This window comes from Microcaecilia unicolor, chromosome 4 (assembly GCF_901765095.1).
Source record: "Microcaecilia unicolor chromosome 4, aMicUni1.1, whole genome shotgun sequence".
NCBI lineage: Eukaryota > Metazoa > Chordata > Amphibia > Gymnophiona > Siphonopidae > Microcaecilia > Microcaecilia unicolor.
Window position 1 is genome coordinate 338605486 of NC_044034.1, and position 72089 is coordinate 338677574.

At 44.9% G+C, this 72089-nt stretch overlaps 1 protein-coding gene across 1 annotated transcript; it reads left to right on the forward strand.

The window, feature by feature from the left end:
• Window positions 1–9286: 9286 nt before the first annotated feature.
• LOC115469734 (P2Y purinoceptor 8-like) lies at window positions 9287–55779 on the forward strand. Its single transcript, XM_030202521.1, has 3 exons — window positions 9287–9332; window positions 50761–51854; window positions 55753–55779. Exons 2-3 carry the CDS (start codon window positions 50802–50804, stop codon window positions 55777–55779), a joined length of 1080 nt encoding a protein of 359 aa, XP_030058381.1. The 5' UTR covers window positions 9287–9332; window positions 50761–50801.
• The last annotated feature ends 16310 nt before the right edge of the window (window positions 55780–72089 follow it).

Sequence of the window (72089 nt, forward strand, 5' to 3'; positions counted from 1 at the left end):
CATGGTGCAGATTTTGAAAGCAGTATGTTCTTTGATTGGTAGCCAGTGTAGTTTTTCTCGGAGGGGTTTGGCGCTTTCGAATCGCGTTTTCCCAAATATTAGCCTGGCTGCTGTGTTTTGAGCGGTTTCAAGTTTCTTTATGAGTTGTTCCTTGCAACCCACATATAGTCCATTGCAGTAATCTACATGACTTAGTACCATTGTTTGTATCAAATTGCGGAATGTTTCCCTTGGGAAGAATGGTTCCACACGTTTTAGTTTCCACATTGAGTGGAACATTTTCTTTGTTATAGAGTTAACTTGGCCCTCGAGTGTGAGGTTGCGGTCAATAGTCACGACGAGGATTTTCAGGCTGTCTGAGATAGGGAGGGTGTGGTCTGGGGTGCTTATGTTCGTGGGTTTGCACATATTGTGTTGGGATGAGAGGATGATACAGTGTGTTTTATCTGTATTGAGTTTTAGTTGAAATGCATTTGCCCATGAGTTCATGATATTTAGGCTGAGTTTGATTTCATTGGAGATTTCTGTCAGGTCATGTTTGTAGGGTATGTAAATTGTAACGTCGTCTGCATAGATGAATGGGTTAAGACCTTGGTTGGCTAAGGACTTGGCTAGTGGTGTCATCATTAGATTGAAGAGGGTCGGTGACAGTGGTGATCCTTGAGGTACTCCGCATTCGGCTTTGCACGGTGATGATATGTTTGAATTTGATTTCACTTGGTATGTTCTAGTGGTTAAGAAGCCCTTGATCCAACTAAGTATGTTTCCACCAATACTGAAATAATCTAGGAGTCTTAGAGGGGCATAATCAAAAGGGGCCGGCCATCTATAATGGTGGCCCGTTAAGTGGCATACCCGACTGTATTATCGAAACAAGATGGCCGGCCATCTTTTGTTTCGATAATACGGTCAGGGCCGGCCAAATCTCAACATTTGGGCCGCCCTTAGAGATCACCGGTGTTAGAGATGGCCGTCATTGGTTTTCGCCAATAATGGAAACTAATGGTGGCCATCTCAAACCCGGCCAAATCCAAGCCATTTGGTTGTGGGAGGAGCCAGCATTTGTAGTGCACTGGTCCCCCTCACATGCCAGGACACCAACCGGGCACCCTAGGGGGCACTGCAGTGGACTTCACAAAATGATCCCAGGTGCATAGCTCCTTTACCTTGGGTGCTGAGTCCCCCAAAACCCACTCCCCACAACTGCACAACACTACCATAGCCCTTAGGGATGAAGGGGGGCACCTAGATGTGGGTACAGTGGGTTTCGGATGGGTTTTGGAGGGCTCCCATTTACCACCACAAGTGTAACAGGTAGGGGGGGTGGGTCTGGGTCCGCCTACCTGAAGTGCACTGCAGTACCCACTAAAAACTGCTCCAGGGACCTGCATAGTGCTGTGATGGAGCTGGGTATGAAATTTGAGGCTGGCATAGAGGCTGGCAAAAAATGCTTTTTGATTTTTTTGGGGGGTGGGAGGGGGTTGGTGACCACTGGAGGAGTAAGGGGAGGTGATCCCCGATTCCCTCTGGTGGTCATCTGGTCAGTTTGGGCACCTTTTCGAGGCTTGGTCGTGAAGAAATAGGGACCAAGTAAAGTCAGCCAAATGCTCGTCAGGGCCGGCCTTCTTTTTTCCATTATCGGCCAAGGACAGCCATCTCTTAACTATGCCCCCGTCCCGCCTTCACTAGCCTGCCGACATGCCCCCTTGAACTTTGGCCAGCCCTGCAATGGAAAGCAGTTGAAGCCTGTCAAAATCGGCTTTCGATTATACCGATTTGGCTGGCTTTAGGAGAAGGTCGGCCATCTCTGTCGGAAGATTGCCGCCCTTCTCCTTCAAAAATAAGCAGGTTAGTAATATATTATGGTTTACCATGACGAAAGCACTAGACATGTCGAATTGAAGGAGAAGAATGCTTTTGCCTGTTGCTATTTCCTGCTTGAATTTGGCCAGGCGAGTGATGAGTGTTGTTTCAGTGCTATGGAGTGGGCAAAATCCTGATTCTGATTCATGTAGGAGTGAGAATTTGTTTATGTAATCTTCAAGTTGTTTGGTTACCATGCTTTACAACAGTTTGACTACTAATGGGATGGATGCTACTGGGCGGTAATTGGTGAGTTCACTTGTCTTTTTCTTAGTGTCTTTTGTAATCAGGGTCAGTAAGATGTTGCCATTTTCCTTAGGGAAGAGACCTTGTTGGAGCAGGTAGTTTAGGTGGGACGTGAGGTCTGCTGTGAAACGTTCGGGAGCGGATTTTATTAGGTAGCTGGGGCACGTATCCAATTTGCAGTGGGTGTTGGAGAACTTATAGATCGCCTGGGTTACTGTTTCGGTGGTGAGGGGGGCGGAGTTTGACCAGGTTCGGTCCGCTGGGTATTCTCCTGGGGATGAGTCCAGGCCGTTGATGAAGTTTTCGATACCAGTATTGGCAAGAGGGAGTGTTTTGCGTAGATTTACTATTTTTTCATTGAAATATTTAGCAAGTTTTTCTGCAGGTGGGATACCTGTATTGGTTGAGGTGACCAAGGTGGTGCCTAGTAGTTTGTTTACGAGTTGGTATAGTTTCTTCGTGTCTTTGTAGTCTGGTCCTATTTTAGTTCTGTAATATGACCTTTTGGCCTGTCTTGTTGCGTATTTGTATTTTCTTTGTATTTGTTTCCAAGTGTTGAACATGTGTTCATCTTTTATTTTTTTTTCCATGCTCTTTCAAGTTTCCTGGATTGTGTTTTTAGTTTTTTCAGTTTGTCGTTGAACCATGGTATCGAGATCTGTCTTCATGCTGTTCTTGTTTGTAAGGGTGCTATTTCGTCTAGTATGTTTCTGCATCTTTTGTCCCAATTAGAGAGGTAGTGTATGGAGTCTGTTTGTGTTGTCCATTCGCTATTATATATTTGTTGCCAGAATGTTTTCGAGTCTATTTGGCCTCTTGTGTTGTAGGTTTTGTGTTCTTGTGTACGGTGTGAGCCCTTCTTCCGCCAATTTAGTGAGAGGTTTAGTTTGGAGTGGTCGGTCCATGGTGTTTCTCACCATTTAGTATAAGTTATTATTAGGTTTTGGTCTTTGGACAATTTATATGAGACGAGGTCAAGCGTGTGTGCCCTTTGGTGTGGGTTGCTTGCATGTGTGGCCATTTAAGATCCCATAAGTGGAGGAATTCCTTGCATTCTCGTGCATTGGCAGAGTTTGGGTCTTCTAGGTGGAGGTTGATGTCTCCTAGTATTAGTATGTTAGAATTGGATGCACAGGTGTTTGAGATGAAGTCCATGAAATTTGACTGGCTATCGTTCCAGTTGCCTGGTGGTCTGTAAAACAAGATACAATTCAGGTGATTGAGCAGGGATTTGTTATGGATTCTGATTGAGGCAATTTCAAGTTGGGGTGTTATGGACTCGGCAGTGGTTTCGGTTGTAAAGTGGGATTGATAAATTAGTTCTATGCCTCCGCCTCTCTTTTCTTTTCTGGTCCAATGAGTGATTTTGTAACCTGGAGGGCACCGGTCAAGGATTATGGGGTCTTTTGATCATGGATTCAGGTTTCAGTGATGAAGATTAGATCAAGGTTTTATGATGTGATCCAGTCAGTTACTGTTGTTGTTTTATTTACGATGGATCTGGTGTTGATGTAACCCACTTGGATTTTTTTGTATGAGGCTTCTATGTTTGAGGTAGTGTGGATTTTTGTTAATTGTCATTTCTTTGTTTGTGTGTGTTTGGTTTGATCTTTCTTTCCGTTCTGTTGCTGTTGTCCGCATGTTGGTGTCCTTCCTTTGTTATGGTTGTTATCGGTTTGTTGAGGTGAGGGGTATTTAGTCAGTCTTTAGTAGTTGTATAGTATGGGTATGTTGTTATTTTCTGCGAGTGGGATGGATAGTGTTAAATGAATCAGTAATAAGGAGTAGATAGCTAGGAGTATTTTGGCGATGTTCATTTTGGATCCGTTCGGTTCGGTTGCTAGTGAGCCGTGTTCGAATGGGAGGGGGGATAGTTCTAGGTGAGATTCGTTCTTTGAGTTGTCTCCGTCAGCTACTTGCTACCATTGTAGGGGGTCATTATCATTGGGTGTGCATTGGCGCGGCAGAACACTCCTGAGTTTCTTTCTTAGCTATGGTTTATTCTAATTGGGTTGGCACTTACAGTTTACTCACTGTTAGTTGTCCCAGGGTGCAGAGGCTCTGTGGTCCTGAGAGCTGTGTCTGTATCTGGAGAGATATTATGGTGCAGGCAGACAGTAATTCGTGTGGGTTGAGGTAGCTTGTTGTTGAGTGTATGGGGAGTGCTGTATCACATCCGAGGGTGCTGAATGCGTGGGTATCGCCTTCTCCGCTCCGTTGTCATTGGTCCCGGTGGCCCCATCCCTTTAGGCGGTTCACTCTGAGATCTGGCGGGAAGGAGGGCAGGCTGGCACATGGCCAGCACCAGACAGACCCACACGACGACAGCGGGACACTCTCCGAGTGCACCAGGTGTTGTGCGGGTGGGAGTGCCGCCTGCTACTCCACCATCCACAGCTCTGCCGTCCACTGCTCCATTGATTCGGAGCTTCCACCGGGCGCGTCCCTCACAATCACAGGAACACAGCATTAGGTGAAAGCTGTAGGCAAAGCTTTTACTCCTCAGGACTACCAAGCTTGAAAGGAGGCTTCACAGGAACACAGCATTAGGTGAAAACTGTAGCAAAGCTTTACTTCTCAGGACTACCAGGCTTGAAGACAGACTTCCACTAGAACACAGCATAAGGAGAAAGCTGTAGCAAAACTTTACCTCTCAGGACTACCTGGCTTGGAAGCAGACTTCCACTGGAACACAGCAAAAAGGAAAAGCTGTAGGCAAAGTTTCAGGTCACAGCCTCGCAAAGAAACAGAAGTTGGAACTAGCAGAGCCCCAGGCAGGCCTGGGCTTAATCGAGGATAATTGCCAGAACACTGAGCACACTCAGAAGCCAGCTTAAGAAGTGCTCAGTGCTGATGACATCACCAGCTTGGCCTCCACCACTCTACAGTGATCCCACAGGTCACTGACTGGAACTGTAGGTAATTTTAGTAGGTTTAGAAGGAGGAACAGGCACTGACGAGCAAGGCACTGATGTTGGCGACTACAACCGTGACAAGGAGACAGAACAGGAGCGAGAGAAGAGAGAGGAACACTTGCTGGATCCCTGGGGGGAGGGGCAGGGGAGGGAAGAGAGGGGGAGAGATGCTAGCACGTGGCAGGGGGCATAGGGACACAGAAGAGTTATGTTGGACAGGGCAAGAATAGGAACACAGAGATGGAAGATGCTCAACATGGAGGGAAGACAGGGGGTGATGCTGGGTCAGATAGGGATGCAGAAAGAAGATGGATGGATGGTGGACATGAAGAGAAAGGAAGAGCCAAATGGACAAGGAGACTTTGGCGAAACAATTAAGAGAAGAAAGAGGAAAGCGGAAACCAGAGGCTGGGACCAACACAATAAGAAAAATAAAATGACCAGACAACAATAGTAGAAAATGAATTTTATTTTCTATTTATTGTTTAGACTATGTCAGTTTTTGGAATGTGCATCTGCGAGAACTGGTTTTAGACATGGCTGAGGGCCTGGGGCCGACAAGAAAAACCTTACTCATTGGTCTTCAACGTCTAATTAAACTCTGGAATTTGTTGCCGGAGAATGTGGTAAAGGCGGTTAGCTTAGCAGTGTTTTAAAAAGGTTTGGACGGCTTCCTAAAGGAAAAGTCCACAGACCATTATTAAGTTGGACTTGGGAAAAATCCACTATTTCTGGGATAAGCAGTATTTTATTTATTTATTTATTTATTTATTGCATTTGTATCCCACATTTTCTCACCTTTTTGCAGGCTCAATGTGGCTTACAATACATCATGAATTGTGGAAATTTGTGGGAAAGTATACATTTAGTATTGCAAAAGAATCTTGGGTAGTGTGATAATAATAAAACATGATCATATTATAACACATAATAGAGTAGGATAGTTCTGGTTACATGTGGAAGAGTTCACATGTGTTGATCATTGTGGTATGTTTTGTCAAAGAGGTGGGTCTTCAGTAGTTTGCGGAAGTTAGTCAGTTCATAGATCGTTTTTAAGTTGCGTGGTAAAGCGTTCCAGAATTGTGTGCTCAAGTAGGAAGAGGTTGACGCATGTATTAGTTTGTATTTTAGACCTTTGCAATTGGGGAAGTGAAGATTAAGGAATGTGCGGGATGATTTTTTAGCATTCCTGGGTGGTAGGTCTATCAGATCTGTCATGTAGGCTGGGGCGTCACCGTGGATGATTTTGTGAACTAGAGTGCATATTTTGAACATGATGCGTTCCTTGAGTAGGAGCCAGTGTAACTTTTCTCGTAAGGGCTTAGCACTTTCATATTTTGTTTTACCGAATATGAGTCTAGCTGCAGTGTTCTGGGCTGTCTGAAGTTTTTGCTTCTTGCTCCTTGCAGCCAACATAGATTGCGTTACAGTAGTCTAGATGACTGAGTACCATTGACTGAACCAAGTTGTGAAAGATGGTCCTTGGGAAGTAAGGTCTTACTCTTTTTAATTTCCACATTGAGTAGAACATCTTTTTGGTTGTGTTTTTCGCGTGACTCTCAAGTGTTAGGTGTCAGTCAATAGTAACTCCAAGAAGTTTTAGGGTTTCCGAAATTGGGAAGTTCAGTTTTGGTGTGCTAATGGTGGTGAATTTGTTCGTGTTGTGTTGAGAGGTGAGTATTAGGCATTGTGTTTTTTCTGCAGTATAAAATGTTTTGTACTTTTTTGGGGATCTTGCCAGGTATTTATAACCTGGATTGGCCACTGTTGGAAACAGGATCCTGGGCTTGATGGGCCTTTGGTCTGTCCCAGTATGGCAATACTTATGTACTTATGTGGTAGCCGTGTTAGTAATAAATAGAAATAAAGCAAAACATAGAAAAGAAAATAAGATGATACTCTTTTTATTACTTAATACATTTTTTGATTAGCTTTCAAAGGTAACCCTTCTTCTTCAGATCAGAAATTTCTTGGGCAAGTCACAACCCTCCATTGCCTCAGTTACAAACTTAGATTGTGAGACCTTCAGGGACAGGGAAATACCCAGTATACCTGAATGTATCTCACCTTGAGCCACTACTGAAAAAGGTGTGAGCTAAATCCAAATTAATAAATATTGCATATTTACCATCTTGTCAAAAACTAAATCCACCACCACCTACTGACAGTAGCACTTACATAGAGGGGTGGTTAAGCAGTCGTACAATCATGACTTCGGCAATCTCATGGTTTCATGATGAACATCCAGTTTTGGAAACTATTTAATGGGAAAGTGGGAGTTTAACTTGGCAGAATTGCTCCTTTGAGGGGGCACCTGACCTTTAGGGAGGCCTGTGGGGGAGGGGAGGAATTGATCTCAAAGCTACTTGAGCAGGAAGTTTTGGGAGGTTCCTTTCCAGGGAGGGTCTTGTGTTAGAGGGTTCTTGATCAATGGGACTTGATTGGGAAGTACTGTAGGGAGTGCTGAGCAGGGAGGTGGTGGGGGGGGGGGGGTGGTTCAGAGGGTTGTGCAACCATGCACCTAGACTGTTAGGGTTTGAACTGGGACCCATGTTACATGCCCTGGCAGATAACCCAGGTGCACCCATGCTATATGCCGAACTATGTAACATGAGGCTTATGTGGCAAGTGTCTGCCCTGGGCAGTAAATGCAGGGCAGATGCTGGGCAGCCCTGCATGGCCTTTGCACTCTCATTACCATATGTTTTGCATTTAAGGAGTGTTAAGTACAAAAACTTACCAAACTTCAGTAAACAGGCGAGTTACATTTAGGTATAGCAGGTATTTTCTTTTATCCTGGCAGTAAAAAAAAAAAAAACAGGGCAAAATGAAAATGTTTTAATGGACCTCTTGCCTTTACTGCTATTTTTTATTTATTTATTTAGATTTTGCTCACACCTTTTTCAGTAGTAGCTCAAGGTGAGTTACATTCAGGTACACTGGATATTTCTCTGTCCCAGGAGGGCTCACAATCTAAGTTTGTTATTCTGAATAAATGTGACCCTCTCTAAAGTCAATCAGAAATGGCCCTAGAATTCACTGATCTAGGTTCACCCAATGACCTCAGATTATGAGGAGATAACCGGTTGATTCTGTGGTGTCAATGTCCTTTTCATGTGATGCAAGATAAAAATAAATAGATCCATTAGAGGAGGAAATTTGCATACGTATCCCCTCTGTCACAGCACAGAACTGGATTTAAACACGCAGTGGATGAAAATTTTTATTTATTTATTTATAGCATTTGTATCCCACATTTTCCCACCAATTTGCAGGCTCAATGTGGCTTACATCTGCCGTAATGGTGGTTGCCATTTCCGGGTTACAGAATCACAAATGGTATTGCGTTAAGGTGCATACATACATGGTAACATAAAATGGAACATAATATATATGGAACAGATCATGATATATATATATATATATACCATGTGTATACATGCATGTTAAAGAAGAATACATTATGGTATTGCGTGAAGGTTCCTGAGTAATACATTGGATTGTAACATCGACTATAGAGAGACCCTATTCGACATAAGGTTTAAAATGGAGGAGAAAGACCTTGAAGTGTCTGTAGACATCAGTGTTGGACTTTTTTCCTTGTCTACAGACACTTCTGAGGTCTTCTTTCACCATTTTCACATTTGTAACATCCACTGTTTGAGTTTACACTGTTTTTGTGGGTGTTTCCTTGTTTTTTTTTTATTAACTTTTGTTAGTTGGGTGAAACATGGCCATGTCAGGCTCTTGTCCCAAAATGACAATAAAAGAACTTTACGATATTTTTATCACCATGCGATCTACGTATTTTGTTTCTGGTTTGCTTGTGGATTTCATCAGCCTCTCCTGCGATGTTGCTCCTTCCCCTTTCTATTGTTCTAATTTTCTAAAGGACATCAAGTGTTAAATTCCAAAAAAAAAAAAAAAAAAAAGTTTTGTTAAAAATTAAGTGAACAACAAAGAAATTTTAAGAGTTAGATCCTGTCACGGGTGACCACAGATTGTCTAATATGCAAAAGCAAAGTATTGAAGGAGAGCAAAACCACATTTCAACAATCAAAATAGTTTTAGAAATGTACTTTAGATGCAAGAAATTAAGTTTTCATTTTGAGGTACAACAGCTCTTTTCACTTGTGGATCCCTTGTGGGCTTTGCACAGAATGGATGGCAGATTGCGGAAATGCATCAGAAGGAAGTGTGTGTGTGTATGTGTGTGTGTGTATAACAATAGAAAGGAAGAGAGAGAGGTAGTCTGTTGAAGAGCAAGGCTGAAGGCTAGCGGATAACTGCATACCTGCGAGTAATCAGGTAAATCTCTAAGATCATAGCAGAAATATCATCCATTTCAATGGATGTCATAGGAAATGTTCATAATTATTAGCCGGTTCTCATCCTTGCAGTTGATTGCCAATATTGTACACTAAGGAGGGCTTCTTTTACTAAATCGTGCTAGTGATTCCTGCACTGCAAGTGAGAGTAAGCCCATTCTATTCTTAAGGGCTTCCTCTCGTTTGCCGCGCCAGGAATTGCTAGTGCAGTTTAGTAAAAGAGGCCCTAAATCTGCCCTCACAGGGCTCTGGTGAACTAAAATCAAACCATGGATGTTTTCACTTCATTTGCTAAATACGATTCACACATAACAGGCAAGGATTTTTTTTTTTTTTTTAACGTTATACAGCACAGTTTCCACAGACCTCAGAGAACCACAAGAAAATTCAGAGAATGTGTTTAATATTTTATTTGTTTGATTTTATGTATGTTTTGATGATTGTGCCCTGCCTAGATCTGTGGATAGTGTGGGTAATAAGTATTTTAAAGAAATAATACTTAAATTTATATTAGAGAGAGGTTGTGAGCAACTTAATCAAACTTGTTTGCCTGTGCGCCAGTAGGGAATCTGAAAGCTTTTTGTGGAAACCTTGTACCATAGCATCAAGAAATGCTGACTTTGCCTTACTGTAGTGATATATATATTTTTTACATTTATACCCCATGCGTTCCCACTCTTGGCAGGCTTAATGTGGCTTACATGGGGCAATGGAGAGTTAAGTGACTTGCCCAGAGTCACAAGGAGCTGCCTGTGCCTGAAGTGGGAATTGAACTCAGTTCCTCAGGACCAAAGTCTACCACCCTAACCACTAAGCCACTCCTCCTGAGGGTCTTTTTTAGACTGCAATACTTTTCAAGGACCAACCAAGATGTTGTCATACAGAATGTTTCAAACCCTCAGAAGTCACCAAAAGTCATCTATTTCCTCATTAATGGCTATTGGAATCCTCTGAGGTGATGCTTATTTGTTACGTCGGTTGTTTATGTTAAACTTTTAGTCTTCATTAGCACACCCTAATAAAAATCTAATTTTCTATATGATCTTGCAACATTCCTTAGTGGGTTGACCAACAAACAGATGGTGTCGTATATAAGCTGTCAAGACCTTAGGTGGTTTATGATGAAGAGGTAATTGAAATATACGTAATGGATATAACCTAAAAAAGAAAGAAAGCAGTCACAGAGATTAGATCAGGCAAAATAGTGCAAAAGGCCTGCAAGTCATTTTGTATCTTTTGATTTAGAGGTTAAGGTCATGCAATTACCTTGTCTGTCCGGTCTTCTCCCTTTCTCTCTCCCCTCCCACCCCCCCCCCCCCCCCACCCCCATTTTGAAACTTATTTGTCCACATGGAATGTCTCTGTGGCTCTGGGAACTTTCATTAGCCTAGGGCTGGTGGGATGTTTCCTTCAAGATGCCCCTCACTATGGGCTAACAGGGGACCATAAGAAAAATGGGCATTTTCAGAGGTATCATATGGCCAAGCCTTATTGACTCCAATAGACGCTAGAAGGGGGTTTAATGGGATGCAAACTGGCTAAAAGACAGAAAACACAGAGGACTAAATGCTCAGTTATCCACATGGAAAAGGGCTATTGATTGAGTGCTTTAAGGGTCTCTACTGGGACCTGGGGTGTTTAGCATATTCATTAATGATCTGGACATGAGTGATGAGTGCAGTGATCAAATTTGTGGATGGCACAAAATTATTCAAAGCCATTAAAATGGCAGAAGACAACAAGGATTTTCAGAAGGGTCTGGTGAGTCTAGAAGACCTGGACATCTAAACAACACATAAAACTTAGGGCCCTGTTTACTAAGGCACATTAGTGTTTTTAACACGTCTACAATTAGCGCACGCGCTAACCAGGTAGGCGCCTATAGGCGATATTGTAGGCACGTACACGGTTAACACGTATACGTGGTTGACGCACGTTAAAAACATTAACACGCAAATGCTAAGGGGGTCTTATATTTATTTATTTATTTGTTTGTTTGTTTGTTGCATTTGTATCCCACATTTTCCCACCTATTTGCAGACTCAATGTAGCTTACATTATGCCGTAGTGGCGATCGCCATTATCGGAATGAGAAATACAGAGTGGTATTGCATTAAAGTTCATAAGTGACAGAGTACTTTAAGCAGTCAGGTATAGAGAGTTCATTTCCGGACTGAGAAATAAAGTGGTATTGCATTAAAGTTCAATGGTGATAGAGTAAATTAAGCAATCAAGTATCGAGGGTTCAGTTTTGTCCAGTTCTGGTATAAGTTTCGTTATCTGGAATTTAGGATAGATCATTGTGGTATGCCTTTTTGAACAGGTTGGTTTTTAGTGATCAGACTGTTATGACTGTTGGAAGGGGTTGGAGGAACAGGCAGGGGATAGGGAAGCCTTGTGGGGCCCTTATCCAGGTATGGGCAGCTCCTTGAAGTCACCTAGGTGCACCAAAATTCAGTGGCAGTATCCAAATAACTAAGCAGACATAGTTAAAACTACATTTTATGTGGTCCAGTGGCGTAGCTAGACAGCCAATTTTGGGTGGGCCTCAGCCCAAAGTGGGTGGGCACAAAATTTTCTTTCTGCCCTGCCCCTTCCTCCCCCTATTCTCCACCTCTCCCCCAGCACCTCCCAACTCAAAATAAAAACAGAAACACTTTAGCTCATGAGGAAAGTGACATCCGCTATGCACATTTCAGTTAAGATTCAAAATAAAATAAAATGCCTTTTCTACCTTTGTTGTCTGGTCATTTTCTTTTTCCATCATGTTGATCCAGGTTCTCTTTTGAACTTTCCAATCTTTCTGCTATTTCTCCTTCAAGCAGCTGCTGTCCATTTGTCTTTTTCTCCTCTCTTGTTCCATTCCCTCACTTGCCTCTGACATATTGACCTTTCCATTTTAGCTCTTTCTTCTTTTTTTTCTTTTCTTTTCTCTGTCCACCCAAATTTTATCCTAACCCCTTTTCCTTTGTTTTACTTTTCAGATATCTGTCAGATTTCCATTTCCTTTCCACACACTAGTTCTCCTATTCCGCATCTCTCTACTTCCCCAGCCATCCATTCCCCTCCATCTTCAATCTATTCCCCATTACCATATTTCTTTCCCCTGTAATCACCATCTTCCTCGCGTTTATTTCCTTGCCACCCCCTTGGCCTCTCCCACATGGTTCCACCTTTCCCAGTGTCTCTCTCCCTCCACCCTTCTAGCCCAGCATCTGCTCCCTCTCTTCTCCCCCTCCCAGCATCTTCCTGTCACTTCTCTCTTTTGTCTTGCCCCCCTCTCCTGTGATCCAGTGTGGCCAGGATTTCCCCCACTCCTTCCCTGATGCCCACACACACATCCAGAACCTGTCCGTTCCCTTCAGCCCACTCCACTTTGTCTTCCTCACCTCCCCCTCCCCCCACACGTCCAGAACCTCTCCCTTCCCCCACACACGTCCAGAACCTGTCCCTTCCCTTCAGCCCGCTCCCCTTTGTCTTCCTCACCTCCCCCCCACACGTCCAGAACCTCTCCCTTCCCCCACACACATCCAGAACCTGTCCCTTCCCTTCAGCCCACTCCCCTTTGTCTTCCTCACCCCCCCACATGTCCAGAACCTTTCCTTGCCCACACACACGTCCAGAACATGTCCCTTCCCTTCAGCCCACTCCCCTTTGTCTTCCTCACCCCCCACACACGTCCAGAACCTCTCCTTGCCCCCACACACGTCCAGAACCTGTCCTTTCCCTTCAGCCCACTCCCCTTTGTCTTCCTCACACCCCCCACACATGTCCAGAACCTCTCCTTGCCCCCACACACGTCCAGAACCTGTCCCTTCCCTTCAGTCCACTCCCCTTTGTCTTCCTCACCCCCCCACATGTCCAGAACCTTTCCTTGCCCACACACACGTCCAGAACATGTCCCTTCCCTTCAGCCCACTCCCCTTTGTCTTCCTCACCCCCCACACACGTCCAGAACCTCTCCTTGCCCCCACACACGTCCAGAACCTGTCCCTTCCCTTCAGCCCACTCCCCTTTGTCTTCCTCACACCCCCCACACATGTCCAGAACCTCTCCTTCCCCCACACACGTCCAGAACCTGTCCCTTCCCTTCAGCCCCCTCCCCTTGCAGGGCGAGCAGACCACTGTCTTCCTCACCCTTTCCCACCCCCGCCGCAGTGCTTGTATTCGACGCTATCCGCGCTGCCTCCTCCACCTCACAGTCGCCGTCTCTCCCCCCCCTCCCCCCCCGTGGCAGCGCTTACAATTTGCTACCGGTGATGTCTGACATCACAGACGCGGAGCTGACGTCCTGCTCCAGACCAGGACCTTCCCTCTGCCGCGTGTGTTCTTCTGCCCTGCGTAAACAGGAAGTTGAATCAGCGCGGCAGAGGGAAGGCCCCGCCCCCGGAGCAGGACGTTGCGCCGCGTCTGTCAGCTGTCAGGCAGTGCCGGTAGCAAATCGCAAGCTGCCACGGGAGTGGGAGACGGACTCAGAGACTGTGATGTGGAGGAGGCAGCGCCGATAGCGTAGAAGACAAGCGCTACGGCGGGGTGGGAGAGGGTGAGGAGACACGGTGACATATGGGTGGGCCTGATCAAAAACTGGGCGAGCCTGGGCCCATCCAGGCCCACCAGTAGCTACGCCCCTGATGTGGTCCTTCTTGCCCAGCTGGTTATCTGGGTACCAGCATTAAAAATTGGCAGCACCCAGATACTTTCCGGGTCCACCCTGACTCTGCCCCTGGACTGCCTCAACACAAGCCATAGTGTCACTGATATCCAGGCAACTATCTCGTAAGTGCCGTTAATATCCAGATCTGGCCCAGTAAGTAACTTAACTTGATAAGACCCTTTTCTATTCAGATATATCCTGCTAAATATCGGATCCAAATATTTTCGGAACAAGCCCATTTAGACAGAAGCAGAGATGGCCAAGGGTGAACCATACTTAAGGCCTAAAGCATTAGATTTTTCCACAGTGTGTCTAGGACATAACGTCTAGACTCAAGTGGAGGAGTAGCCAAGTGGTTAGAGCTCCAGGCTTGACACCCAGGGGTGCCTGCTCCTTCTGATCTTAAGCCACTCAACACTCCATTGCTTCAAATACAGATTGTGAGCCCTGCAAGGAGAGGGATATACTTTCTATACCCAAATGTAACTCAGCCTGTACACAGGTAAACTAGTGCTTTTAGTGTGCGCTAATGATTGGCACATGCTAAATGCTAGAGTCACCCGTAGAAATATATAGGCACCTCTATTCTAACATTTAGCGCATGCTTATTTTTTTAGCAAGCGCTAAAAGCACTAGCACGCCTTTGTAAAAGGAGCCTTTAGTGAGGCACATAGGGAAAAATAATCCCAACTACATGTACAAAATGCTGGGTTCTGAGTTACAAGTTATCACCCAATAAAAAGATCTCAGAGTCATACCACAAAGACCAACAAACGTGAACTCCTACACAGAAACCCAGAACTGTATTACAATATTTGCTTGTTAAACTACTACCATGTTTTATCATCATCATGTTACCCAAGATCTTTCGGCAATTCTAAATGCCTATTTTCTTATGTATTTTCACTAATCATGATGTATTGTAAGCCACATTGAGCCTGCAAAAAGGTGGGAAAATGTGGAATACAAATGCAATAAATAAATAAATAAATTGTGGATAATACATTGAAAGTTTCAGCCCAGTATGCAATGGCAACTAAAAAATGAAAATATAGGAGTCTATATTCACAGGGGTCCTTTTACTAAGGTGCACCGAAAAGTGGCCTGCGCTGGTGTAGACGCATGTATTGGACGTGCGCAGGTTCAGCACACCTGCAAAACAGACCTTTTGGGGGGGGGCGAAAATGGGCGTGTGGCAAAATGAAAATTGGCGCGTGTCCATTTTGGGCCTGAGATCTTACCGCCACCCACTGACTTAGCAGTAAGGTCTCACGCATTAACCGGGCGGTAATCATCAGCACGCATACAATGCCGATTACTGCCTGGTTAGCACCACGCGCCGGAAAATTTCCAGCGCGCATAAAAAACTGAAATTACCACCCAGGCCATGTGGTAGCTGGGTGGTAGTTCCGAATTTGCATGTGTTGGGCACGCGTGGGCACCTACGCGGCTTAGGGAAAGGGCCCTGCATTGACTTAACTGGGCAGAAGAGGCTGGTTAAATCACCTGTGTGGCGCTGTCTGCTGATATTCGCCAACACTTCACCAGAGAGTGCCACAGAATACCCCCTCTAACCACCTAAACCGAAAACGGCTATGTTTTATTTATTTATTTAGATTTTACTCACACCTTATTCAGTAGTAGCTGAAGGTGAGTTACATTCAGGTATTCTGGATATTTCTGTGTCCCAGGAGGGCTCACAATCTAAGTTTGTACCTGAGGCAATGGAGGGTTAAGTGCAGGGCCGCCGAGAAACTGGGCAAGGCCCCCCCAAAGTCATCATCGCCCCCCCCTCCGTCCACCACCGGGCCGGGCCCCCCTGAATTCAAATCATAGCGCCTCACCTCGACCTCGCTCCGCATGAAAGAAGAACGGCAGTGGCAGTCTGCAGATTGCCTCTTCCCTCCTTGCGCAAGTTATGTCAGACAAGGGCGGGACACAGGGAGGGAAGGCCCGAAGGGAGGCGATCTGCAGACTGCCGCTGTTGCGCTTCTTTCACACGGAGCGAGGTCAAGGTGAGGCGCTATGATTTGAATTCAGGGGGGCCTGGTGTTGGATGGAGGCAGGCAGATGCAGGGGACTGCGGCACTGGGCCCCTCTTGGAGTCCAGGGCCCATGGAATATTGCCCCCCCTGCCCCCTCTCAGCGGCCCTGGTTAAGTGACTTGCCCAGGATCACAAGGAGCAGCAGTGATATTTGAACTGGCCACCTTTGGATTGCAAGACCGGTGCTCTAACCACTAGGCCACTCCTCCACTCTTCTGGGAGGTCCAGGGTAGAGTCAGCCAGTGGCGTAGCTAGGTGGGGCACCAGGGGAGCGGCTGCTCCCCCAAATAGAGTTCTGCCGGCGCCTATTTTTTTCTCAAGTTGTGTTGCATTGAAAATGTGCGCCAGCGGAAGTCCGCTCGCGCTGGCAGAAGTCAGCTTTTGCTCCCCCCACGCCGTCAACCTGGCTCTGCTTCTGGAGTCAGCACTTAACCAGATAAGGTAACCTGACAAATCAGACTGCATGAAACACAGTCCTATCTTTGCCAGTTTCACCTATCTGGTTAAGGGCTGAATATTGACCATAGCTGGATATGTGCTGGCTGGCCACACATACCTGGCTATTTAATGCCGGTGCCGAGATATGGCCCGACATTGAACATCTGGGCATAAAGTTGGTGACGGCTAAGAAAAGACTCACCTCCGCCAGTTGAATATTTACCCCATAACTTTAGGGATTATTGGGAAAGGGATGAAGAACAAAACTAATGGCCCTGTTTACTAACCCGCGGTATAGTGTTTTTAGCATGCGCTAACACTAGAGACACCCATAGGAATATTTGGGTGTCTCTAGTGTTTAGCACGCGCCGCTTTTAGTGAGCACTGAAAACGCTAATGCACCTTAGTAAACAGGGCCCTAAGAATATTGCTATAATTCTGTACAGATCCCTGATAAGACCCCACCTTGTGTACTGTGCACAGTTCTGGTCGCACCATCCCAAAGAAGATGTAGCAGAATTAGAAAAGGGGCAACAAAAAATGATAAAGGGGATTGAACACCTCTCTTACGAAGAGAGGCTAAACGGGACAGAGCTCTACAGTTTGGAGGAAAAATGACAGAGAGGATAGGATAGAAGTTTATAGAACCACAAGTGGAGTGGAAGGTAAAAAAGGAATGGTTTTTAAACTGTCAAACAACCAAAATAGAAGAGGACACTCCGTGAAACTAATGTCCAACATGAAAACAAATAATAAAAAAGATTGGTTTTTTTTTTCCAAACAGCTGTAGAATCTGTGGCCAGAGGATCTGGTCAAGGCAACCAACATATCAGGATTCAAAAGAAATTTAGAAAAAATTCCTGGAATAAAGTTCATGCAAATTATTAGCCAGGTAGGTTTGTGAGGACTATTGCTCATCCCTGGAAATGAACTGTGAAAAATAAATTTACTTTTTGGGATCTGCGAGGTACTTGTGACCTGGACCAATCGCTGGCAGAGACAGGATGCAGGGCTCGATGGACCTTGCTTTGACCCAGCTTGACTTTTCTTGTGTTCTTATGCCTGAACTTTGATCCTCCGAGTCACGCCACTGCCTCCTGAGTCACAGCGTCAGTTCCCATACGATGGTTGTTGCAGAAGTTTTACTTGCAAAAGTTTTATATTTTTTTAAACTTTCCCTTTCTTTGCTTTGAACTATTTCAAAACCGAAGGTAAAAATAAAACACGTGGACTCGAACTAATTCAAAATTTTGCAGCAAAGTGCCTTATACTTTTTTTTTTTTTTAACTTTAAATGTGATCGGGTCGTAACTCTGGTGCCAAGTGGACTCAGGCAGCCCAATATTCAAGGCCACTTATGCAAATAGTAGGAGGATGAAGTGTGTGATATTTATTTATATCCCACATTTTCCCACCTTTTTACAGGCTCAATGTGGCTTTTTTTTTTTGTTACATTTGTACCCCGTGCTTTCCCACTCATGGCAGGCTCAATGCAGCTTACATGGGGCAATGGAGGGTTAAGTGACTTACCCAGAGTCACAAGGAGCTGCCTGTGCTGGGAATCGAACTCAGTTCCTCAGGACCAAAGTCCACCACCCTAACCACTAGGCCACTCCTCCACTGTTGCTACTATTTGAGATTCTACATGGAATGTTGCTATTCCACCAATGTGGCCACGCAGGCTTCTGCGAGTCTGACGTCCTGCACGTACGTGCAGGACATCAGACTCACAGAAACAGAAGCCTGCGCAGCCTTCTACATGGAATGTTGCTAGTGGAATAGCAACATTCCATGTAGAATCTCCAATAGTAGCAACATTCCTCTCCAATAGTAGCAACATTCCATGTAGAATCTCCAATAGTATCTATTTTATTTTTGTTACATTTATACCCCGCGCTTTCCCCACTCATGGCAGGCTCAATGCGGCTTACATGGGGCAATGGAGGGTTAAGTGACTTGCCCAGAGTCACAAGGAGCTGCCTGTGCTGGGAATCGAACTCAGTTCCTCAGGACCAAAGTCCACCACCCTAACCACTAGGCCACTCCTCCACTTACAATATGTTGTTATTGGTAGATAATAGATTGGGAGATACAGTTTGTGTTATATATAGAATAGCGTAATTAGGAGATACAGTTTGTATTACATAAAGGATAGCGTAGTCGAAGTTTAAACAAGTAGATGTGAGCAGAGACAGTGCTGATAATAGGTAAGTTGGCGGTATATTACATTTATAGTTCTTGTGTGCAGGCAGGGATGGTGCCTTTCCAGAGCACAAAGGGCCCTGTTTACTAAGGCGCATTAGCGTTTTTAATGCATCTACAATTAGCGCATGCGTTAACCGTGGGCGCCTATAGGGATATTGTAGGTGCGTGCACACTTAGCGTGCGTACATGGTTAACACGCAACAAATATGCTAGCGCGCCTATAACGCGGCTTAGTAAACAGGACCCAAAAAGTATGGGGGATTTAGTTGGATGGTGAGAATGGAGGAGATATGCTAGATGGTTATATGTATGATTGATGTATCAGATAGGATTGATTTGATTTATTTGTTTTATTGTTATTATATTTGTTTACTTGTATTTGTAACAGTTTGGGATTTGGTAAGGTTAGTAATCAAATTGAAATAAATAAATAAAAAGTATTCTTACTGTAGCAACATACTTCAGAAAGTATCAGTGAATACTTAAGAATATAAGAGCATAAGAATTGCCGTGGTGGGTCAGACCAAAGGTCCATCTAGCCCAGTATCCTGCTTCCAACAGTGGCCAATCCAGGTCACAGGTACGTGGCAGAATCCCAAATAGAAGTAACACGCCATTCTTCCAATCCCAGGGTAAGCTGTGGCTTCCCCTATGTCTATCTCAATAGCAAACTATGGATTTTTCCTCCAGGAACTTGTCCAAATCTTTTTTAAACCCCAACGTGTAATTAAACTCTGGAATTCATTGCCGGAAAATGTGGTGAAGGCGGTTAGCTTAGCAGAGTTTAAAAAGGGGTTGGACGGTTTCCTAAAGGACAAGTCCATAAACCGCTACTAAACGGACTTGGAAAAATCCAAAATCCCAGGAATAACATGTATAGAATGTTTGTACGTTTGGGAAGCTTGCCAGGTGCCCTTGGCCTGGATTGGCCGCTGTCGTGGACAAGATGCTGGGCTCGATGGACCCTTGGTCTTTTCCCAGTATGGCATTACTTATGTACTTTTTTTTATCACATCCTCTGGCAACAAGCTCCAGAGCTATTTGTTGATTGAAAAAAATATTTCTGTTAATTTGTTTTAAAAGTATTTCTATGAAATTTCATTGAGTATAAAATCGATTAACTTTTACCCGTTCTACACCACTCAGTATTTTGTAGACCTCTATTATATCCCCCTTTAGCCATCTCATTTCAAAGCTGAAGAGCCCTAACCTCTTTAGACATTCCTCATATGAAAGGAGCTCCATCCCCTTTATCATTTTGGTCGCTCTTCTTTAAACCTTTTCTAATTCTGCTACCAATGTCGGGGTCTTTCACTGCTGTATCCTGCCTATGTGGAAACAGGAAGTTGAGTCAGCGTGGGTGAGATGTGCTGTCAGTTTGAGTTCCTGTCTAAGGTATGGAATCTTCAGTATCTGCTTCTTAGGGCTGGGACAGGAGGACACTAACTTTTGGGACGAAGGCAGGGATGTCTTGAGGAGGACATGCATGTGAAACATAACAATATAGAAAATACTATGGGCCACAAAGAAACTCAGCCTAGAAGCCACATGAACTTCTGACATGCACTCATTGACTCCAAAAGGAAGTCAATCAAAGGATACATACAAACATGTCCAAGGAATGACACGGCTATCACATTAACTTGCATTTACTTTTCGGCTACCATGTTCTTACTTTGCTCTAATTGTAACAATTTTCTCCTTTGTCTTATGTAACAATATTTTTCTTTGTTTTAATGTAACAATTTTCCGGTTATTCGAGTTTCAATGTAAAATGTCTTTCTAACTGGATTTATCCTGTGCCTAGAACTTAAAAGTTAACAGGAATATAAATGGCAAAATTAAATTTAAATTAAATTAACATTTTTTAGGCTTCTAGCATTTGTATACAGAGACTTCAAATTGTGTTTTTTCCCTTGCATTAACAAGCTGCTTAGAGGCTGACAGGGATAATTTGCATCCTTTAATCTGCTCTCCCCTTAAACATTCCTGGATTTCTTTCACCATTGTTGAAACCCCTCTATTGGAATTCTCTAAATATCCTGTTTCAATGGTATCCTTCAAGGATGCTCCACACTGAACCATGCACTCCTGGGAGACTATCGGCTCCCCCCCCCTCCCCCCCTCCATTTTATTTTAAAAGCTGCACTATCTCCTTTTTAAATGTTAGTGCTAGAAACTTGGTTCCATCCCAATTAAAGTGGAGTCCATACTTTCGGAATAGGCTTCCCCTTTCCCAGAATGCTGCCCAGTTCCTAACAAATCTAAATCCCTCATCCTACACCATCATCTCAGTCACGCATTGAGACCGGAGCTCTTTCTGCCTCTTGGGTCCTGCACATGGAACGGGGAGCATTTCTAAAAATGCTAGTCTGGAAGATCTAGATTTCAGCTTTCTACCTAAGACTATCAATGATATGCTTTGATGTCCCCATGCATACCTCCTACCCACCCCCACCCTGTCAAAGTTATGCTTGGATGTTTCACTTATATATACTATCTGCTACCACATTTGCTTATTTCCGATCTGACGAAGAAGGGCAACCTTCGAAAGCTAATCAAGAAATGTATTAAGTTATGTCCAATAAAAAAGGTATCATCTTATTTTCTTTTCCGTGTTTTATTTTGTTTGATTTCTATTGATAACCTTTAAGAGTGGACTAACACGGCTACCACACCTCTCTACCTAAGATCCTAAATTTGGCTTCCAGAATATCCTTCCCATATGTTCCTGTGTCATTGGTATGTAGAGTACCTTGTGTAGACTATCTGGTCTTCAGCTTTCCTGTCATGAGCTCATGCTTAACTCCATGTATCAGAGCATTTCTCAGCTTTGCAGACTGTTTCCTTTCTCACCATCAATGTGCGAATTCTGTAACAGAGGTGTTAACTCTTATGTGCTGCTTAAATGCATAGACGTATAGAATAATGACGTTTATGCACATATGTGGGTACCCTATGCAATGAAAGGGAGGATTGTTATTATGTTTTATTGAACTGCAACATGTTTTGGGCTATTTGATGAGGCACATCATCCAGTTTTGGAAATAAATAAATAAAATAAGTTTTACACAAGAGCCAACTGCACTCAAAGACTCAGGCCTCAGTGAACAATTCCTCAAGCTGTTCCAAAACAGCACCCTAAAAATAGTATCGGAACAATGCGAGGAATTAACTCCACAATGATCAATGCTAATAGCATGCAAATTTAGGTGTGTTATTAGCACTGATCATCGGGGATAAATGCGGGAGGATTGTGTTTGGGCATGGGATCAGGCACAATTATCCCGCACTTGTTTGACAGGCTTGGGCTGTCAAACACAGGAGCCAGAGGTCCATGGGACCCCCCAGACTCCCCCCCCCAAAAGCAAGGCTCTGGTGGCCTAGTGCCCCAAGTCACCACACCCTCCCCCCGGACAGAGACACAAGGGGCTGGAGGCAGTGGCGTAGCTAGGTGGGGTGCAGGGGGAGCGGTCGCTCCCCCAAACAATCTTTAGAAAAAATGGCACCTATGCACCAAAGGTGCCTGCCGCGTCATACCGTATTAACTTTTCCTCCCAGCTGCTGCTTTTTGAGTCAGCGGCAGCCTGGAGGAACTGCGAGCATCCCTTCACTGCCCCTCATTGACTGGGTCACTGAAGTCGCTGCCTCCCTGACTGACTTGGCTGCAACAAAAAGAAGCCATGCGCTGATCCACAGCCTTATGCGCGCCACTGCTGCCTCTCTGCCAGTGTCAATTTCCCTCCTTCTCCACCCCGCCCCAAAGATGTAACTTCCTGTTTGGGAGGAGGGTGTGGACAGCGGAGGAAGGAACCAGCAGAGGCACCAGTGGCGCAGAAAGGGCTATGGCCCCGCATACAACTTAATTTTTGTTGCAGCCAAGTTGGGGAGGCAACGGTGTGAACAAGGAGGTGGAACTCAAACCGTTGAAAGGCAAGCTACTGCCGTATCCATCTTTTACCTTTTGCCCGTCTCTCCCTTTCCTCCGCTCTGCTCCACACAGCCATTAACTCGGAATGGTATGCACATGCATCGGCGCATGTGCTAGAATGCTGTTTTATGCATACATATTGGTATTGCAAAATTATTATGCGCAGAATAACATTCCCACACATGTGCAGATGTATGTCCCTGCAATTAAGGGCGCGATATAATTTTTTAGTGTGCAAAATATACCTTCTTCTAGCACAGACCATTCTACACATGCATCCAGCCTGTTCTCCCATGTTAACGCACAGTTCTTGAACACAGCTTATGTGCATAGTACTGGTTGCTGCATTAGGTACAAATTTTTTTTTTAATATGTGCATTAGGAAGCTTCAGCACAGAGCTTTAATGCATGGCTTTCTGTCTTAGCCCCTCACAGTGTTGACCTTGATTGCTCAAAGTTCAAAACAATTGATGTGCCAGGTTCTGAGATACTAATCTTGATCATTTTGATTTCTAAATACCTTTTTATCTGAGTAGGATGAGAATTCATTTTACAATTGGTACAAGGGAAATGTGTAGGGGGAAGGTGACCAGTTTGCAGATTTGTGGCATATGAACTGCATGGAATTTCCTTATGAAGGATCAGCGCCGGTATTATTATAAAGACTTAGTTATGACTCAGAAAACTTAAAGGCTGCAAGATAAAGATTTGTGAGAAGGCTGACACACAGTTCACCGTTAAAAGGTTTTGAACTTGCTTTTAGAGATACTGGGGGTGGCCCTTCGAAGCGTTGGATATTCTGTTCCAATGAGTCAGAATGAAGGTGAAACAGATTTTTCTGGTGGTGTCTTCTAGGTATAAATCTGGAAAGAGTTGAGTACTGACACCGAGCTTCATTTAGTTTCATTTTAATTACAGTTCATTAATTCCATATGAAAACAAGATTGAAAAGCTATATTTCATGGGCCATGCAACAGACCATTCCAAAGGTGTTCTTTGCATGCATGTGTGTTTAATACTAATTCCTCTCTCTCCTCCCTCCTCTGTGCCTCCGTCTTTAGTCATTTCTCCCCTCTCCTATTGCATTCCTTCAGAACCCCTGTCCAGCCACACTACCCTTGATAACAATCCCTTTCCCAACCAACTTTAGAATCAACCCTCCCCCCAGCTCCTCCACTGTGCCATCAGTACCCCCAGTCTCTCCAGCAGCCCCTTACCCCTCACACATATATTAATCTCCCCTATCTCCTGCAACCACCTGTCTCTGGCTTCAATCTCTGCCCCCCCCCCTCCAGCACCCCATTAGCGTCTTACCCTACTCACCCTCCCAACCCAAAAACTCACCTAATTTTCCCCCACCAGCTGCAGTGCTTCAGGATTAATCCTCTTCTCTTCCTGGGCTGATGGAGTCTGGAAAACTCATTGACTGCCCTCCTTTTCTTCTGCTATAACCTGTATCAGTACATACAGCTACTCACATCCATTGAACCAGATCTACTTACAGTTTTGAATAAACTGACTGTGTGTCCAGCAGCAACTCAGGAGTGGGAAGAAAACAGCAAACTCTGCCTGAACCAAAATAAACAGAGATTCTGTGGGTTCCAACGTGTAATTAGACTCTGGAATTCATTGCCGGAGAACGTGGTACGGGCGGTTAGCTTGACGGAGTTTAAAAAGGGGTTAGATAGATTCCTAAAGGACAAGTCCATAGACCGCTATTAAATGGACTTGGAAAAATTCCGCATTTTTAGGTATAACTTGTCTGGAATGTTTTTACGTTTGGGGAGCGTGCCAGGTGCCCTTGACCTGGATTGGCCACTGTCGGTGACAGGATGCTGGGCTAGATGGACCTTTGGTCTTTCCCAGTATGGCACTACTTATGTACTTATGTACTTATGTACCTCCCATCAAAATCCATTTTGGGAACTATGAACTCCCCCTAAAATCACAGGTCAGGAATTTTGGGATACTACTGGACTCATCACTTCATTTCACCCCACAGATTCAGGCAACATTTAGAAACTATATCTCTAGCACCTGTGACAAATGCAAAATCTATCTCCATGTTTTGAGAAGATGTGTTTGATAACAGTTGTCCATGCATGACTGATAGAGGGCTGCAAGTGATCTGGTCACATCACACCTTCCTGCAAAAACCAGTACAATACAGGACCAAATTTTAAAATATTATATCTCTAATTTCAAAGCCCTCAGACAAAATGGACCAGAGAACCTAAAGAATAAATTAGTCCTATACACACCTATGAGGCCTCTAAAGACCTCTCAAAGAGAATCCCTAACTGTACCTTAATCAAAGTGACATCCACCAGCAAGCCTTCTCAGAAGTAGCCCCCACACTGGAACTCATTAACAGCGTATCTACGCCTAACTCAAGAACACCTATAGTTCAGCAAGCGGATGGAAGCCTGGCTTTTCTCCGAAGCCTTTAATGGCTGTAGCAACTGACTATCCACTTATTCCACATCTGAACTAGCTTGCAGCATTCCCTGTATCTGAGACCAGTTCCAGCATCCAACTGTATATATAATTTTGCCATCAAACTAGCCATCCACATATTTATTCCAATAACCAGTGTCTTGCCCATCTTGTCTTTCCATCTGTCCATATGTCCCAACTGCACGCATCCCTTCTGCTGCCTAGTAACATGTTTCATTGTATTCTGCAGAGGTCGTGAGCATAATGTCTATGTTATCTGAATATTCTATTGGGTTTCCTTTTAAGGTGTTCCATTTGTATTGTGGTGAATTTGTATCTTATCTATGTCAAATGAATGTTCTACTATCCTGCTTATTTTCGAATGAGAAGGCCGGCAATCTTTCGACACAAATCGGGAGATGGCCGGCCATCTCCTGAAGCTGGCGAAAGAACCCCCCCCGGATGCACGCCGCTGGGGGGGGGGGGTGCCGCGTGCCTGCTGGCTCTTTGTTTTCATGCTCCCTCTGCCCCGGAACAGGAAGTAACCTGTTCCGGGGCAAAGGAAGCATGAAAACGAAGAGCCGGCAGGTGTGCGGCACCCCCCCCAGCGGCGTGCACCCCGGGCGGACCGCCCCCACTGCCCCCCCCTTGGTACGCCACTGTCTGGGTGTATTTTGGAAGATCTCCGATTATAGAATGAGAAGGGACTTTCAGGTCCAAAAAGATGGACGTTCATATTTAGTCCTGGTACTTGGCATGATCCGGTTACAGAAAGGTGCTCCAATTGAGATGTTCTCCACTAAATGGAGTAAGGGAAGACACAGTAGGTATTTTTCCATCCCTGGAGGGCTCACAGTTTATAAAAAAGAAAATGCCAAACAGCTCCAGTGAGATTTGAACCGGCTTCCTCTAGTTCTCTGCTCTGAAGTTACTCCTTCACATGGATATCTGTATGACAGTTTATAATATGGTAATGTAGAAACGCTCCTTCCCTCTTCATGAATTCAATGGACCTCAGTGATGGCACTCAAAGGTTCAACTCTTCATTACCTTTAAGCTTTACAGGTGCACCTTGTTATCGGCCCAATATCTTCTATAATTGATAATAACTGCTTATTGTCATAGATAAAAACATATTTTAATATTTTGTAAAGTTTCAAATATTAAAATATTATGGCTCAATGCATCAGTCAGGAAGATATGATCGGCGATCCCCTGACTGAGAGATAATTATATTGAATTTTCATGATAAGATGACTATTTAGTCATCATATTTAACATTTGAAACTTTACAAAAATTTAAGTATATTTGTATGTATGACAATAAGGAGTTATTATTAATTATAGAAGATATTGGACCTATCATAACAAGGTGGGTGTGTAAAGCTTAAAGGTAATGAAGAGCTGAACCTTTGAGTGACATCACTCAGGTCCACTGAATTAACAAAGAGAGATGGATCATTGTTACATTACCAAGATTATTACTATACGACCCTTCCTGAAGTTTATATTGATCTGGAGGAATTCATTTTATAATATGGACATTCCTCTGCTGTCACAGAGACATCCATGTGTCTTGTTTTGCCCTGTTCATAGTTTGGATGTTTCAGTATGTAAAATGGATGTACATGCTAGATGGAACCAGCACTTGGATGTCCATTAAAAAAGGAGGATGGAAGACCAAACGGCAGCCGGTGTGGTTAAAAAGTGAGGTGAAGGAAGCTATTAGAGCTAAAAGAAAATCCTTCAAAAAACGGAAGAAGGAACCGACTGAAAATAATAAGAAAAAGCATAAGGGATGTGAAATCAAATGCAAAGCGTGGATAAGGAAGGCTAAGAGGGAGTTCAAAAAAAAGATTGCATTGGAGGCAAAAACATATAGTAAAAAATTTTTTAGGTATATTAAAAGCAGGAAACCAGCAAAAGAATCAGTTGGACCACTAGATGACCGAGGAGTAAAAGGGGCGATCAGGGAAGACAAAGCTGTAGCGGAGAGATTAAATGAATTCTTTTCTTTGGTCTTCACTGACGAAGATTTGGGTGGGATACTGGTGCCAGAAATGGTATTCAAAGCTGACGAGTCGGAGAAACTTAATGAATTCTCTGTAAACCTGGAGGATGTAATGGGGCAGTTCTACAAACTGAAGAGTAGCAAATCTTCTGGACCGGATGGTATTCATTCCAGAGTACTGATAGAACTGAAAAATGAGCTTGCGGATCTATTGATAGTAATATGTAATTTATCCTTAAAATTGAGCGTAGTATTGGAAGATTGGAGGGTGGCCAATGTAACGCCGATTTTTAAAAAAGGTTCCAGAGGAGATCCGGGAAATTATAGACCGGTGAGATTGTCGTCGGTGCCGGGCAAAATGGTAGAGACTATTATTAAGAACAAAATCACAGAGCATATTCAAAAGCATGGATTAATGAGACAAAGAGGGGCATAATTGAACAAAAACGTCTATCTCCATGGTCGTTTATCTCCGAGAACGGGTCCGTGAAGGGGCGGACCGAACCGTATTTTCGAAAAAAATAGACGTCCATGTTTTATTCGACAATTTGTGAGCTGGGCGTTATTGTTTTTCAGAGATAATGGAAAATGAAAGCGCCCAGCTCAAAAACGAATAAATCAAAGGCATTTGTTCGTGGGAGGGGCCAGGATTTGTAGTGCACTATCCCCCCTCACATGCAAGGACATCAACCGGGCACCCTAGGGGGCACTTTTACAAAAAAAAAAAGGTAAAAGAGCTCCCAGGTGCATAGCACCCTTCCCTTGTGTGTTGAGCCCCCCAAATCCTCCTCAAAACCCACTGCCCACAAGTCTACACCATTACTATAGCCCTAAGGGGTGAAGGGGGGCACCTACATGTGGGTACAGTGGGTTTGGGGGGTTGGACGACTAATAAGCATTAAGCAGCACAATTGTAACAGGTAGGGGAGGGATGGGCCTGGGTCCACCTGCCTGAAGTCCACTGCACCCCCTAATAACTGCTCCAGTGACCTGCATACTGCTACCAGGGAGGTGGGTATGACATTTGAGGGTGAAAATAAACAGTTCTGAAACGGCATATTTTGTGGTGGGAGGGGGTTTGTGACCACTGGGGGAGTCAGGGGAGGTCATCCCCGATTCCCTCCAGTGGTTATCTGGTCATTTAGGGCACTTTTTGGGGCCTTATTCGTGGAAAAACAGGGTCCAGGAAAAGTGCCCTAAATTCTTGCTAAAAACGCATATTTTTTCCCATTATCGGCGAAAGGCGCCCATCTCTGATCGGCCGATAACCACGCCCCAGTTCCGCCTTCACCACGCCTTTGACACGCCCCCGTCAACTTTGTACGCTTCCGCGATGGAGTGCAGTTGAAAACGTCCAAGTTCGGCTTTCGATTATACCGCGTTATTCGTTTTGGGGAGATAAACGCCTATCTCCCGATTTAGGTCGCAATATAGGCGTTTTTGTCTTTCGATTATAAGCTGGAAAGTCAACATGGATTTAGTGAAGGGAAATCTTGCCTCTCCAATCTACTACATTTCTTTGAAGGGGTGAACAAACATGTGGATAAAGGTGAGCTGGTTGATACTGTGTCTCTGGATTTCCAGAAGGCATTTGACAAAGTACCTCATGAAAGACTCCAGAGGAAATTGGAGAGTCATGGGATAGGAGGGAGTGTTCTATTGTGGATTAAAAACTGGTTAAAAGATGTCGTTAAATCGTGGGAGGATTGTGAAAAATTACAAGAGGACCTTACGAGACTGGGAGACTGGGCGTCTAAATGGCAGATGACGTTTAATGTGAGCAAGTGGGAAAGACGAACCTGAATTATAGCTACATCATGCAAGGTTCTACGTTAGGAGTCACGGACCAAGAAAGGAATCTAGGTGTCGTTGTTGATGATACGTTGAAACCTTCTGCTCAGTGTGCTGCTGCGGCTAAGAAAGCAAATAGAATGTTGGGTATTATTAGGAAAGGAATGGAAAACAAAAATGAGGATGTTATAATGCCTTTGTATCGCTGCAAGGTGCAACCGCACCTCGAATATTGTGTTCAATTCTGGTCGCCACATCTCCAAAAAGATATAGTGGAATTAGAAAAGGTGCAGAGAAGGGCGACGAAAATGATAAAGGGGATGGGACAACTTCCCTATGAGGAAAGGCTAAAGCGGCTAGGGCTCTTCAGCTTGGAGAAAAGGCGGCTGAGGGGAGATATGATAGAGGTCTATAAAATAATGAGTGGAGTTGAACGGGTAGATGTGAAGCGTCTGTTTACGCTTTCCAAAAATACTAGAGGCATGCGATGAAGCTACAATGTAGTAAATTTAAAACGAATCAGAGAAAACTTTTCTTCACTCAACGTGTAATTAAGCAGAGTTTTAAAAAGGTTTGGACGGCTTCGTAAAGGAAAAGTCCATAGACCATTATTAAACGGACCTGGGGAAAATCCACTATTTCTGGGATAAGCAGTATAAAATGTTTTGTACTTTTTTGGGATCTTTCCAGGTATTTGTAACCTGGATTGGCCACTGTTGGAAACAGGATACTGGGCTTGATGGACCTTTGGTCTTTCCTAGTATGGCATTACTTATGTACTTTGTGACAAAGCTAGCACTCGGGGCCCCACAGAGAAGCAGCTAATCCCTGAACTATGGTTTCCAGAAGCCCTTGCAAGCAGGAGAGAGGAGGGTAGCCCCAAAAGGGTGAAATGGATTTCCAACCCCAGCAGGGGGAGCAGTGGCTCAGTGCTAGGGGAGCCAGTTACTCCCTTCCCCACTAGAGGGAGAAGGGGAAGCTCAGTCCCTTAGCTGCATCGCTGGTATATAATTCCCTCCAGCTGTGAGAGGGAGAGGGAGAGAGATTGCCAGGTGACTCCCAGCCACCAGGAGGGAGAGGAAACTGAGTGAGAGAGAAGCTGCCATGGAGTAGGTGGAGGATGGAAAGGGCCTGCCACTGGAGCTTCCCTGGAGGGGGGGGGGGGGGAAGAGTAAGCTGTCATAGAGTGTGAGAATGTAAATGTAGCCCTGTCCATCACATGAAGGCAGTGTGAGAGGCCACAGGGGTGTGGTGCTGTGAGGTAGGAGGAAAGCTGCCAGCCCTGTTTGGTACAGAGTCCTCCTGGGTGCTGTGAAGAGGACAGGGGGCATTGTGGTTTCCTTTGAAGAGACTGTTTGTGAAAGGGTTGAATTATTGGGATGTATAGAACAGCAGGCTGAACTTTGACTGAGCCCTTCTGAGGGAGAGGGGAAGGTAGTGCAAAGGAAGTGGGCCTGAACTGTTAAGGAACTGAATGTTGGCTGGAGTTTTGAACCCGGCCTGAACCCTGTTTGTGAACTGCATTTCAATTTTGAGAGTGGAACTGAATTGAGAATAAAGCACTTTAGTCCTAAGTCCATATGGCAGTCTGGTTCTTTGCTGGAAATCTGTGAGCCTAACAGGGCTGCCGGCCCCAAACCAGAGTGGAGGAAGCGGACCCCTTTACAATTTATGTACTTATTTTGCATGTATTTTATAGCACACTATATGTTGCCAGATGCTGTTCTAAAATACATGAGAAATGGACGACCATATGAGACATACAGGCTTGGACATCCATATTCTGAGTTGGATGTACTCTCTAAAATGTCACTTTAATTGTCACAAGTAGCAGGTCTATAGGGGAATGAACATCTATGTTTTGGGCCTGCCCTAGTCCCACCTACAACAGCCCAGACCATGTCCCCTCGATATTTAGACATTCTTTCATTTCAGCCTCATATTTCTAAAGTGCTACAAAACAGATTTTTTCACATTGAAAAGGCTCTACTCAGTTCACCCATTGTTTTCTACTTCAGCTCCTCTTCATTCCCTTGTGCCCTCATGCTTAGATTTTTATAATGTTTTATTGCAGAGTAATTAGGAAATTAGATATTCACCATCTCCAATTAGTCCAGAATGCAGCTATATTTCTTCTTACCAGCGCCTTATGCTTTGATCTTTTACTCCTCTACTGAGGGATGAACATTGCTTGCCAGTCTCCTACCAAATTACTTACAAGCTGCTTCTCCTGGTCCATAAGATCTTCCATCCAGGCCAACCTTTGCACCTTTCCCATCCCATCCCATCCTATTGTCCTGTGAGAGCACTTTGCTCTTTCCAGGATCATCTCCTGCAAGTTCCTTCTCCTTCAGCTGTACGCTTAACTGAAGTGCGCAAAAGGATATTTAGTGTGATGGGCCCTGTGCTTTGGACTGTGGCTGGAAACCTCGCTGCCCCAGTGGCATAGCTACAGGTGGGCCTGGGTGGGCACAGGCCCACCCAATCTTGACTCAGGCCCACCCAGCTGCAGCATCACACTGCTCTCTTCCCTTTTCTCCTCTGCGGCATTCCAGCATCTGCACTCCGGTCTCTGAACCCCTTCCCTCCCTTGTGTTGGTAAAGGCATCCTCGGTGCCTGCAGCGATTCATTCTCGCTGCTTGTTCTGGCCCCACAGGCTTCCATCTGTCACTTTCCACCAGACAGGAAACAGGCAATGACGTCAGCGAGGGTGGGACATGGCAGATGGAAGCCTGTGGGGCCAGAACAAGCAGCGAGAATGAATCGCTGCAGGCACCGAGGATGCCTTTACCAACATCGGGGAGGGACGGAGTTCAGAGGCAGAAGCGCAGATGCTGGGACGCCACAGAGGAGAGGGAGAGGAGGTGTGGTAGGTGAAAAAAACTTCTTATAGTCTTAAAAAATATCTCTAGGAAAATATTTGTGGTGTGTGGTTGGGGGGGAGGGGGCACGTGCGCGTGGAAGGGCCCATCCAATTTACCTCTGGGCCCACCCAAAATACCGAGTCTGGCTACGCCTCTGCGCTGCCCACTTTTAAAACCCAGCTTAAGGCTTACCTTTTTATCTTGGCCTTTGTTTCCTGTTGATTCTGGAATGTCGAATGACAGCATCTCTTTTGTTTCATTGTGTGCTACTGTTGGGCTCAGTTTCGAAAGAGGTGGACGTCCAAAAATTGACATAAATCGGCATTTGGATGTCCATCTCCCAGAAACGTCCAAATCAGTATAATCGAAACTGCATTATGGACGTCTTTCTCAGAAGTCCATCGGAAGGACGTCCAAATCTCAAGGGGGCGTATCGGAGGCGTGTTCAAGGTGAGACTTGGGCGTTCCTTGGACATCTTTGAGCCATAATGGAACAAAGCAAAAACATCCAGCACTAAAACTTGGATGTTTTGAGCTAGACCTGTTTTTGTTACGAACAAGACACAAAAAGGTGCCCGAAATGACCAGATGACCACTGGAGGGAATCAGGAATGGCCTCCCCTTACTCCCTCAGTGGTCACTAACCCCCTCCCACCCCCAAAAAGTGTGTTGAAGAACATTACTTGCCAGCCTCTATGCCAGCCTCGGATGTCATATTCAGGTCCATGACAGCAGCATGCAGGTCCCTGGAGTAGTTTAGTAGTAGGTGCAGTACACTTCAGACAGCTGGACCCAGGCCCATCCCCCCACTACTTGTTACCATAGCCCTTACAGGTGAAGGGGGCACCTATATGTGTGTACAATGGGTTTCTGGTTAGTTTTGGAGAGCTTACAGTTTCTTTCACATGTGTAACAGGTAGGGAGAGGTAGAAGCCTGGGTCCACCTGGTTGCAGTGCACTGCACCACTACTAGACTACTCTAGAGACCTGCATGGTCATCTGGTTATTTAGGGCACCTTTTTGTGCCTTATTCGTTATAAAAACAAGTCTAGCTCAAAACGTCTTAGTTTTAGCCCCGGACGTTTTGTTTTGTTCCATTATTGCTGAAAAACGTCTTAAGTCTTAGGAACGCCCAAGTCCCGCCCTGAACACGCCCCTGAAACGCCCCCTTGAGATTTGGACGGTCTTCTGATGTACTTCATAGAAAAATGTCTAAAACTAGGTTTTGAAAATACCGATTTGGACGTTTTTGTGAGAAAAACATCCAAATGCTGCTTTATGCCACTTTTTAGATGTCTTTCTCCTTTGAAAATGAGCCCGATAGGCACCTGAAGACACACAGCTGTCTATTGTAAACCTAGCTTATAAAGACATGTGGAGGAGCATTTTCAAAAGAATGTCCAAGTCAGAATTGGGATGTCCCACTCATAATGTAAAAAAAATAAATAAATAAAAGTCCATCTCACAGCCATTTTGGAACAGAATAAACATTGGGGTTTCCTGTTCAAAAATATTTATTTATTTATTTATTTGTTGCATTTGTATCTCACATTTTCCCGCCTAGTTGCAGGCTCAATGTGCCTTACATTGTACCGCAGTGGCGATCGCCAATTCCAGATCAAGAAATACAGAGTGGTATTGTAGTAAAGTTTGTACATGACAAAGTAAATTAAGCAGTCAAGTGTTAAAGATTCTTTTCCGGGATAAGAAATCAAGTGGTATTGCGTTAAAATTCAGTAATTGACAGAGTAGGTGAAGTAGTCAAGTATTGAAAGTTAATTTTGTCTATTTCTAGTATCGCTTTCATTGTCTGGTACTTAGGATGGATCAATTGTGGTAAACCTTTTTGAACAGTTTGCTTTTTAGTAATTTTCGGAAGTTTGTTAGGTCATGCATTGATTTTATGACATTTGGTAGTGCGCTTGGTAGTGCAAATATGATTTTGTAATAAATACATGAGAACATCCAAAATGAATAGTCATTTTCCAAAATAAAAAACATCCAAATTACAAACGCCAAAAAAACCAGGGACAAGGATGTCTGTCTGGCAGCATTCGTACAAAAATGGCAACACAGACATCCCTGCAGAGCAGAGAGGAAGCCTAGCGGTCAGTGCAGTGCAGTGCAGTGCATATTCCACTGCAACTCTGTTATAGTGAGCCCTTCATAAACAGGGAAATACCTACTCTTCCTGAACATGCACCATGTCAATAGCCCTCAGGCTTTCAGGTGTCTTTAACAGGACCGCCGAGAGGGGGGGCCAGAGGGACAAAATTCCCCGGGCCTCCGGGGGGGGGGGGCCCGCCCTCTGTCGCTCCCTGGCATTGAACTTAAGCACCTCACCTTCGAAAGCGCAGCAAGCAGCAGCAGACCACTCCTTCCTTCCGTGTCCCGCCCTCGCCTGACGTAACTTCCGCGAGGGCAGAACACAGAAGGAAGGAGTGGTCTGCCGCTGCCTGTTGCTGCGCTTTCGAATGTGAGGCGCTTAAGGTCAGTGCAGAGGGCCCGGGGGTGGAGAGAGGGCCCGGTGGCTGGTGGAGGGGGGCCCGGCGACCTCAAGTGGGGGGCCCCCGGGGGCGGCCTTGTCCCGGGCCTGGCCCAGTCTCTCGGCGGCCCTGGTCTTTAATATTTAGGTATTGTAGGTATATGTCTGGTTCTGGAAGACTCATAATTTAAAGGTTTAAAAAAAAAATGAGAGAGAGAGTTTAAGTGGGATTTGAACCTAGGTTTTTGGCTTTACAGTCCACTGCACTGAGAACTAGGCAACCCTTCAGACCTGCTTACTACTGTGTTCAGAATGCCCATAATGCCTGATGCTGTCAAGGAGCCTAGTTTTCCTTTCTGGTGCCACTTTCAGGGGTGAAGGAGGGGGACAGCAACTACTGGTGGATTCACGATATATCATGCCTTAATCCCTCCAGTACTCAGCTAGTCAATCAGGGCACCCTTTTATACCCTGGACGTGATTGAAACAAGGTCTAACTTAGGACATCCTTCTTTTTGACTTGGACGTTTCTTCCCATTTGGTTATCGCTGTTGGACGTCCTAAATTTAGGCCCTCCCTAAACACACCCACAACACGCCCCCTTGCTGTGTGGACAATATGCAGTATAGGACATCCAGATTCTGCCTTTTGAAAATTGCGATGTGGATGTTTTTGGCTGATGGACATTTTTTTTTTTTGGCATTTTGAGACATCCATCTGCTTTGAAAATAAGTGCCATGTGCATTTATGTGTCTATAAAATTGCCCTGCCAAACCTGCACAAACTGTGGTAACAATGCAGTTTATTTATTTATTTATTTATTTCCTGCATTTGTATCCCACATTTTCCCACCTATTTGCAGGCTCAATGTGGCTTACATTATGCCGCAATGGCAATCGCCATTAACGGACTGAAAAGTTCAGATTACTTATACAATTAAGGTACATAAAAATATCAGATGAATTGGGAATAAATGAATAAATAATACAAATTAGGTATATGATATCAAGGACAAGGTATAACATACAGTAATAATAATGTGATTAAAGTACAGTGGTTCAGGACCTAGAGTAAATATATGTGGCTGAAGTTCATACTCAGGTGTGTATTGTATACCCTGCTTGCATATTTTGTGATTCCATCTAAACTCCACCCAGAGTCTTCCACGAGCATGCCTCCAATTGGGTCACATATAGAGAGCAGCATGGGAATGGGGATTGCGGGAATCCCGCTGAACCTGTAGGATTCCCAAGGGTATGGAAGAAGTTCCACAGGATTCCCATGGGAATGGAAGAAGTTACTATGGGATTCCCATGGGGATAGAAGAAATTGACTTGGGATTCCCGTGGGAGTGTAGTCAAAATCTATGGCGGAGAAATTAAATGAATTCTTTGCTTCGGTCTTCACCGAGGAGGATTTGGGGGGGACACCGGTGCCGGAAAGAATATTTGAAGCGGGGGAGTCGGAGAAACTAAACAAATTCTCTGTAACCTTGGAGGATGTAATGGGTCAGTTCAGCAAGCTGAAGAGTAGTAAATCACCGGGACCTGATGGTATTCATCCCAGAGTATTAATAGAACTAAAAAATGAACTTGCGGAGCTACTGTTAGAAATATGCAATCTGTCCCTAAAATCGAGTGTAGTACCGGAAGACTGGAGGGTAGCCAATGTTACTCCGATTTTTAAGAAGGGTTCCAGAGGAGATCCGGGAAATTATAGACCGTTGAGTCTGACGTCGGTGCCGGCAAGATGGTGGAGACTATTATTAAGAATAAAATTGCAGAGCATATACAAAAACATGGAACTGATGAGACAAAGTCAGCACGGATTTAGTGAAGGGAAGTCTTGCCTCACCAATCTAATGCATTTTTTGAGGGGGTAAGCAAACATGTGGACAATGGGGAGCCGGTTGATATTGTATATCTGGATTTTCAGAAGGCGTTTGACAAAGTGCCGCACGAAAGACTCCTGAAGAATTGCAGAGTCATGGAATCGGAGGTAGGGTATTATTATGGATTAAGAACTGGTTGAAAGATAGGAAGCAGAGAGTAGGATTGCGTGGCCAGTATTCTCAGTGGAGGAGGGTAGTTAGTGGGGTCCCGCAGGGTCTGTGCTGGGTCCGTTGCTTTTTAATGTATTTATAAATGACCTAGAGATGGGAATAACTAGTGAGGTAATTAATATTCGCCGATGACACAAATTATTCAGGGTCGTCAAGTCGCAGGAGGAATGTGAACGATTACAGGAGGACCTTGCGAGACTGGGAGAATGGCGTGCAAGTGGCAGATGAAGTTCAATGTTGACAAGTGCAAAGTGATGCATGTGGGTAAGAGGAACCCGAATTATAGCTACGTCTTGCAAGGTTCGCGTTAGGAGTTACGGATCAAGAAAGGGATCTGGGTGTCGTCGTCGATGATACGCTGAAACCTTCTGCTCAGTGTGCTGCTGCGGCTAGGAAAGCGAATAGAATGTTGGGTGTTATTAGGAAGGGTATGGAGTCCAGGTGTGCGGATGTTATAATGCCGTTGTATCGCTCCATGGTGCGACCGCACCTGGAGTATTGTGTTCAGTACTGGTCTCCGTATCTCAAAAAAGATATAGTAGAATTGGAAAAGGTACAGCGAAGGGCGACGAAAATGATAGTGGGGATGGGACGACTTTCCTATGAAGAGAGGCTGGAGAAGGCTAGGGCTTTTCAGCTTGGAGAAGAGACGGCTGAGGGGAGATATGATAGAAGTGTATAAAATAATGAGTGGAATGGATCGGGTGGATGTGAAGCGACTGTTCACGCTATCCAAAAATACTAGGACTAGAGGGCATGAAGTTGAAGCTACAGTGTGGTAAATTTAAAACGAATCGGAGAAAATGTTTCTTCACCCAACGTGTAATTAGACTCTGGAATTCGTTGCCGGAGAACGTGGTACGGGCGGTTAGCTTGACGGAGTTTAAAAAAGGGGTTAGATAGATTCCTAAAGGACAAGTCCATAGACCGCTATTAAATGGACTTGGAAAAATTCCGCATTTTTAGGTATAACTTGTCTGGAATGTTTTTACATTTGGGGAGCGTGCCAGGTGCCCTTGACCTGGATTGGCCACTGTCGGTGACAGGATGCTGGGCTAGATGGACCTTTGGTCTTTCCCAGTATGGCACTACTTATGTACTTATGAGAGAGACGTGTAATGTACAGAGAGAAACAGAACACCAGAATGAGGCTTGGAATTTACAGAGAGCAGAATCATAGCCAGGTTGAAGGCGCGGGTGGAGCGGAGAGGACTGCTGTTGGCGCAGGTGCATGTTTGAAACACAATATAGGTGCCAGTGCCATCAGAAGTCCATTTGGGGGAGCGGCCACTGACAGAGAGAAGCAGTTGGAGCATCAGAATGAGGCTTGGAATGCCCAGACAACTGGAATGCCAGACTGAGGCTTGGAACACTCATTGGTTGAATATGGAATACCATCCAAAAAACCACGAGAAGCTGTTGAAGTTGGGAAGAAACTGAGGGCTGTGAGCAAGTAAATACTAGTGTCAGCCAGGGGCATAGCCAGACTTCGGCAGGAGGGGGGTCCAGAGCCCGAGGTGAGGGGGCACATTTTAGCCCCCCCCCCCACCAACTTTGACCTCCCCCCCCCCCCCGCCGCCGACCCTCTCGATCCCCTCTCCCGCTGCCAACCCGCTGTCGCCTACCTTTGCTGGCGGGGAACCCCAACCTCCACCAGCCGAGCCGAGGTCCTCTTCTTCCCAATTCTGTGCAAGGCTTCGTTCTAGTCTGACGTCCTGCACGTGTACGTGCAGGATGTCAGACTAGAACGAAGCCTTGCGCGGGATTGGGAAGAAGACCTCAGCTCGGCTGGCGGGGGTTGGGGTCCCCCGCCAGCAATGGTTGGCGACGGCGGGTTGGCGGTGGGAGGGGTGGTCCAGACGGTCGTTGGCAGGGGGGTCCAGGGGCAAATCTACGGTGGCCCAGGCCCCCGTGGCCCCATACTGGCTACACCACTGGTGTCAGCTGCTCTGGGTACAGATGGGGATGGAGGAGATTAATTGTGGGAATGGCTGAAAATGGAATGGATCTTAGTGGGTATGGGTTAGATTCCATTGGGGTTGTGTACGGATGGGTGAAAGTTCTGTTCCTGTGCAACTCTAGCCACATACTAGTGTGTGTGCATTTGTTGTGTTGTTGTGTGCATGGGGTAATTTTATAGGAAACATTTTACATCCCTACATCAGCATTTATCTCCTTAGTGGCCTGATTGAGTTTAAAACAAATAGGAGAAAAAGTTTCTTCACCCAACGTGTAATTAAACTCTGGAATTCGTTGCCGGAGAACGTAGTGAAGGCTGTTAGCTTGGCAGAGTTTAAAAAGGGGTTGGACGTCACAATCTCTGGAAGGAAACACGGAGATGAAACTGGACAAGATATGGCTTAAACTTGTGGAAATGGACTCAACCTCACAGATTTCTTCTGGAGAGGTAAAAGCTTTAAATCTTAAGGCTGAAGAATTGAGAGATTCAGTTGAATTGGTTAAACGAGATTTAACTTTAAAAGTTACAACGATACAGAGTGAAGTAGAACAAATTCAAGAGTTCAAGTCAGCCGTGGTAAAGGATAATATGGAACTTCGAAGGAAGATTGAACAGATGGAAAATCATAATAGAAGACTGAAGCTATGCGTGTACTTAATTTCCCTAAACTTCTTGGGTTAAATCCATTGGACTTATGTAAAAGATTCCTTTTAGAAAATGTAAAGATTCCACATGAAGCAATTCCCCCTATTAATAAAATCTATTACATTCCTAATAAACCTAAAGGAGTAGAAGGAGAAAGAAAAGATACAAGAAAAGAAAATATAGACGCAGACAACATTTCAGCAATATTGGAGCAATCCCTAGAGAATGTGACCGAGAGAGCTACATTGATAGTAACATAGTAACATAGTAGATGACGGCAGAAAAAGACCTGCACGGTCCATCCAGTCTGCCCAACAAGATAAACTCATATGTGCTACTTTTTCTGTATTCCCTACCTTGATTTGTATCTGTCATTTTCAGGGCACAGACCGTCTAAGTCTGCCCAGCACTATCCCTGCCTCCCAACCACCGGCTCTGGCACAGACCGTACAAGTCTGCCCAGCACTATCCCCGCTTCCCAACCACCAGCCCCGCCTCCCACCACCGGCTATGCCACCCAATCTCAGCTATGCTTCTGAGGATCCATTCCCTCGGAACAGGACTCCCTTATGTTTATCCCATTCATATTTGAATTCCGTTACCGTTTTCATCTCCACCACCTCCCGTGGGAGGGCATTCCAAGCATCCACCACTCTCTCCATGAAAAAATACTTCCTGACATTTTTCTTGAGTCTGTCCCCCTTCAATCTCGTATCGTGCCCTCTAGTTCTACCGCCTTCCCATCTCCGGAAAAGGTTCGTTTGCGGATTAATATCTTTCAAATATTTGAACGTCTGTATCATATCACACCTGTTTCTCCTTTCCTCCAGGGTATACATGTTCAGGTCAGCAAAGAGCTACATTGATAGTCTCTTTTATCTTTGAGCAGGACTTGAACTCAATTATGAGACTTTATTTTAAAGCTACCAATTCTCAATTTGGAGGAGAAAAAAATCTGGTTATACCCTGATGTCACTAAGGCGACGCAACAAAGGAGGAAAGAATTTTTGACCATGAGAACGAAAATAATAGAATTAGGAGGCTCCTTCCTGCTTGCCTACCCCTGTAAATGTGTAATACGGTTGGCCCAGAATAAGTATGTTTTTTTTTATATACCGGAGCAGCTAAAGTCTTTTCTAGATTCAAAATTATCAAAGTGAAGTATATATTGGGAAGAACGATGCCTTATTATTATGATTTGTTAATTCCTCAATAATCTTCTCTGATTCCTGCCCCCTTTTCCTTTTCTCATTTTATTGTGGTCTAAGGAAGCTGTATAAATGTTACTTAGAGATAATGATCTCATATTTTATGTATCTTCATTTTCCATTTTTCTTTGGCTGTATTTCACTTGACAGATGTATTCTGTTTGAGTATAAAATTGTAATAAATAAAAGTTTAAAAAAAAAGGGGAGTTGGACAGTTTCCTAAAGGACAACTCCATAGACCACTACTAAATGGACTTGGAAAAAATCCACAATTTCGGGAATAACTTGTATAGAATGTTTGTACGTTTGGGAAGCTTGCCAGGTGCCCTTGGCCTGGATTGGCCGCTGTCGGGGACAGGATGCTGGGCTCGATGGACCTTTGGGCTTTTCCCAGTATGGCATTACTTATGTACTTATGAGTTCAGCATTGCAGGGTACTGGAAGAATTCTGGTTCGTGGTTCACTGCTGAGTTGATCATTTTGGGGGAGGGGAGGAGTTACAAAAATATGGAATATCCCTGGGTAGTTGGAAACAAAGGCTCACAGCATCAGATTGCAGCCCTGGTTCTGATTAAGCTGGAACTACAGAGGAGAAAAAAAAAAAGAATATGCAATAGGAAATAACTTGTAAAAACGTTCATGTCAGTTTGATTGCACAATGTTGAAACAGTGTGTTTCGCTCAATACTTACATTTCCTGCTTAAATTGTACAATCAAAAGCTTGCAAAACTAGAAAGAAATAAAACAGACCTGTAGATTTTTCACCCTTATCCAAGGGAAAGCTGATACCTTATCATAACAGATAATTAAAGAGCCAACCAGTCAAGGTTCTTTTCTGAAATGTATTATATAAAAACTAGTAAAAGAAGCCCGTTTCAGAGCAACACCCCCCCTGCCTCCCTGGCCAACCCCTTCGTTGTTCTGGCATTGCTCCACCCCCAACATCATGACGTTTGACGCAAGGGTGGGGCCCAGAGCGATTTCCCACCCCGCCTCCCTCCCTGCCAACCCCTTCGTTGTTCTGCCATTGCTCCGCCCTCGAGGGCGGGGCCCGGAGCGATTTCCCCCCCCCCGCCTCCCTGCCAACCCCTTCGTTGTTCTGCCATTGCTCCGCCCTCGAGGGCGGGGCCCGGAGCGATTTTGGTGGCTTCACCACCACGAACCTTCAAACCTTTTTGAAGGAAGTCAGAGCTTGGCTTCACTGACGTCAGTGTCCTCAGAACATTGAGGGTGAGTTTTATTATAGTAGATGGAGAATTGATGGCTGAATGCTATTTGGCTTACATTAGACCCAGGGAGACGCTAGTTTGAGGATGCTCATCAAGACAGATTTTCCACTAGGTCAGGAAACCAGTTCTTGCACAATTTTCTTTTTCTCTTACTCGAATATCTGAAACTTAGTAGAGTGTAAAACATACAAAAACAACTGTGCCTTATTCCATGTGTTTTAGTAGCTCTTCTACACTTGCATAAGCCCAAAATTTCTTTGTAAGGAAAGCTGTGTAAAAACCTTCAAGTAGAGCTCAAATTATATCATCAACAGAAAAAAAAAAACCGTCCAATAAAATAACATACAAAAATTGTTCTATTTTAATTTTTCTTAGATTTTTCATTTTTCAGTTTTTGAACTTACCTTAAGTAGAGGAGTGTGGTAGCCGTGTTAGTCCACTCTTAAGGTTATCAATAGAAATCAAACAAAATAAAACATGGAAAAGAAAATAAGATGATACCTTTTTTATTGGACATAACTTAATACATTTCTTGATTAGCTTTCGAAGGTTGCCCTTCTTCGTCAGATCGGAAATAAGCAAATGTGCTAGCTGACAGTGTATATAAGTGAAAACCTTCAAGCATTACTATGACAGTCTGACAGGGTGGGAGGATGGGGGTGGGTCGGAGGTATGCATGGGGACATCAAAGCATATCATTGATATTCTAACAGGATATTCTAACACCCAACAGAAAGGACTTAACAAGGATCTGGGGTTCCTAGCCCATTATAAACCATAAAGCTGTATGTCTCTGTTGATCACCCCACCCCTCACCTATCCACACCCATCCTGTTAGAATATCAATGATATGCTTTGATGTCCCCATGCATACCTCCGACCCACCCCCATCCTCTCACCCTGTCAGACTGTCATAGTAATGCTTGAATGTTTTCACTTATATACACTGTCAGCTAGCACATTTGCTTATTTCCGATCTGACGAAGAAGGGCAACCTTCGAAAGCTAATCAAGAAATGTATTAAGTTATGTCCAATAAAAAAGGTATCATCTTATTTTCTTTTCCATGTTTTATTTTGTTTGATTTCTATTGATGAACTTACCTTAAAAACTTGATGGTTATTAGCAAACTGCCCACGTCCTGGGCAATTTTCTTTTCCCATTTCCTTGGACCACCTTTCGTGAACTGCAACTGAAGTACTACTACTACTACTACTACTACTATTTAGCATTTCTATAGTGCTACAAGGCGTACACAGCGCTGCACAAACATAGAAGAAAGACAGTCCCTGCTCAAAGAGCTTACAATCTAATAGACAAAAAATAAAGTAAGCAAATCAAATCCATGAAGTAGATGAAGAAAAGCAGAAATGATAAATGTTAACTATCCTTTCAACACGACCAGTGGAGTTCCTAGGTTGGCTGCTACCCAGGTGCATCACCTCACCCCCCCCCCCCCCCAGCGCATCATCTCCAGGCGGCTCCACCCTCTCAGCGCATCACCTCCAGGCGGCTCCACCCTCTCAGCACATCACCTCCTAGGGGTGCAGGAAGTAGTTGCGTGGCTGTCGGTTCCACCGGTCCCCTGCCCCGGAACAGGAAGTAACATCAGAGGCAGCAGGGAGCCGACAGCCATGCGGCTGCCCCCTGTACCCCCTTGCAACGTACACCCGGGGCGGACCGCCCTCATTGCTCCGTCCTTGGTACACCACTGAACACAACCTATGAATACTATCCTAAGAGGGGCATTTTTGAAAGGACATCCAAGTCCAGGATTTCCTGTTTGAAAGTACGTAAAGGTGCTTTTGCGCTGAAAGGAGGCGTGGCCTAGTGGTTAGGGTGGTGGACTTTGGTACTAAGGAACTGAGTTTGATTCCCACTTCAGGCACAGGCGGCTCCTTGTGACTCTGGGCAAGTCACTTAACCCTCCATTGCCCCATATAAGCAGCATTGAGCCTGCCATGAGTGGGAAAGCGCAGGGTACAAATGTAACAAAAAAAGAACAACCATTTTCCAAAACAAAACATCCAAAATATGAAGGCCAAAAAAGCAAGCACAAAACATCTGTCTGGCATCATTTGTACAAAAATAGCCACACAGAAATCCCTGCAAAGTGGTCAGTGCAATGGACTTAGATGTGATTGAAACAGATCTGTATAAAAACGTCCTTCTTTTTTGCCTTAGATGTTTCTTCCCATTCCATTATTGCTGAAAGGTGCCCTAATTTTGTCCCCCCCCCCCCCCCCAGACCCACCCAAAACCAGTGCATTTTTTCTAGTGAAAAAGGTGCCAGTACTCAAATGCCAGGCCATTCTTCAGGGGTGGGGTGATCACTGATAGACCCACCCACCCCACAATAGCCAGGTCCCCTGCAACAAGTCACAGAATCTATGACCAGGCAGAATTGGTGTGTAGAGCCTGAGCTCTTTAATTAAAGCTTGAGTACCATTGGTCAATTTTAGCAGACAATGTAAAAGGTGCCAGTACTCAGTACCCCCAAGTACCCCCTCAGAAAAAGCCCTGCCCAAAACATACCTCCTATTAACAAAATATAAACCAGAGGTTCCTAAAGTGGATACACACACGAGGTAGAAGGGTGATTACACATACAAAAAAAGCTAAGACGTTTGCTTTTATTTTTTATTTATTTATGGAGAGTTCTCAGAGTATTAACTCACCCAAATGAGACCCCCAAAATTCTTCACTATTCTCTCTCCCTCTTCTCCATTTGTGGCCTGGCAGCTGCCCGCCTCTCTCTGGAACCCCCGTCCCGGTCTACCTCAGAACTACTGCCAGTGGCAATTCCTAAAGGCATCATGCGCCAGCCCTGCAGGCTTCTCTCTATCATGTCCTGCCCCTCAGTGATGTCACTTCTTGTTTCTTTGGCAGGAATGTGGTAGAAAGAAGCCTGCCGGGCTGGTGCCTATAGGAATTGCAACGGCCAACGGCTCTGAGGTAGGACAGGGAAGGGGGTTCAGAGAGAAACGGGCAGACATCGGGTCATTTAAAAAATGTATTATATTGTATGTATGTACCAGGGGCGTAGCCACGGGTGGGCCCGGGTGGGCCCGGGTGGGCCTGGGCCCACCCAATTTGGGGTCAGGCCCGCCCAGCAGCACAGCGATACCATTCCCCCGTGGCGTGCCGCAACTTTCATCCCCATCTTCCCTCACCCTCACCCTCGCAGGCCCGCCCAGCAGCGATTTCGATCGCAGGCAGCTCCTTCGGCTCGCACACGCTGCCTGCCGGCTGGGCTGCCGCTCAAATCTCCTTGCAGCTACTAGCAGCGCTAACCCGGAAGCCACTCCTCTGAGCTTCCGGGTTAGCGCTGCTAGTAGCTGCAAGGAGATTTGAGCGGCAGCCGGCAGGCAGCGTGTGCGAGTCGAAGGAGCTGCCTGCGATCGGAATCGCTGCTGGGCGGGCCTGCGAGGGTGAAGGAAGATGGGGGTGAAAGTCGTGGCACGCAAAGGGGCAAGGGATGATGGGGAAAAGATGTTGGAATGGGGGAGGGAAGACGGGGACAGCAGCTGCACGGGGGGAGGGAGGGAGGGAAGAAGATGGAAGGAAAGATGCTGCACAGGGAGGAGGGAAGATGGAATGATGAGGCATGGTGGGTGGGGGAGAAGCTGCATGGGGAAGAAGGGAGAGATCCAGTAAAGGGGTGGAGGGGTCAGGAAGGGAGAAGTCTTGGCTGCATATGAGGTGGAGGAGAGGTAGACATGCTGCATAGAGAGGGGATAGGTGGTGAGAGGGGGAGAAATGTTAAACATAGGGGTGGAGAGGAGGGCAAAATGGTGGGCATAGGGGTGGAGGGAAGGGAGAAATGTTAGACATGCTGGTAGAGGGGAGGAAGGTAGATATGCTGTATGGGAAGGGGAGAGAGATGTTGGACAGTGGGAATGAGAGGGGGAGATAGACATGGGGGTGGATGAGAGGTACACAGTAGGTGGTGAGGGGGAAATGCTGGGCCATGGGGGAGAGGGCTACTACTATTACTATTTAACAGGAATGAAGAGAGAAGGGGCAGGAAAATATAAGGCTACCATGGTGGGGTGGGGAGGGGATCAGATGCTGGTTAGAAGGGTGGAGGGAGAAGATGATGGGAATGGTGGAACCCTGTGGGAGAGGGCAAGAGGGGGAGGAGGGGGTGGCAAGGAAATGAATGAGACATAGTGATTACAGAGGGTAGAAATATGGTAATGGGGAGTAGATTAAAGATAAAAGAGAAAGTAGGGATGGGGAGGAGTAAGATGGGGAATGGGAGAGCTAGTGGGTGAAAGAAGAAGATGGAAATTTGATAGGTAGTTGAAAAGTAAAAAGGAGACAAAGAAGGGTGAGAGAGAGGCAGAAAAGAGCTACAAAGGAATGACCAACATGTCAGAGGCAGGAATATTGAGGGAACAGACAGGAGAGAGGAGAAAAGACAAATGGACTACAGCCGCTTGAAGAAGAATTAGCAGAGGGCAGAGAGGAAAGCAGAAAAGAGAAATTGGAACCAGCAAGATGGAAAAATAAAATGTCCAGACAACAAAGGTAGAAACAAAGCATTTTATTTCAAATGTTTTAAATGGAATATGTTAGCTTTTGGAAATGTGCACAGGAAATGTCTTTGTATTGTGTTCTGTAGAAAAGGAAATGCATGTTTTGTGTCTCCAGTGTTGCAGTAATGCTATGTTTAACTTCTTGGGGTTCCTTTTCAATTTTTGTCTAAATATTTTTATTTCTAATTTGTGATCCCTTGTTCTGTGTTTGGTGAGGTTCTGTTGGTGTGATAGTAATGGCAGGTGGAAAATTGGAAGGGAGGCAAAGAGGAGAGGGAATCGGGGAGAGGAGCCCTCCTTTATTTTCTGACCTGGGCCAAGTAGGTCTTACAACAGTCCTAACCCTTGCTGTATAGCTGGTGAGGATTCCCAGGCATCCCCAGCTAAGGACCTCCTCCAAAGGCGGCCAGAACTCCCTTCTACCAAGCTCTGGCAACAGCATCCTTGAGCCATCGACAGCTAAGCATGTGTGGGGTGCTGGCATCAGTGGCTTAGGGTCATTGCTGCTGCCTGCCAAGCTTGGTAAAAGAGAGTTCTGGCCACCTTCAGAGAAAGTCTTCAGCTGACTGAGCTTGAGGATCCTCATTAGCTAAAGTATTTATATTTTGAGGTGGAGGTAGGGCGGAGCAGAGAAAATGTTGTGCCCACCCACTTTGGGCTCAGGCCCACCCAAAACTGGCTGTCTGGCTACGCCACTGGTATGTACAGGGGTGGGGATGGGGGTGGGAAGGGCCCACCCAAAATGGCAGGTCTGTCTACACCCCTGCATCATTCTCCATTATGAGGTAATATACAGTAGTTGAAAACTTATATCATAGTCATAGAAAACTGGCATATTTAAGGAACCATAAGTTCATAAGTACATAAGTAAAGCCATACTGGGAAAAGACCAAGGGTCCATCGAGCCCAGCATCTTGTCCATGACAGCGGCCAATCCAGGCCAAGGGCACCTGGCAAGCTTCCCAAACGTACAAACATTCTATACATGTTATTCCTGGGATTTTGGATTTTTCCAAGTCCGTTTAGTAGCGGTTTATGGACTTGTCCTTTAGGAAACCGTCCAACCCCTTTTTAAACTCTGCTAAGCTAGCCGCCTTCACCACATTTTCCGGCAATGAATTCCAGAGTTTAATTACACGTTGGGTGAAGAAACATTTTCTCCGATTTGTTTTAAATTTACTACACTGTAGTTTAATCGCATGCCCCCTAGTCCTAGTATTTTTGGAAAGCGTGAACAGACGCTTCACATCCACCTGTTCCACTCCACTCATTATTTTATATACCTCTATCATGTCTCCCCTCAGCCATCTCTTCTCCAAGCTGAATAGCCCTAGCCTCCTTAGTCTTTCTTCATAGGGAAGTCGTCCCATCCCCGCTATCATTTTAGTCGCCCTTCGCTGCACCTTTTCCAATTCTACTATATCTTTCTTGAGATGCGGCGACCAGAATTGAACACAATACTCAAGGTGCGGTCGCACCATGGAGCGATACAACGGCATTATAACATCCTCACACCTGTTTTCCATACCTTTCCTAATAATACCCAACATTCTATTCGCTTTCCTAGCCGCAGCAGCACACTGTGCAGAAGGTTTCAGTGTGTTATCGACGACAACACCCAGATCCCTTTCTTGGTCCGTAACTCCTAACGTGGAACCTTGCATGACGTAGCTATAATTCGGGTTCTTTTTTCCCACATGCATCACCTTGCACTTGCTCACATTAAACGTCATCTGCCATTTAGCTGCCCAGTCTCACAGTCTCGTAAGGTCCTCTTGTAATTTTTCACAATCCTGTCGCGAGTTAACGACTTTGAATAACTTTGTGTCATCAGCAAATTTAATTACCTCGCTAGTTACTCCCATCTCTAAATCATTTATAAATATATTAAAAAGCAGCGGTCCTAGCACAGACCCCTGAGGAACCCCACTAACTACCCTTCTCCATTGTGAATACTGCCCATTTATCCCCACTCTCTGTTTCCTATCCTTCAACCAGTTTTTAATCCACAATAGGACATTTCCTCCTATCCCATGACCCTCCAATTTCCTCTGTAGCCTTTCATGAGGTACCTTGTCAACCAGAATATGGACCAGACTGCACACTGATGACAAAGGGGAAAACAACGAATGGGGAAAGGGGGGGGGGGGGTTCTTGTTATTTCAGGTTAAAAACAACAGGAAATGACATAGGGAATGATGTTTCAAATGAAAGCACGTCCCTACTGGATATAATTCCTGAACCAGCTCTGCTCCCTGAGCAGCAGAAAAAGCAGTCACAGCTCCTGAGAGGGTAGTCCCAGCCTTCACTCTAAGGTATCACCTAGTGAGGAGACTCAAGGTCCATGTTGCCAGGGAGGCCTGGCCAAATACTGGAACTTCAAAGGCTGAACTTAGGCGCCCTTTAACCCAAACTATGGTAAAAAGTGGCCTTTTCTTTATATACCACAGGGCCCTTTGGACGCCCAGGAAGAGCAAACAGTCTGGGTCTTCTAATTGTGATTTATGTTGGTCATGCAAACAAGCAACAGGACCTCTTATGCATCTTCTGCTAGAGTGTCCTAATCTGGTAATATTCTGGGCAGATGTTTGGGACAAGTTACAGAGGATTTTTGGGTTCCAAGAGCCTTTTCTACCAAAGTATATAATCTGGAAGTCCACTTGCACCCCATTTATATTTTCAGAGAGCGATAAACAATTGTTCGATTTCTTAGTCTCTATTGCGTTGAAATTAATAATATACCACTGGAAAGATAATTCTCCAGTTAATGTTATACTTTGGTGGAATTGGATCTTCTTGTACAAAAAATATGAGCAACTGTCAATACGCTTTATACCTGGACCTACTAATGGTTCTCAGAAGTGGAAAACTTTGGATCTCTTTCTATTATCTATGGCTTAGCTACTGACCAATGTTTGTACTCAGCTTAATGTATACCATTGTATTGTAGTGTAGTACACATTGTTTTTTGTATGTTTGTTTTTTCTGATTGATGTATTATTGAAAATTCAATAAAAATATTAACAAAAAAAAGTGGCCTTAGTGTGTCTTTATGTAGATCATTCCCACGCGCTAAGGTCATTTTTACTGACTGGGTAAAATGGCTGATTTTTTAAAAAATTTTTTAAAAACTTAATGGACATATGCAAATTTTGCTATTGGCACGTGGCCATTAACACCTGAGTCCCTACTGCCACCCATTACGTAGGCAGTAAGGAACTCAAGCGCTAACCATGCACTAATCAATTAGCACGCGGTAATGTAGTTATGCTAAATGATTAGCACAGAACACGCCCACTCTCTACCCCCAGCCACGTCCCAACTGCTAAAAAATAAGTTTAATTTTTTATTGTGTAGGTAGCATACGTACATGCAAAAATTATCTCTAGAGAAGGCTCGCTTGTGGGTATCACATCATGTGATGCTCTTTGGAGAGGGTGTGGTTAGGGAAACTCATTGGGAGGACCTTAGTGACCTTGAAGGTGTGTAGAGGGAGATCCTGTTCTCTGGGCCATTTCCTTTAAGGGCCTTGAAGGTCAAAAAAAGCAACCCCTAGAGTTTTTTGCCAGTTTCTCAGCAACTGCTTTGAATTTCAGTGAGAAATTTTACGTTCTTATTTACTCATCACACATATATATGACTATTATTTAATTTTGTTAAGCTACGTTAATGTCACTGACATTTTAGTGTTACTATCTGGTGATCTTTATGCATTAAAAATGTTTAAAATTATAAATTAACAATGACTCAGAACTTCACAGTCACTGTGAATGCTCTAAGTGTCCACCCCAGGCTTTAACACAGGCCTTCAGTCACTTTGGGAAGTTCTTAACAGCCTTGTCGATCAGTCCCTGTGGCAGGTTGTCACAGATCATCTGTAGTATTTCCTTGAGTTCAACGATTGTTTGTGGTTTTGGGTGGAGCTTGTGATAGGCCTCCAACATTGCTCCCCAAATGTCTATGTCACTGTGATGTCATTAACAGTAGCTGGTACCTCTTCTTTTTTTTTTTCAAATAATGATAGTTTTACAGTGCAAACCTTTTATGAACTATTACTAATACTAATAGCATTTATATAGCGCTACCAGACGCACGCAGCGCTGAACATTTGACATAAAGAGACATATGAACACATGAAAATCATTGTATGGTCACCTTAAAAATCTGAAACTTCACCAGCTAATCATATTCCACTTGGCACATAAATGTAGATAATAACTATTACTACTACTTAACATTTCTAGAGCGCTACTAGGGTTACACAGCGCTGTACAGTTTAACAAAGAAGGACAGTCCCTGCTCAAAGGAGCTTACAATCTAAAGGACGAAATGTAGATAATAACAACAAATGAAGCTGTAAAATTTCACGTTGAAATTCCAAACGGTTGCTGAGAAAACAGCAAAAAAAAAAACTCCAGGGCGCTTATATGTTATGTCTCACCCTGTAGATAATCAACAACTCCACAAAAATAGCCCAGCACCTAATATCTTCAAACCAATGTTTTTAGTGAAACATTTTTCTGTATCTTGTACAATGGACCTCAGCGGCGATTCATCTATTAAGAGCCAGAAATTTTCTTAGCTCGCCTTGCCTCTTCACCGGTCCAAATTTTTCATTCTATTAATTGTCTTGACTTTTATTTGTATTTCAATTATGTATATATGTCTTAAAGCTTTAAATAAAAAGAACTTAGCTTTGAATGTAGTTATAAATAGCGGGACCACTGTCCAGTTTGAAGATATTAGGCGCTGGGATTTTTTTTGTGGAGTTGTTGATTGTCTAATCTTTAAGTTTGACCACTTTAATTGGATTCACCCTGTAGATAAGCAAAGTTCTTTCAATCGGCTTATTCTTTTCTAGCAAATGAACGATTTGACTGTGTTGAATCTCTTCTTTTTCGCAGGTGGGCATTTTTTTAAAAAAGAGCTCCTTCTATCTGAAAAGATGACCGAAGTAGTCACACTTGGTTTAGCAGTGAGCAGACCTCTGAATACATCCTTACCCGCAATCCAGAAAAATAGTTCACTCGATAACACCACACTGGAGATGCTGAAGAATCAGATGCTTCAAACAGCTCTACCTGCCCTATATTTGCTCATCTTGATCATCAGCATTCCCCTCAATGGCATTTCCATGTGGTATCTGTGCTACCATGCACGTCCTAGGACTCCAACCATCATGTTTGCCATTAATTTGGCAGTAACTGACTTGTTGTATAGTATAACACTTCCGTTTCAAGTTGTTTACCACCTGAGAGGGAACAATTGGCCCTTTGGGGATGCATTGTGCACCACTGTCACTATATTATTCTACGGAAACATGCATTGCTCTGTCCTGACTATGATGAGCATCAGCATGGAGCGCTATCTGGGAATTGTCCATCCATTACGCTCCAAAAAGCTCACCACTGTCAAGACCGCAAGCCTGACCTGTGCCTTCATCTGGGTGTTTGTTCTACTGGCCAATTCACCACTACTGTACACCAAGCTAACGTTTCATGTGAAAGACCTGGACATAATCACTTGTTTTGATGTTCTGCCGAAAGACATGTTCCCTACAAGCATTTATTTCTACGTTTATTTTGCTTGTCAGGCTACAGTGTTCTTCTTCCTACCTTTAATTGTCATGGGAGTGTGCTACATCTCCATCATATCGTCTCTTCTTCATTCACCCACCTTAAAACTCAGGGAAACCAAGAAACAGACGGCATGCTTGGTCATGATGGTGCTCATTGTGTTTGGGGTGTGCTATTTGCCCAGCAGCATCACACAAATAGTTCACGTGATATACTATAGCAAAGGCAAGTCTTTGTATCTTATATACAAGCTTTTTCTGGCCCTCAATAGCCTCAACTGCTGCCTTGACCCATTTGTTTATTACTTTGGTTCCCAAGAGTTCCGGCAAGGGCTACAAAAAACGCTCTTTCGATGCGTTCCCAAAGGTTATGCTGAGAACACCACTGCCATGTCAGAAAACAGCATGCCACTCAGTGGCATAGCCAGACCCACCATTTTGGGTGGGTCCAGAACTAATATGGGTGGGCACTGTGCATATGAGTAGTGTTTCTTGGGACACGACAAAATAATGCCTTAGAATACACTTGATGATGGATTTGTAAGTAGTCTGCATCAATATAAACCACATACATGCATAATGGAAAAAACAACCAGTTACATTATCCCATATCTTAAACTTGACCAGACTTAAGTCTGCAATAATGGAAAACATCTCATGACAGGATCCTGCAATATAACAGCAATGGCATATATCCTTCAAACATTGCTTTATAACAAACATTTAAAAATATAGAACCGAGAGCTGCCTGCTGCTTGGACTGGAACCAAGACTACGCCGAATTCCGATTGGAGAATCAAGAGAAACTGGGTGGGCCTGAACTGTGATTGCACCCGTAGCTACGCCCCTGATGCTACTAGCAAAGTAAATGACAGAAACCAGTGGCATAGCCACAGGTGGGCCTGGGTGGGCCATGGTCCATCCACTTAGGACTCAGGCCCACCCAACAGTTGCACATGTTTAGCAGTAGCTGGTGGAGATCCTAAGCTCTACCAGCTGAAGACTTCCCCCTGATGGTAATGAAAACGCTACTCTCCATGATACTGGCACCTGTGCATGTTCCGTTTTCAACTCATGCCTGCTGCAGACTGCCAATGTGGAAAGAAGCATTTTCCTGCCAGCTGAGATATCTTTTGGTGGTGGTGGGGGGGGGGGGGGGGGGAGAACATTTGGTGCCCACCCACTTCTTGCCTAGGCCCACCCAAAATCTGTTGTCTGGCTACGCCCCTGACAGAAACACTAAAGGTTCGTGATCTGGAAAGTCCGTTTCCATTAAAAAACAAAAAAGAGTAAAAAAAAACAGCACAAAGGGCTTTCAAGGCTCGAGCAGACCAATGTAACATATTAACATAGTAAATGGCAGCAGAAAAAGACCTGCACGGTCCATCCAGTCTGCCCAACAAGACAAACTCATATGTGCTACTTTTTGTGTATACCCTACTTTGATTTGTACCTATGCTCTTCAGGGCACAGGCCGTATAAGTCTGCCCAGCACTATCCCCGCCTCCCAACCACCAGCCCCGCCTCCCACCACTGGCTCTGGCACAGACCGTATAAGGCTGCCCAGCACTATCCTCGCCTCCCACCACCGGCTGGCTCTGCCACCCAATCTCGGCTAAGCTCCTTAGGATCCATTCCTTCTGAATAGGATTCCTTTATGTTTATCCCACGCGTGTTAGAATTCTGTTACCATTTTCATTTCCACCACCTCCCGCGGGAGGGCATTCCAAGCATCCACTACTCTCTCCATGAAAAAATACTTCCTGACATTTTTCTTGAGTCTGCCCCCCTTCAATCTCATTTCATGTCCTCTCGTTCTACCGCCTTCGCAACTCCGGAAAAGGTTCGTTTGCGGATTAATACTTTTCAAATATTTGAACGTCTGTATCATATCACCCCTGTTTCTCCTTTCTTCCAGAGTATACATGTTCAGGTCATCAAGTCTCTCCTCATACGTCTTGTAACGCAAATCCCTTACCATTCTCGTGGCTTTTCTTTGCACCGCTTCAATTCTTTTTACATCCTTCGCAAGGTACGGCCTCCAAAACTGAACATAATACTCTAGGTGGGGCCTCACCAACGACTTATACAGGGGCATCAACACCCCCTTTCTTCTGCTTGTCACACCTCTCTCTATACAGCCTAACAACCTTCTAGCTATGGCCACCGCCTTGTCACACTGTTTTGTCGCCTTTAGATCCTCAAATACTATCACCCCAAGATCCCTCTCCCCGTCCGTACCTATCAGATTCTTCCCGCCTAATACATACATCTCCCGAGGGTTTCTATTCCCTAAGTGCATCACTTTGCATTTCTTCGCATTGAATTTTAATTGCCAAACCTTAGACCATTCTTCTAGCTTCCTCAGATCCTTTTTCATGTTTTCCACTCCCTCCCGGGTGTCCACTCTGTTGCAGATCTTAGAATCATCCGCAAATAGGCAAACTTTACCTTCTAACCCTTCGGCAATGTCACTCACAAATATATTGAACAGAATCGGTCCCAGCACCAATCCCTGAGGCACACCACTACTCACCTTTCCCTCCTCCGAGCGAATTCCATTCACCACCACCCTCTGGCTTCTGTCCGTCAACCAGTTCCTAATCCAGTTCACCACTTCGGGTCCTATCTTCAGCCCTTCCAGTTTATTTAAGAGCCTCCTGTGGGGAACCGTGTCAAAAGCTTTGCTGAAAACTAAGTAGATTACGTCCATAGCTCGTCCCTGATTCAATTCTCCTGTCACCCAATCAAAGAACTCAATGAGATTCGTTTGGCACGATTTCCCTTTGGTAAAACCATGTTGTCTCGGATCTTGCAACTTATTGGCTTCCAGGAAATTCACTATCCTTTCCTTCAGCATCACTTCAATTACTTTTCCAATAATCGAAGTGAGGCTTACCGGCCTGTAGTTTCCAGCTTCTTCCCTATCACCACTCTTGTGAAGAGGGACCACCTCCGCCGTTCTCCAATCCTTCGGAACCTCTCCCGTCTGCAAGGATATGTTAAACAAATCTTTAAGAGGACCCGCCAGAACCTCTCTGAGCTCCCTCAATATCCTGGGATGGATCCCATCCGGTCCCATGGCTTTATCCACCTTTAGCTTTTCAAGCTGTTCATACACACTCTCTTTCATGAACGGTGCTCTATCCACTTCAATCTCATTTATACTTTTTGCAGTCCATCGCGGTCCTTCTCCAGGATTTTCTTCTGTGAAAACAGAACAAAAGTATCTATTTAGCAAATTTGCTTTTTCTTCATCATTATCCACATAGCGGTTCGCAGTATCTTTTAGTCTCACAATTCCCTTTTTAGTCATTCTTCTTTCACTAATATACCTGAAGAAATTTTTGTCACCCCTCCTTACATTTCTAGCCATTTGTTCTTCCGCTTGCGCTTTCGCCAGACATATCTCTCTCTTGGCTTCTTTCAGTTTCATCCTGTAGTCCTCCTTGTGTTCCTTTTCTTTAGTTTTTGTGTATTTCTGGAACGCCAACTCTTTAGCCTTTATTTTCTCAGCCACTTGCTTGGAGAACCATATCAGTTTCCTTTTTCTCTTGCTTTTATTTACTTTCCTTACATAAAGGTTCGTGGCCTTATTTATAGCTTCTTTCAGCCTGGACCACTGTCCTTCCACTTCTCGTATTTCCTCCCAGCCCATCATCTCCTTCCTCAGGTATTCCCCCATTTTATTAATGTGGTTTATTCAGACACGACGCGGTCACCAGAGTGGCAGAACTGTGGCTTCTATTGCCGCTATAGCAACATCTATCGTGGCCTGAATTGCCATCAAGCAACTAGGAATGAGCGGACTTACCCCCCGGATTCTACATAGCACGCTAGAGATCTGCGTCGAAATCCAGGCGGATTCTATAACAAGGCATGCAACTTAATTGGCTTAATAATTAGCACAGCATGTAATAAGCAATAATGAATACTAATTGGCAATAATTAGAATTTACGTGCACAACTCGCTAAGCATATTCTATAACTCACTGCGCCGAACTTCTAATGTGTGCAGGCAGAAAGGAGCATGGTTATGGGTGGGAAGTGGGCATTTTGTGGGCATTCTGAAATTTGTGCGCGTAGTTATAGAATATGGCCCTCTGTGCCTAAACCTACGCACTGGGATATATGCCCAAGTTTTCATTTGTGTAAATTGACGTGCATAGAATTAGGTGCTGATATGTCAACTAAGCATATTCTATATATTATGCCTAAATCTAGGCGCTGCTTATAGAATACAATTGGGCGAAAATGTTTCACCTCCCCCCTTTACCATCTATGGTTCTGCTTCGAAATATTTTTATATGCTGTTTTTTAGGTTGACCCCCTGATGCAGGCGCTGTGACACCAAAATAAGGCCAATGTTGGGTGTCTGAATAAAGTATATTGGTCTGCTCCAGCATTGAAAGCCCTTTGTGCTGTTTTTTTTTTTTTAATGCTTTGTGTTATGTACTTTGACCCTCTCTGTGTTACATTTTTTAAAAAGAGAGAATTTTTCATATGGTTGTGCCAGAGACATCAGAAAAGTTGCCACCAGGGGCTCATCAACATTAGTAAATGTGTACTGATCAAATCAGAGCTGCTAACACAGAAGTGGCTGCAATGCTCTTGCATAAGTGGTACAGCAAATAATTTGCAAACAGAAGGAACATAAATCCTGCTGCAGCTCAGCTCGTATTGGCACAACAGGTCAATGAGCCTTGGTGCTTTATTTTCATATTTCTCCTACCAGGGCCACTAAGAGGGGGGATGGGGGGCAAAATTCCAAGGGGGGGCCTGGTGCCAGGGACTGTCTCTCTCCTGCTGCTGTGTGCCGGGACCGGGTTATCACGTTAACGCAATCACCCAGGTACCAACAGGAGCAGGAGAGAGACAGACCCCCGGTGCTTGGCCCCCCCCCCCTTGGAGGCCAGGGAAGAGTAGACGCAATGACACAGGAAAGTAGAGGGTGAGGGACAGTGGCAGCCTGACTGAGCGAGCAAGCGAGCGAGGGGTGGCAGCGGCAGCTGCGTGTGTCCCGAGTGGGAGGAAAGTGGCTATGTCCTGAGTTGGGGAGAGGCAGCTTCAGCAGCTCTGCCCTGGGCCCATTTCTGTCTCTCGGAGACTCTCAGGCTCATTTTCAAAAGAGAAGGACGTCCATCTTCCGACATAAAACGGAAGATGGAAAATAAAAAAAAAATAAAACAGAAGATGGACATTCCTCTCACAGAGACGTCCAAATTGGTATAATCGAAACCCGATTTTGGACGTCTTTAACTGCAGTCTGTCGCAAGGACATCCAAATTTCAAGGTGGTGTGTGGGAGGTGTAGCGATGGTAGGACTTGGGTGTGCCTAACACTTGGACGTCTTTGACCCATAATCGAAAAAAGCAAGGACGTCCCTGACGAATACTTGGACGTTTTCACCCAGACATGTTTTTTTTACGAATAAGGAACAAAAAGGTGCCTGAAATGACCAGATGACCACAGGAGGCAATCGGGGATGACCTCCCATTACTCCCCCAGTGGTCACTAACCCCTCCCACCCTCAAGAAACATCTTTAAAAATATTTCATGCCAGCCTCAGATGTCATACTCAGGTCTATGACAGCACATGCAGGTCCCTGGAGCAGTTTTAGTGGGTACTGCAGTACACTTCAGACAGGCGGACTCAGGCCCATCCCCCCGTTACATTTGTGGAGGAAACAGCGAGCTCTCCAAAACCCACCACAAACCTACTGTACCCATATACAGGTGCTATGGTAGTGGTGTACAGTTGTGGGTAGTGGGTTTTTTTTTTGGGGGGGGGGGTTTGGGGGGCTCAGCACACAAGGTGAGGGAGCTATGTTCCTGGGAGCAATTTATGAAGTCCAATTCAGAGCCCCCTAGTGTGCCCGGTTGGTGCCCTGGCATGTCAGGGGCACCAGTGCACTACAAATGCTGTCTCTTCCCACATCCGAATGGCTTGAATTTGAACATTTTTTACATGGACGTCTTTGGTTTCGAAAATCGTCAAAAGTCAGAAACGTCCAGATCGAATGACGTCCAACTCTAGGGAAGTCCAAATTTAAGGATTTGGACATCTCTGACGGTATTTTCGAAACGAAAGATGGACGTCCATCTTTTTTTGAAAATACAGGTTTCCCCACCTCTGGATTTCAAAGTTTTGCAAGGACGTCCAAATCGCAACTTGGACGTTTCTTTCGAAAATGCCCTTCTCTGTCTCCTACTACAGAAGAAAACTGGAAACCTAAACAGAGAAGTAAAATAGAAAATACTCTTTTTCAACAATGAAATATGCAAAAATATAATCTGTACTGGAATGGGATTTAAACTAAATTGGCAATTTAGGGCCTGATATTGTCAGCGGTGATCAGTGTTTTGCTGTCACCGGCGTTAAACCCAGAAATTCAATGCTGGGCCACATCTGGAGTCGACTAAAGCATATTCAGTACTTAGGGCTTCTTTTACAAAGCCGCACTAGCGATTCCCGTGCAGCAAATGAGAAGGAGCCCATAGGGATTGAAAGGGCTTCATCTCATTTGCCTCACTGAGAATCGGTAACATGGCTTCGTAAAAGAGGTCCTTAACCAGCTATGGGGCACTGCATAAAGGGCCCCTTTTACTAAGTGGCAGTAAGCCAAACACGGGCTTACCGCTCGTCAATCTGGAATTACCACCAGGCTCTGCACGCTCCATTTTCAGTCTAATTTTTGAACTTGGCTTATGCTTCGTGGGCTAGCCAGGATTGGGGCTGTTGCAGAAGTAACACTCACAATCTGTCAGATTTGTGAGTCTTGTACCAAGTAGAGTGTTGCTGAGCCCAGTACTCGGACCAGGTTCTGCTTGGCGGCTGGACAACCCCGGGTTTCACCTGCGCTGACCGCCGTTTCTCAGAGGTTGAGCCCCTAGGTGTGGGCGGCCTGCAGGACTTACGGGATGGAGCAGGAAGCGGGGTGATGAATGTATCGGCCAGCCATCTCTCCTACTCTTATTCCTTTTATCTGTCACATTCTCAACCTCTCACTTTCCACTGCGACTGTCCCTGCTGCCTTTAAACATGCTGTGGTCACACCTCTCCTTAAGAAGCCTTCAATCGACCCTACTTGTCCCTCTAATTACCGACCCATCTCCCTCCTTCCTTTTCTCTCCAAATTACTTGAGCGTGCTGTTCACCGCTGCTGCCTTGATTTTCTCTCCTCACATGCTATTCTTGACCCACTACAATCTGGTTTTCGCTCTCTCCACTCAACTGAAACTGCGCTTACTAAAGTCTCCAATGACCTATTACTGGCTAAATCCAGAGGTCAATATTCCATCCTCATTCTTCTTGATCTTTCCGCTGCGTTTGACACTGTCGATCACAGCATACTTCTTGATACCCTGTCCTCACTTGGATTCCAGGGCTCTGTCCTTTCCTGGTTCTCTTCCTACCTCTCCCTCCGCACCTTTAGTGTTCACTCTGGTGGATCCACTTCTACTTCTATCCCTCTGCCTGTCGGCGTACCTCAGGGTTCTGTTCTTGGTCCCCTCCTCTTTTCTATCTACACTTCTTCCCTTGGCTCATTAATCTCATCCCATGGCTTTTCCTACCATCTCTATGCTGATGACTCCCAAATCTACCTTTCTACCCCTGATATCTCACCTTGCATCCAAACCAAAGTTTCAGCGTGCTTGTCTGACATCGCTGTCTGGATGTCTCAACGCCACCTGAAATTAAATATGACCAAAACCGAGCTTCTCATTTTCCCCCCCAAACCCACCTCCCCGCTCCTCCCGTTTTCTATTTCTGTTGATGGCTCTCTCATTCTCCCTGTCTCCTCAGCTCGAAACCTTGGGGTCATCTTTGACTCTTCTCTCTCCTTCTCTGCTCATATCCAGCAGATTGCCAAGACCTGTCGTTTCTTTCTTTACAACATCCGTAAAATCCGCCCCTTTCTTTCCGAGCACTCTACCAAAACCCTCATCCACACCCTTGTCACCTCTCGTTTAGACTACTGCAATCTGCTTCTTGCTGGCCTCCCACTTAGTCACCTCTCCCCTCTCCAGTCGGTTCAAAACTCTGCTGCCCGTCTCATCTTCCGCCAGGGTCGCTTTACTCATACTACCCCTCTCCTCAAGACCCTTCACTGGCTCCCTATCCGTTTTCGCATCCTGTTCAAACTTCTTCTACTAACCTATAAATGTATTCACTCTGCTGCTCCCCAGTATCTCTCCACACTCGTCCTTCCCTACACCCCTTCCCGTGCACTCCGCTCCATGGATAAATCCTTCTTATCTGTTCCCTTCTCCACTACTGCCAACTCCAGACTTCGCGCCTTCTGTCTCGCTGCACCCTACGCCTGGAATAAACTTCCTGAGCCCCTACGTCTTGCCCCATCTTTGGCCACCTTTAAATCTAGACTGAAAGCCCACCTCTTTAACATTGCTTTTGACTCATAACCACTCGCCTCCACCTACCCTCCTCTCTTCCTTCCCGTCCACATAAATTGATTTGATTTGTTTACTTTATTTATTTTTTGTCTATTAGATTGTAAGCTCTTTGAGCAGGGACTGTCTTTCTTCTATGTTTGTGCAGCGCTGCTTATGCCTTGTAGCGCTATAGAAATGCTAAATAGTAGTAGTAGGCAGCGGGTCAAGAGAGTAATCCAGGTACAAGCGGCAGTCAGTAGGCAGGCGACAGGCAAGAGAGTAATCCAGATGTAACCCCATGGGTTAAATTTTAAAAGATTACCTGGCTCCTTCTAGATCTGGTGTAGAAACAGTGAGCCGTGCAGTGAAATTGAGTAGTCTGTGTGCATGCGTTGAGTGTTCCGCATGTTGATGGAACTCTCTGGAGAGTGACAAACAGCTCAGGCTGGCAGTTGGGAGAGAGCTCTATTGGTGAGAACATGTTACTAGGAAAAGACTGGAAGAAAGTTGATGCTGGAGATCATCACCTGAAACAAAAGGCGCCCACCGTTCAAGAGAGCCAGAGAGAGAAAACAAAGAGAGCAGCTAAGTGACTGAAACTATTTTAAAAAGTGCACATAAGAGAAAATAGTAAAGGAAATCTGAACAATAAGTGAGAGATAACTAAAAGAAGGGAAAAAAAGAGTAGAGGAAAACTTACATGTTGAGATCCTTGAAGGTCTCCGGAAATCTGAAAGACAGGAGAAAAGGAACTTTAAAGAATCTAGTGTGTTGCAAAATTGAATGTACTTAAATGATTTATGTAACTAATATTTATACTTATCTGAAAATGCTCTCAATGTTCCTAGAGACTAAACTGATTTGTGTTGCAAACCTGTAATTGAAATACATATGTTAAATTTGCAAGTTGGTAAGATTTCATTAGCATTTAAATATAATTCAAATAATAAAAAAATATTTTCTTTTTATTGATAAACTCCCTGGTTGGTGTTGAGTCATTTTGGGGAAACACTGTGACATATTTGGTACCATCATTGTAATACCTTGCTCTGCCACCAGGGGGTTTACAAGTGGCGTCACGGACAGGATAAATCACCCCACTTAACACCCTGGGGGTGACCTTGCCTGTAAATTTAGTGTATTGTGGAATGTGTATCAGTGGGTTCTTTCTGGCTGAGGTCTCCTGAAGGTCTGAGTTCACTCCCAGCCACAGAATGGAGAAACAGAGATTTTGGGATCGAGGAGCAGAGTATAATAGAGAAGATTACTGGGAAGAAGAAGAATACTGCAGAAAAAATGCAGTTTGGCATCATGGACAGTGGTATGAGAATGCTGGGAGGTTCTCATTTCAAGAGGACCAGAGGCCTCTCATATGTCACAAGTGTGGTCAAGCAGGTCATGTCTGGTGACACTGCCGAGCTGAGTGGGCAGTGGAAGACCTCCATCATGAGAGGATGCCGAGGTCCATGGCAACCAGAAGCAGCAACCTAGGCCTGTGGGAATATGAATCAAGCCCTGAAGTTGAAAGGGTCCGGCAACCCAGGTCTAGTCCAACACAGTGGAACCAGGTCTATCAGACCACTGAGGTCCTGACCCTCTCGTCCGAGGAGTTGCTTCAAAGACAGAAGAAAGCTCAGCTACTAGCACTGATGGAAGAGAAATTAGATAAGATTGAGAGGGCGTTTGAAAAGTTGGTTGAGGAAGAAAGGAAAAAGGAGGAAGTTGTGGAAAATTTGGATGTTAAGCAGGACGTGGAGTCACCGGTTCTGGTGTTTGAAGAAGAGCGGCCAGTTGCAGAGGGGAATGGAATTGAAGAAGCCTCGGTTCCTGAGTTGGTGGAATCACTTCCTAAATCAATATTAATCTCTCACTCTGATGAAGTCAAGCTGCCAGAAGGAGAAGTGATAAATGAGGATCCTCCGGTGATACAACCACACAGGGAACCTGAGCAAGAGGAAGAGCTCCATGTGGAGAATTCTCTGGAGGAGGAGATGTTGGAGCAGCAGGAAATTTTTGAACCCCTTGTGGAAAACAGAAAACTCCAGGCAGATGTTGATGAGGTAAAGAAAAAAAATCCTGAGAGCAATAGTCCTGAAAATTTAATATGGTCGGGAATAAGTGAATCAGCACATTCAGAAGAGATTGAATGGACAGTCAGTTCAGTAAGAAAAGAAATGATATTGAAGAAAAAGCTACCAGAATCTGGAAATAAATACAAGAACAAATTGAAGAAAATTGTGATCAGGAACAACACTAAAGAAATAAAGCAAAGAGAAGTAAGGGGCCAGAATAAATGGAGAGATGCAGCTAGAGTCTGTTGCGGGGCAAGAACTGCAACTGTTTTCCTGGCCTGTGAGATGAAAAGGTACAGATGGGGAATTGGACTTCAGTCAGAGAGATCCAGCCAGAGAGTGTAAGGCAGAGAAGCATGAAAGAAGACGCAGGGAAAGAAAGTCTTACGATTTCAAGAAGAGGAAAAAGAAGAGACATTTTGTGACAGAGGGGTGACTCTGATCTGAGGGGAGGACTGGGGATTACCCAGAAACAACCTTGTCTGTTTATGCTAGAGGCTGTGCAAACATGAGGTAACAAGTAATTAATTATTGTGCTTGTGGTAAAAGAAGAGTATATTGAAACATATTCACCACATAAAAAAAATTGTGATAAAAACTGAAGTTAAAAAGGGTGGCATGTAAAAATTAAATGTACATGTGGGTGAAGTGCATGGAAATTGTAATGTTGGGGATAGATGAATATGTATTCATTAGACAAATGTAGATGGAATGGTGTGTTTGGATATATGGATTGCCTAAGGGAGTGTTGGTTTTGGGGTGGTGTTTGGAAAAAAAAGTTTATTATATAAATTTTTTTATTTTGCCAGCCCGAATGTAACCCTATGGGTTAATTGTTAAAAGATTACCTGGCTCCTTCTAGATCTGGTGTAGAGACAGTGAGCCGTGCAGTGAAACTGAGTAGTCTGTGTGCATGCGCTGAGGGTTCCGCATGTTGATGGAACTCTCTGGAGAGTGACAAACAGCTCAGGCTGGCAGTTGGGAGAGAGCTCTATTGGTGAGAACATGTTACTAGGAAAAGACTGGAAGAAAGTTGATGCTGGAGATCATCACCTGAAAGAAAAGGCGCCCACCGTTCAAGAGAGCCAGAGAGAGAAAACAAAGAGAGCAGCTAAGTGACTGAAACTATTTTAAAAAAGTGCACATAAGAGAAAATAGTAAAGGAAATCTGAACAATAAGTGAGAGATAACTAAAAGAAGGGAAAAAAAGAGTAGAGGAAAACTTACATGTTGAGATCCTTGAAGGTCTCTGGAAATCTGAAAGACAGGAGAAAAGGAACTTTAAAGAATCTAGTGTGTTGCAAAATTGAATGTACTTAAATGATTTATGTAACTAATATTTATACTTATCTGAAAATGCTCTCAATGTTCCTAGAGACTAAACTGATTTGTGTTGCAAACCTGTAATTGAAATACATATGTTAAATTTGCAAGTTGGTAAGATTTCATTAGCATTTAAATATCTCTATATATAAAAGGCACCACCAACGTTCTAAATGAAGCCTCCAGCCGGAAGTGTGAAGGGGGAGAGATACCCGGTTTCCCCATGAGTGTCTGTCCCGCCCTCGCTCTCTCTGTAACACAAACAGTGAAGGAAAACACAGCAAAGCACGAAACCAAATCGCTCTCTCTGTAACAGTGAATGACTCAGAGGGGGGAGGGGAGAGGGGAGAGAGGGCAGAAGCCCTCACTATCTCTCTAACACAGAACAGCAGGAAACTTAACACTGAAGGACTCGACTCCGAGGAGGGAGGGGACAGACAGCACAGGTGAAGGGAGAGAGGGCAGAGGGCAAGGACACACACACTCCCACATGCACACAGAAGAAAACCTTGCTAGCCCCCATTTCATTTGCATCAGAAACGGGGCTTTTTTACTAGTAATTCAAATAATAAAAACATATTTTCTTTTTATTGATAAACTCCCTGGTTGGTGTTGAGTCTGTGACATATTTGGTACCATCATTGTAATACCTTGCTCTGCCACCAGGGGGTTTACACAGGTATAGGCAAGAGAGTAATCCAGGTACAGGCAAAAGTTAGTAGGCAGGCGGCAGGCAAGAGAGTAATCCAGATGCAGGCAAAAGTCAGTAGGCAGGCGGCAGGCAAGAGAATAATCCAGGTACAGGCGAAAGTTAGTAAGTAGGCGGCAGGCAAGAGAGTAACCAGATGCAGGCAAAAGTCAGTAGGCAGGCGGCAGGCAAGAGAGTAATCCAGGTACAGGCGAAAGTCAGTAGGCAGGCGGCAGGCAGAAGGGTAATCCAGGTACAGGCAAAGTCAGCAACGAGGGACCAGTAGATAAGAAGCAGATTACAGAGTTAGAAACACCTACCAAAGTAGAAGCCGAAGCATGGAGTGAAGGGAGAGCTCAGCTGATAAAGTGCTGGCGTCTGACATCAGCTGGGAGAAGGGGCACAGCCATAGGACAAGAGCAGGGGAAGGAGGAACCGGAAGACCAATAGGAGAGAAGCAAGGGAAGTCAGGCAGAGGAAGAGCAGAGCCAGGTGGGTGGAAGCAAAGCAATCAAGGAGCCTGGAAGCCAGGCAGAGAGAGAGAGAGAGAGAGAGAGAGAGAGAGAGAGAGCAGAAACAGGTGGATGGAAGCAAAGCAATTAAGGAGCCTGCAACCACCGTTCTCTGAACAAACCCAGAGAGGAATACACACACATGGCTCAGGCAGTGCCAGTCAACTGTGCGTGTCGACGGGACCCCGCGCAGTCCGAGGACGCCACTTGCGTTGAGGTAGCGGACATGACACAAGCCTTGGAAGAGGTAATCTCAGTGATCACACAACAGTACCAGGTAGCAGCCAGATGAGGGTGCATATACACTGAGATACGGAGGAAGCTATTGATGGTACTGCTGGCTAAGGATAGTCAGTGAAATGTTTGGTTAAATCAGTGCTTCTTAAACCTGACCTGGGGGTAGAGGCAGTGAATTCATAATCTATCTCATGTATATTCTTTGTGGATATATCATGCATATTCATTTATGACAGTGATGGCGAACCTTTCAGAGACCGAGTGCCCTAACAGCAACTCAAAATCTAATTATTTATCGCAAAGTGCCAACAGGGCAATTTAACCTGAATAACAGAACTTTAAAAGCATTTGGCATGCTTTTGAATAATTAATGTGATTTTTGCTGTTGCATGCATGCTGATAACTCCCTTCCCTTCCATCCATGTGCATCTCCTTCCTGTCTTCCCTTCCCTTCCCTCCCCTCCATCCATCCAACAATTGCCCTCCCCTCCATCCATCCATACCCAGCGATTCTCTTCTCTCCCCTGCCCTCTCCTCCCGCTCCCATCCATGCCCTGCATGTAAATCTTTTTTATTACCTCCGTCGAATCACGGCCGTGTCTTTGAAAGCCCTGCCCATCTCTAGCCTTCCCTTCGTGAGTTCGTTCCCTCAGAGTCAGTCCCGCCCTCGCGGAAATGATGTCAGAAGGCGGGACTGAGGGAACGAACTCACGAAGGGAAGGCTAGAGATGGGCAGGGCTTTCAAAGACGTGGCCGCTTCGATGGAGGTAATCAGCGCGGGCAGGGAGGACATGCGAGGGAATGTTGGGTGGGCGGGCCTGGAGGGAAAGTGGCTGGGCCTGGGCCCGTCCAGGCCCGCCCGTGGCTACGCCCCTGGCAATGGTGAGCGTGCCAACAGAGAGAGCTCCGCGTGCCCTCTCTGGCACGCGTGCCATAGATTCGCCATCACTGATTTATGATATCCACAATGACTATGCATGAGAAAGAATGTGCATACACTGCTTCCGTTGCTTGTAGATCTATCTCATACATATTTGCTGTGGAAATGAAGTCCTGACTGGCTGGTGCACCCCTTGGACAGGTTTGAAGACCACTGTTTTTAGTATAGCCTTAATGAATATGCATGAGAGAGATCTGCATATGAAACGTCCCCTTCCTGGCGCTTCCTCAGGTCCGGGGTCCGAGCGGGCGGGAAGCCTCCTCGAGGGGCAGACTCCTTCAGACCCTTTCACTTCACAGTTGACGCGCGGTGCCTCCACCTAGGAAAAAGGAGTGGTCAGTGGGTTCAAAGACCCTCTTCTTCTCCCAAGAACTCAGTCTCTGCTCCAAATTTCCCGTGGGGTACAGACTGGCAGTTAGTTAGAATAGACCCCGAGTGCTCTTGTTTCCCACGGCACTTTCTAGGATTAAATCACTCCATAGTCTGGTGATTTATAAGAAAAACAACTGGAACTTTTATTAACTTCTGCAAACAGCAGCTCAGGTACTTCAAACCAGTGAAAATAGATAACAGTCCAATATAAACTTGACATGATTTTATCAGAGTTTTTACAAGAACACAGATCAAAACTATATACACTTTGTACAGCACCTCTCCTTGTCCATCCCTTCCAACTGACAATGATGGACAAGGAGAGGTGACAGTGGAGGAGTGGCCTAGTGGTTAGAGCACCGAGCATTCGGAGGTGGCCGGTTCAAATCCCACTGCTGCTACTTGTGATCTTGGGCAAGTCACTTAACCCTCCATTGCCTCAGGTACAAATTTAGATTGTGAGCCCTCCTGGGACAGAGAAATATCCAGTGTACCTGAATGTAACTCACCTTGAGCTACTACTGAAAAAGATGTGAGCAAAATCCAAATAAATAAATAAAATCCACCCCACACAACAGGGCGTAGCCAGACCTCACGGTGGGAGGGGGCCAGAGCCTGAGGTTGGGGGTGCATTTTGAGTGCCACTGCCACGCCTCACCTCGCCTCCTCGCTCCCCCAACGCCTTCCTCATCACTCCCCCTCACCTCCTTGCTGCTTCCCCTCACCGCCTCGTCACTCCCCCCCAAAAAACAAATACCTTTTCTGGCGAGGGTCCCCAACCCCCACCAACCGAAGCCTTCATCAGCGCCGGTCTCCCGCAGGGCAGCGAATGCAGCTGTGCCGGAGACCGGTGCTGAAGAAGCCTTTGGCTGGCGGGGGTTGTAGACCCCCGCCAGCCAAATCAGGGGTCCGGATGAAATTTGCAGGGGCCAAGGCCCCCCGTGGCCCCCCATAGCTACACCACTGCCACACGGGCTGTGCGGTTCCTGTGTACGGGTTCCGGACTTGAGTGTCCCGGCTCCCCTATGAGATGGAACTCTCCCCAGCTCCTGGACAGGGCCGCCGAGAGGGGGGGCAGGGGGGACAAAATTTCCTGGGCCCGGGCCTCCAAAGGTGGCCTGGCACCGCAGTCCCACCCGCCCTCTGTCATTGTCGACCCTCTGACATAACTTCCGCGAGGGCAGGACACAGGGAGGGAAGGAGGCCCGAAGGGAGGCGATCTGGTGCTGCCTGCAGCACTTTCACACGGAGGCTGTGATTTCAATGCAGGGGGCCCGGCCTGGTGGCGGATGGAGGGGGGAGCGGCGGCAGCGACCTCGGGAGGGGGGTGGCGGTGGGGGCAGGACCCCGGTGGCAGCCTTGCCCCGGGCCTGGCCCAGTCTCTCGGTGGCCCTGCTCCTGCACGTTGCTCCCTTGACCCACGCTTCAGAGCTCCTTACAGTCTCTGCCCGTTTGGACTATGACTTGTCTGCTTTTCCCAAATCCACAGGTTGTCAGTTCTTAATCAGTAACTCCCCTTATTCCACACCAGTCTCTGGCTGGGGAATTTTAGACGGCCAATAGACCTTGTGAAAGCACATGATAACACTTTTATCACCAATAACTCCTCCCAACATGTCACTCATTTTGCTGCATTTTCCCGCTCGCTGCCGACAAAGAGACCTCCCCCGTCTTGTCGGCAGCTCTTATGGGGTGCAGGGGGACCACCAAGGCCCCGCCCCTTCCGGCTTCCCAACCAACGGTGGCCAGGGCATCCTGCCACATCACCCAGACCATCAGGGTCGCTCAGGCCGGGAAGCTGCCGTGCGGCAGCCGCCATGTTATGTGCGGCTGCTCGGCATGCTCCTCGCTGGCCTTCCTTTCCCTTTGCTGCACCATTTTGCTGCATTTTATTTCCTAACCCGTCCCCTAAGGCTGGACTTAAGTCCCCACCCAGGGACCTCAAAGATACTCTGCCCAGTGACCTTCTACCAGGGCTCTATCCTCTCAGTGACCCCATGCAACCGGGGGGGGGGGGGGGGGGGGGTTACACATATGGTAAATCAAAGTTCGTCAGCTCCAGACCATTACGAGAAAAACTGCATTGGCTACCTGTCAAGGATCGTATAACATTTAAAATTTGCGCCCTGGTGCATAAAATCCTCAACGGCAAAGCTCCAGCTTATATGGATAACCTTATCCTCTTGCCACCCAGGAATTCTTACAAATCTTCTCGTTATAAGTACATAAGTACATAAGCACTGCCACGCTGGTAAAAGACCAAAGGTCCATCAAGCCCAGCACTCTGTCTCTGACAGCGGCCAATCCAGGCCCCAAGAACCTGGCAAAAACCCAGAATTTAATAACAATCAATGGACTTTTCCTTCAGGAATCTGTGCAGACCCCCTTTAAACTCAGCAAGGCCAGCTGCCATCACTACCTTCTCCGGCAATGAGTTCCAGAGTCTAACCACACGCTGAGTAAAGAAAAACTTTCTCCAATTTGTTTTAAACCGACCACATTCTAATTTCATCTTGTGTCCCCTGGTTCTATTATTGTTAGAAAGCGTAAACAAACGCTTCATATCTGTCCGCTCTACCCCACTCATTATTTTGTAAACCTCTATCATATCACCCCTCAGCCGCCTTTTCTCCAGGCTAAAGAGTCCTAGCCATCTTAACCTCTCCTCATAAGGTAGTCGTCCCATCCCTTTTATCATTTTCGTCGCCCTTCTCTGCACCTTCTCCAATTCCTTTATATCTTTTTGTATCTCTTACTTATATCTCCACTACCCCTCGTGTAGTGGCCTCAAGTATAAAACCAGCTACGCATCTACCTTTCCCTATATCAGCGCACGTTTATGGAATGGTTTACCCAACTCAGTTAAAGCTACCTCCGAACAACAGGCTTTCAGAATATCACTGAAGACCGCTTTATTCAGGAAAGCTTACGCTACAGCCCCGCACTGCCTTAGTGCTTTCTGACCTGTTACTGTTATATGGCTGTATTGCATTCTTTTATCACCTTTCTCTCTTCTTTTCCTCTGTCTTTCTTCACCGACTGCCTCGCCCTTAATGTTATCTGTTTGTTTATTACTAGATTGATGTGTCTTTCTATACTGATGTTAGCCTTTTTGAACTAATGTAAGCCACATTGAGCCTGCCCATGGGCGGGAAAGTGTGGGATATAAATGCCATTAAAAAATTAATAAATAAATAAATAAAGAATGGAGGTAATACGCATGCAAATCTGTTGTATGCATGTTATGTTATGTTATGTTATGTTATGTTATGTTATGCCAGGTCTTGTATTCTGCCTTTACCTTTATAGTTCAAGGACGGATTCCATAAGACAACAGCCAGACTATTTTGTCCAGGAATTATAAACAAGTTATAACATTGATCACATAATGAAACAATTGAGAGACCAAATTTACGAAAGAGAAAAGTTTTCAAATTCCTTCCGAACAAAAAAATAGCATCCACAAGATCTTAAAGAAAAAGGAAGCTGATTCCACAGCTTGGCTATCTGATACTGAATGGAAGAGGAGAGTTGTCTAATTGATTTTAATTTCTTAAACAGTGGAAAACTTAACCCCCCCCCCCCCCCCCCCAAAAAAAAAAAAGGTTTTGAGTTTTATATCTCTTAGCTGATCCCTGCAATAGGGTCACTAGATCTGGCATGTAAAGGGGAGCTTCACCCATCAAAATTCTGAAAATTGTAACACATAGTTTAAACTGTATTTGTGTGGCTACAGGGAGCCAGTGAAGTCTAGAATAAAAGATTTCAAGCGAACCATATCTAGATAAACCAAAAACTAATCTAATAGCTGCATTCTGAACTAATCATAAATGATTAATAAGTGATTTAGAGCAAACAAGATGAGATTACAAGAGTCAAGTCTTGATGAATGTATGTGATCAGAATATCACGTTTAATATGGAATGTGATTTTAAACAGATTAATTTTTTTGGACGTCACTATCTCTCTTCAAGACGGTCACTTGGTGACATCACTTTATAGAAAGGAAACAGATCGCAATTCCCTGTTACACTATTCTAGTTATCATCCGAAACGTCTAAGGGAGAGCGTATCCACAGGACAATTCCTCAGAGTTAAACGATTGTGCTCTGATAACATAATGCTAGAATAATGACGAACAGATTTTTACAGCGAAAATATCCCAAAAGAGTTGTAAAGGTAGCATACCAAAGAGCTAAGTATGCTAACCAGGAATGGTTACTTCAGGATTCCCGGAGGTTTACATTACAGCAGACCACAGTGTGTATATTACCATATTCATCACAAACTATGGTATTACATAACATAATTCTTAAATATTGGGGCATTTTGAAAGTGCATTCAGTCTTTTAAGAAATTCCAAAATTTGCTTATCAGAGAGGTCATAATTTAGCAGAATTAATGTCAATAACTAATCTGAGTACAAAAAAACAGAAGAAACCAGTCTTCGCAAGGAAATCAACAAGAAACAAAACAGCGAAGATGACTAACAAAAACAAAAAACCAAAAAAATATATAAAAATAGAAATAAAAAATATATATTAAAACCGTCAAAATTTAAAATTAATCATAAAATAGGTATTTAAAAGATAAATCCATCAAAATCAAAAATTACATAAAAAAGACGACACTTTGGATGTAAAAATGAAGAATCAACTTTATTAGCCAAACTGTAGCAGGGAGAAAGGGACTCGACACAGCTGTGTTTCGGCCGTACTGGCCTGCATCAGGAGTCTTCTCTGCCGTATGTTGATTATTAATTCTATCCAAATGTAAAAACAATGTATGTGTCAATAAATTGAAGCTATAGCGCTCAATTGTACTCAAAACGAAGTTGAGCGGAGAAGATCGAAGCAGTGTCCCTGATCTATGCAATCAAACCGAACTAGTAAAGCTGTGTCGAGTCCCTTTCTCCCTGCTACAGTTTGGCTAATAAAGTTGATTCTTCATTTTTACATCCAAAGTGTCGTCTTTTTTATGTAATTTTTTATTTTGATGGATTTATCTTTTAAATACCTATTTTATGATTAATTTTAAATTTTGATGTTTTTAATATATATTTTTTATTTTTATATTTTTTTTGTTTTTTTGTTTTTTGTTTTTGTTAGTCATCTTCGCTGTTTTAATAACTAATCTGAAACAGAGGCAGCTTTATAACAAAGGTGGTTTTGTAGTTTGTTTGTCATGCAGTTACTGTATGTATGCGGTAGAAGGTAACACTATATTTAACTATCATTTACAAAAATCATTGCATCTAAGGCGTCAAGGGGTCCTTTTACTAAGCTGCGCTGAAAAATGGCCTGCAGGAGTGTAGATGCGTGTTTTGGGCGGGCGCAGAATTATTTTTTAGCGCACCTACAAAAAAAATGCCTTTTAAAAACTTTTGCCGAAAATGAATGTGTGGCAAAATGAAAATTGTTGCGTGTCCATTTTGGGTCTGAGACCTTACCGCAAGCTGTTGACCTAGCGGTAAGGTCTCACGAGGTAACCGGGTGGTAATAGTCTACACGCGTCAAATGCCACTTGACGCACGTAGCTGACATGCGTCAGAAAATAAAAAATATTTTTCAGATGTGCGTAGCGGGTGCATGCCAAAATTGAAATTACTGCAAGGGCCATGCGGTAACCGGGCGGTAACTCCAATTTGGGTGCACGTAGGTGCCTATGCAGCTTAGTAAAAGGGTCCCCAAGTGAACTGCCAGTCTGAAGAGGTAATATATTGTAAGGAGGAGGTAGAGGGAAAGCAGAGAAGAGCTGACAGGGGCGGTCAGCCAAGAAATGAAGAGCACTCTCTGCCGGGAAAAAGGGGTAGGAGGCTTGTAAGAAAGGAAGAGAACTACAGAACCCAGCAGCACTTGCAAGGGAGGGTGGAACATGAGAAACAGCACTCCCTGTTGGAATGTAATTGTATTTTACATGCATTGACTGTCACCTATTATTTCTCTGTGATTACTCTGTGACCTCTGATGTGAATTACTTAGAGAGGTCACACAGCTATGCAACTTCCTGTGGGGGTTAGATGCAGCAGATGCAGCACATGGAGCACATGGAGCTCATGATCTCTCCTAACCTGAGAGGATCTATGGTGGTGTGAGCATCCATTACCATCTAAGCACATGG

Coding starts and splice junctions, on each gene's coding strand:
- LOC115469734 (XM_030202521.1), top strand. CDS start 50,802: ATGACCGAAGTAGTCACACTTGGTTTAGCAGTGAGCAGACCTCTGAAT. Junction 51,855..55,752: donor GCATGCCACTCAGTGGCATA/GCCAGACCCACC, acceptor GCTGTTTTTTAG/GTTGACCCCCTGATGCAGGC.